The 72,089-nt window shown below is 38.9% G+C and overlaps 3 protein-coding genes across 7 annotated transcripts; all 3 read right to left on the bottom strand.

The window, feature by feature from the left end:
- Positions 1-27,564: 27,564 nt before the first annotated feature.
- LOC104438356 (disease resistance protein RUN1) lies at positions 27,565-39,811 on the bottom strand. Of its 3 annotated transcripts, none has more exons than XM_039310488.1 (15): positions 39,549-39,811; positions 38,839-39,452; positions 36,944-38,060; positions 36,271-36,552; positions 34,289-36,157; positions 31,315-31,468; positions 31,079-31,221; positions 30,752-30,821; positions 30,458-30,553; positions 29,954-30,041; positions 29,764-29,839; positions 29,519-29,642; positions 29,142-29,265; positions 28,244-28,366; positions 27,565-28,069 (listed from the first exon to the last, which is right to left on the bottom strand). In XM_039310488.1, exons 2-5 carry the CDS (start codon positions 39,342-39,344, stop codon positions 34,592-34,594), a joined length of 3,471 nt encoding a protein of 1,156 aa, XP_039166422.1. In that variant the 5' UTR covers positions 39,345-39,452; positions 39,549-39,811; the 3' UTR covers positions 27,565-28,069; positions 28,244-28,366; positions 29,142-29,265; positions 29,519-29,642; positions 29,764-29,839; positions 29,954-30,041; positions 30,458-30,553; positions 30,752-30,821; positions 31,079-31,221; positions 31,315-31,468; positions 34,289-34,591. The 3 variants fall into 3 exon arrangements, with proteins under 3 accessions (XP_039166422.1, XP_039166423.1, XP_039166421.1); XM_039310489.1 differs by having other exon boundaries at positions 38,839-39,412; XM_039310487.1 differs by having other exon boundaries at positions 38,839-39,811.
- A 2,704-nt stretch (positions 39,812-42,515) lies between these two features.
- LOC104428760 (disease resistance protein RPV1-like) lies at positions 42,516-50,700 on the bottom strand. 3 transcript variants are annotated; one of them, XM_039310490.1, is made up of 7 exons: positions 48,989-50,700; positions 48,803-48,868; positions 48,326-48,674; positions 44,783-47,968; positions 44,067-44,178; positions 43,201-43,309; positions 42,516-43,027 (listed from the first exon to the last, which is right to left on the bottom strand). In XM_039310490.1, the coding sequence occupies exon 1, from the start codon at positions 50,637-50,639 to the stop codon at positions 49,239-49,241; it is 1,401 nt and encodes a 466-aa protein (XP_039166424.1). In that variant the 5' UTR covers positions 50,640-50,700; the 3' UTR covers positions 42,516-43,027; positions 43,201-43,309; positions 44,067-44,178; positions 44,783-47,968; positions 48,326-48,674; positions 48,803-48,868; positions 48,989-49,238. The 3 variants fall into 3 exon arrangements, with proteins under 3 accessions (XP_039166424.1, XP_039166426.1, XP_039166425.1); XM_039310492.1 differs by having other exon boundaries at positions 48,803-48,864; XM_039310491.1 differs by lacking the exons at positions 42,516-43,027; positions 43,201-43,309; positions 44,067-44,178 and adding an exon at positions 44,186-44,722.
- A 790-nt stretch (positions 50,701-51,490) lies between these two features.
- On the bottom strand, positions 51,491-53,612 carry LOC104430784 (TMV resistance protein N-like). Its single transcript, XM_039309932.1, has 3 exons — positions 53,242-53,612; positions 51,749-52,581; positions 51,491-51,591 (listed from the first exon to the last, which is right to left on the bottom strand). Exons 1-3 carry the CDS (start codon positions 53,610-53,612, stop codon positions 51,491-51,493), a joined length of 1,305 nt encoding a protein of 434 aa, XP_039165866.1.
- Positions 53,613-72,089: the final 18,477 nt, after the last annotated feature.

Below are 72,089 nucleotides of genomic sequence, written 5' to 3'. Positions count from 1 at the left end.
GCCTGGGTTCGGGATCTCGATAAAAATATACCGGCTCCATTGGTTCTCCTATCCATACCCCCGGGTAGGGGAACCAACCTGAATCCCCATGAAGCCTTCCTAGCTGAAACACACCAGCATGGTTCAGGAAAATGAAAGGTCCAAGGGAAAACTCCCCCAGGTGGACGGAATAGAAAGAAAAGTTTAATAAGTATTTTCGTTATCAGAAACTTGTCAATCTTATGAAATAAGTGAAATGAGTCCCTCATTCTCCCCATTTTAGAACAAACTTTATGTCATTATTAACCTCTAAAAGAAAAGTACAGTAGATCAAGACGTGATCCCCTGGGTTCTCTTTAATTCTTTTCAATAAATTAATTAAATAAGGAATCTAAAAGTCATTCCGATTCTTTTAAGCAGCTTCCTGGACTTGACGGGTACACGACGGACAATAAAGAATGACTGATGGGTACATGATGGACAATCTTGAAGATTCTGTCCGAATCGTGCCGTGATATTTGGTCCGGGTCCAGTAATTATCTATTATTTTCTTGGCCAGAGAAGAGTGCTGAAGAAGAAAAGTGCGTTGGGTTCTTCCACGTGGAGTTACGTTTAGGACAATGCCATTATTTTATTGAAGTACGTACAGTAAGTATGGTTCATCTAGAATATAGAAATTTTTATAGATTTCTTTCTGTCTCTGCGTGCGTCACCTTGGGTAGCAGAGTCAAGACAGGACAAGAGACAGAGACCCCGAAAAGCGGAAGAGCCGAAAAGGAAGGCGGTCAAAAACCGTGAACACCAAGGCAATGCATGCCTTTTGCCCCTTCCGGGCTAAGCAATGCATGCCTTTCGCCATTTAGAGAGGAAGAAAACGGTATGCTTTCACGCCTAGAGAACCTAAAAGTGCCCTGTTTCCCAATTTTCGTGGTAATTACATCGAAAGCAACCGCACCTAGAGACCCTTAGAGTGCCCTTTCCCCAGTTTCCCTAGTAATTACATCGAAAGCAGCCGCGCCCAGGCTCCACTACGATTATATCCGTCCTGATCACGGCTCTTCCGCATGTGCACGGTTTTGAAAAGCGTCGCGCTAGTTTCAAATGACCATATTGTCTCGATCAGTCTCTTCAAATGAAAATAACATGGATCGAAGGCCGTTCCAAATGGGTGGACTCAGTTCCAAAACTGGCTTGGCCTGAGTAAGAGTGGATAAGCGAAGGTCAATGGGATGAAAATGTTCCTCGATGCTGTAAAATTAGCAAGTCCCATGTAATCCGGTTATATTCTTACTTTTATTTTGCTTAGAAAAGTTTATGTATGGAACAAGCATATTTTATATTCATCATACGTTACCGTTTGGACCAATTAGTTTAATCTAGCCTTCTAGATTATTCATGCCAGAAAAAGTAACCCAATCTTCTAGATGGTGATGGCCAATCTTTTTCTTTATAGGCAAACCGGATAAGCTAAGATGTGATTGCCAAAAGGCTACGTTGAGTTTGGCTTCTGCACCCAGATAAAACAAAAAAAGAAAAAGTTGGCTTACACATAGACATGGTTGATACATGAATTATGGGCAAAGTACAACCCAAGTGCCAAAATTTAGTACGAAAAGATATTTAAGTGTTAAAAATTAGAGAAGTGACACTTAAATGCTACTTTTTTTAAAAAAAATGGAACGCTTAAGTGCAATTTTTGGCAAACTCTATCGGAAATCCTACATGGTAATTTTTATTTTATTTTTTATTTTATCTATATGACTAGCCGAAATACTAACTCAACAAAAAAGAAGAAGACAAAAACGATGTTGTTTTTAGTGGATTTAAACATTAATATAAAAATTAATTTAATTATATAAAAATAAATAATGATTATTTTAATTTATTTATAAAAAGAAGGTGGGGGAGAGAAGGCAAAGGTTGAGGATTGAGCCCTCCCCGTTGCCGCCTCCCCCGTCGTCACCGGGAAGGGCCGGCGACGGTGGGGAGCGTCGACTGAGAGTCCCAGCCCCTGGCCACGGCCTAACGACCTGGCCAACCGGTGGCGAGGCCCGCGTGGCCGATCAACTAGATCCGGGGTGAGGGTCGTGGCCCTCGCCGCCCGTTGGCCCTTGCCGCTTGTCAACCGGGGGTCGGCGAACCCGACCGACCTCCCCTCCGTCATTGCCCCTTCTCGCAGGTGGCGGGGAGGGCGAGGGCCCGTAAGCCCTCGCCACATCTAGGCGAGGGCTCGCGGGCCCTTGCCACTTGTCGGCCGAGGGCCGCTGACCTTGCCGACCCTCCCTCTCTCGTCGCCGCCCCAAATCTAGGTGAGGGCTCATAGGCCCTCACCGCCGGGCTGGCCGTGGGCCAACGACCCCGACCGACCCTCCCCCTCCTTTGCCATCCCTTCCCCGGGGACAGCGGGGCGAGGGCTTAGCCCTCAGCCATCTCCCTCTCCCCCTCTTTTTTTTTTAATTATTTGTATTTTAATTTTTAAAATTTTTAAATAATTCATTTTTAAATTAATTTAATTAATTTTTATATTAATTTTTTATCACGTCGAGACAAAATAACGTCGTTTTGCACTTACCCCGCTGGAAAATCGCCATGTTAGCATTTTGGCCAGATTGGCACTTAAGTGATCAATTTTGCTCTAATTTTGACACTTAAGTATCACTTTCCAAACTTTTGGTACTTAAGTGTCCCTCCGTACCAAGTTTTCGCACTCCAGGTGTTCGTACCTCTATAGTAATATGTTCAATAAGTTCATTAACCGTATAAACGATTCTTCCCATACTTTCAGGGGCTTCCAGCCACAAGCTAGGCATCCGGCCTCAGGACAAGCATCCCATATTTTTAGGGACTTCCTAGCTCAACCAAGGCATTTGGCCATCAAGCTAGACATCCCATACTTTCAGGGATTTCCTAGCTCAACCAGGGCATCTCGTTTAATGAACGAGGCATCGCCGCCAACGCTATGTGACGACGAGTGATTTCTTCACTTTAAGCGTGCACACACACAAGTACATCACACAAGTCGATTCTTATCTTTTCTCTTAGCCAACACATGCATGAAGCGAATACGTGCTCATTTGTTTGTGTGCTGTGAGTTCTTGCGCTACACTATTTTTGCCGATTCAAGGCCTTATGATTTGGACGGCCTTGCCTTATGATGAACTCAATCTGAGTGAACCTCGGCTTCATTTCCGAACGTACATGATACAAGCATATGGCCAAACACAATTGCAAGTAAAACCAAGCAAAAGATATCACACACCACCCACGACTTGACATGTAAGCACTTACCTAGCCTTAACAATGAAATCTACCTTTCAAGAGGAGAAAGAGGAACCTTAATTCCCTCAACAAAATTGAGAACTAACCTAGATAGCTTGGTGGGTTGAGGATGCAAGGCCAAGAGAAAGGAAAAGGGCATGCAAGAAAGGAGGAGAATGAGAAGTGAGCCAAAGCTTGTAGATAATGGAGGGGATGTCTCCCTATTTATAGGCCAAACTTCATTAATGGCCCTAGCAAGTGGTCCAATGTGCTTTCTTGGAGTGGCACGGTTAGTTTAATGGTGTGGCGCCCTAAGGTTCTAGGGAAATGATTAAGAACAAAGGGCATTCTTCTCATTGGTCCATTTGTACTAATGAGATATCTAACATTTATGAATTGGCTAACTTGTCTTCCAAGGTTCATATTAGGGTCATGATGACCTAAGCTTATAGGGACACCTAAGATGTTGAGTCACCCTCTTTCATTAATGACTAGACTCCAAAGAACACATGCTACTTATTCTCCAAGCCACTCCTAATTGTTTAACCTAAACTTGTGAGTCACCATTTCATCATTACTTAGCACAACTTAATCTCCAAGGAAAATCTTATGCAATGATGATCAAATGGCCACCTAAACTAGTGATTCATTCCTTCATTTAATGCTTAAGATATGACAATCATAAGTTTTGGATTTTTGACACATATTTCATGGCTTTTCTTGCTCATGAAGCCAAACATTCTAGAACCTTCCATTGTAAGGTTTACTTAAGCCAACTTGTTTCCTAAGTTTCTTCTCTTTAACACACTAAGATCCAAAATTATCTAATGCGTTTCTATCTTCAAGCCAAGAAGTCTCTAGATTAGCTTGCTCCCCAAGTTGGGCATGCAGCCCCCTTCCCTTCCAAGTTGGGTGTGTGAACCTTTTATCCCGAGGTGAAGACAGTTTCGAGCAATTTCCAAAATCAGCATCGTTGCCTTATCAAATGGGCTCGAAAAATTATAAAATCTTGATATACTACAGAGAAGACCTCAAAAAACTTTTTTGTGAAAGAAACTTAGCCAAATTTATGCTGTGAAAAGAGCAGAAATTCAATGAACACAACCCAAAAATTCGTCCGTCAAGCAGATTCAACAGTCAAAGAAAGACTCATTTCAAAATCCAATTCTTCATAAAACTCTTTAAAATTTTAATATATTGTAGATATGGATGTCATTTAAAACTTTTTGAATGAAGCGTGTTCAAATTCGAAAGGGAATATTTTATGAAAGTTCAAGAAAGCAACTTGGTTATCGTTTTCACTATACTTGACAGGTTATATACGGTAATTGATTAAGCCTTCATTTCAATCATTTCACGTCAGAAAAAAAGTCTTAAATTTAAGTATGTTATAGATTAAGATGTTCTGAACAACTTTGATGAATGAAGTTTCTCCAAATTCGAAGTACAGAGAGCTACATAAAATTAAAAAGCATGAATGGTCTAGCAATTTCGAAAAACTAGGAATTCAAAACCTATGAAACTCAAGGTGGCAAGTTTATAAGGGAGAGGTGGCCTTCTACTTGGCTTGCAAGATCACTTGCTATCATTTTCTTAGGTCATGAGTCATCCCTTTTCATTAATTACTTGGAATACATAAGCCTCCACACTCATCACACTCATTATCCTCATTTAATGCATTTGACTCTTGTTCTTTAAGAAGATTGGCCTATCTAGCTTAACCTCCTAGTTGGAACCAAAATAAGGGTCAAAATCGGTGATGTTACATTTCTATTCCAGAAGATCAACTAACAAACCGACATCAACATCAAAATCTTTTTTACTCAATTAATTGAATACGGGTAGGATCTATAATTGACAAATTTGAATAGAAATAAGCAGCAAATTCAGGAAAAGCATCAGATGACTCCACACAGAACCTTTCCATTTGAAGCTTGGCAAATTTCTCTCACAAATTTACCTTGATGGAATTTAGAAAATTGATGTCTACCGTTTAAGGATTGATGACCCCTCTGTTCAACATCTACGCGTAGACCTATTTATGTTCTTTTGATCGAAACAACTTTCCTTTTGTTTAAGCAATTCCTATAGTAATACCCATTTTGGGTTAGACATTATTAAACACCCTCTCATCATCATCTTCCTTTTTACTCTCACTCCAAACCTCTGTTCCGAAATGAGCATTAGCGGGAAAGTTTATGAATTCATTTTTTGCTCTTCCAGCCATTACCAGCCATAAGTTTTCCATGGCTTTTAAGAACAAAGTTTCATTCCCGTAGCCATTGTTTTTCAAGAATGTAGTTATAAAGTCCATCGGACTTCCTCCTTTTTTCAGAAACTCATAATGTTTTAGAAGTACCTTGGGCTTTCTTACTGAAAGAGGAGTTGCATCTTAAGTAACCTCTTCCTCCATCGATGGTCGATCAGTGCTTCATGGTGATTCTTCTTCGGTGAGATTGAATGTCTTAGACCATAAGGCGCAAACCGAGGCCCCCGACTAGCAATGCAAGAGGATTTCCTTTGAGAAAACATCGAAATGGACTTGGAAGATTTTGATGACATCTTCTTGAGAGATCGAGTGAGAAAATTTGTAGAGATTGTGAGGACGAATCAAAAGAAGTAAAGGTTTGAAAGAAGTTAGGGTTTGCAAAGATTCTGGCTATCGGGGAAAAGAAGAGTTATTTAAAGAAAACGAACCAGTGCATCCGAACGAGCACAAAGGAAATAAAACTTCCGTTTTGAAAAAAAAGACTGTCAATAATTTATGAAATATTAATTTCGAAAAACCAGCAATATAACAATTTCCAAAAATATAAACAGCAAGTAATAATTCGAAGATAGACATACATGTTCAAGAATGAAAGAAACTTAGGGGCCAAAATTTGAAATACAACCACCTGAGTCTATAAAGGCTTTCGGAAGGATGTTTCTACCAAAAGTTGAACTGATGAGTCTACTTGTCCATAGATTTAAACTAGATGCAAGAGTAATATTAAGCTTTTCATGAATGAACTCGAATGATCCTTTCTCCAGTGGCTTGGTAAAAATATCTACTAATTGATTCTTTGATTCAATGAATTGAACATTAATTTCACCATTTTGCACATGATCTCTTATAAAATGATGATGGATTTCAATATGCTTTGCTATTGAGTGAAGAATAGGATTTCTTGTGAGATTGATGGCAATTGTGTTGTCACATCTGATTTAAGTGTAAGATTCTTCTATTAAAAAATTCTTTAGTTATTGCCTGATCCAAAGAATTTGTGAACTGTAACTTCCAAGAGCCATATATTTTGCTTCTGCCATTGAGAGAGCCACGGTGTTATGCTTCTTAGAGAACTAGGACACTAACATTTGTCCCAAGAGTTGACACGTACTTGAGATACTTTTCCTATCAACTTTACAACCAACTAGATTAGCATATGAGTATCCAAGTACTGTAAAGTCTAAATCATTTTGGATACCACAGACCTATCTTTGGATTTGTTGCAATATATTTAATCATTTGTTTAACAACATTGAGATGAGATTCTTTGGGATCAGCTTGGAATCTAGCACACATACACACATTGAATAAAATATCATATCAAGGTAGAGAAGAGAACCAATCATGATTCTATATATCTTTTGGTTCACTTTCTTTCTATCTTCATCCTTGTCGAGTTTAGAAGAGCTTGACATAGGAGTCTCAATCTTCTTACAGCTTTCCATCCCAAACTTCATTATAACATCTCTGGCATTTTTCTATTGATAAATGAAGGTTCCTTTCTTCGATTGTTTGACTTTTAGACCTAGAAAAATATTAACTCACCCATCATGCTCATCTCGAATTCTTCCTACATAGATTTTGAAAATTTCTTGCACAAATTTTCATTAGAAGACCCAAAGATTATCATCTACATATATTTGAACAAGTAAGAAGTCTTTTACTTAAGAAGTCTTTTACTTCCTTTTTGATAAACAAGGTCGTGTCAACCATTCATTTCTTGAAGCCATTGCTTATCAGAAACTTACTTGGTCCCTCATACCAAGCTCGAGGTGCCTATTTCAGACCTTACAAAGCCTTCTTTAATCTATAGACAAAGTCTGGTTTTTTGGGATCTTCAAATCATTGTGGTTGTTTCACATAGACTTTTTCTTGTATGAATCCATTTAGGAATGCACTATTGACATCCATTTGAAATAATCTGAAATCATGGAAGCATGCATAAGCAAGTAATAATCTTATAGCTTCTAATTTGGCTACAGGTGCATATGTTTCGTCATAGTTCATTCCTTCCTCCTGTGTATAACCTTTGACAACAAACCTTCCCTTATTTCTGGTTGCTTTACCCTTTTCATCCAACTTGTTTTTGAATACCCACCTTGTTCCAATTACATATTTTCCTTTTGGTTTAATAACTAATTCCTAGACATTATTAATTCTGAATTGTCTGAGTTCTTCTTACATTACTTCTATCCAAATTTCATTAGATAAAGCTTCCTCTGCTCCCTTTGGTTCCATCTCAGAAATAAGAGTTAGAGCACTTGAGTCTCCTTTTACTTTGGATCTGGAACATATTCCTTCTTCTAAATTGCCAATAATGAGATCTTTAGGGTGGCTTGATTTTTGCTTCCAGTTATTGTTGAATTTGTCCTTGTCTACAAGGGTTTGCTATGCTTCTGTTTCCTTTGACTCTTCTGACTTTTCTTCTTCTTAACTTTGATCACGAGAAAACGGAGGTACCTCAAAGGATTCTGACTTCATTAAATTTGAAACTACTCATACTCCTCGAGTTGAGTCTGATCTTGTTGGTTATGGATAGATTCTTGAAATCTCACATTCATTGATTCTTCGACAGTTTGAGTATTCTTGTTGAAGACCTTGTAAGCTTTGCTTGGAGTAGAATAACCAAGTAATATTCCTTTTATTTGATCTTTCTCCAAATTTCCCAAGCCGATCATTTCCATTCTTCAAAATAAAGCATTTGCAACCAAAAATATGAAAATAAGAAATATTTGACATTTTTTCTTTGTAAACTTCATAGGGAGTTTTCTCCAAGATGGGTTTTAAGAATATTCTGTTAATTATATAACAAGTAGTGGAGACTGCTTCTGCCCAAAAACGAGAAGAGACTCTACTTTCAATTAGCAAAGTTCTAGCCATCTCTTGTAAAGACCAATTTTTCCTTTCTACGACTCTATTTTGTTCGAGAGTGTAAGGAGATGAGAAAACATGTTAAGGGTCATTCTTATCACAAAAATTAGTAAAGCCTTGATTTTCAAATTCTCCTTCATGATCAGTCTTAATATTTGAAATAGTATAATATTTCTCATTCTGAACCTTTTTGGCAAACTTTGAAAATATGAGAAGGTTTCTATTTTATTTGTCAAGAAAAAAAAAAAAAACCCATATTAATCTTGAATAATCGTCCACAACTACCAAACAGTTCTTCTTGGCGCCAATGCTTTAAGTTCTAGTTAGTCCAAAAGATCTATGTGAAGAAGCTGCAAGACTCAATTAGTGGAGACTTGATTTATAGATTTAAATGAGCTTCTAACCTATTTTCCTAGAAAACAAGGAGTACACAATTTAGACTTCTAGTACATCATTCTAGGAAGACCACGAACCAGCTTCATAGACGATAGTTTAGCAATTTGTTTCATACTAACATGCCCAAGCTTGCGGTCCTAGAGATTTACTTCATCTTGAATTAAGATAAGACGTTGAGAACTCTCTGGACTTATGTCCAGAATATAAATATTTCCATGTCTCCGTCTAGTGAAGATTTGAGAGAAGTCTCGACTAACTCTAGAACAAACATTTTCTTGGAAATTAATTATGAATCCTGTATCACATAGTTGACTTATGCTCAAAAGATTATAGTTCAAGCCTTTCACCAGAGAAATATTGTTAATAATCGAACTTCAAATCCTTATTGTTCCATGTCCAATAATTATTTCTTTGCTATACTCTCCAAACGAAACATTTTCTCCTCTTTATTTTTCTAATTTTATGAAGCGGTTTGAATCTCTAGTTATATGTCTAGAATAGTTACTATCCAAGTACCATTTGCTTTTCTTCTTAACAATAACTTGCAATCAAAAAGAAATATCAAACTTTCTTTGTACTCAAATTTTCTTTGGTCTTGATGAGTTAGTTTTAAAAACAGCATTTGCTCAATCTTTCGTAACAGGTTTCCGAACTTTAGGACATTCCTTCTCAAAATGTTCTAAGCTATCACACTTATAACATTTAAGAGCAATTTGACCAACATGTTTAAAAAAAAAAAAAAAAATGTAAGCAAATTTTGGAGGTCTTTGTCTAAGTCTTTCTTTCACCTTGGGAATAGCACTTTCTTTATTCAGGCCCAAACCACATTTGTTATAATAGGGCATTTGAGCTAAAAGAATTTTCTTTAAAGTTTTTGATCTTTTGGAGAATTTCTTTCAAATCATCAAATATTTTCTAGACTCTCAAGCTTTTCTCTCCAAAAATTATCCTGTTGCTTGAATTTTGAATTTTCCTTCTTTAATTCGGATATCCTTTTAAGAGAAGATTTGAGGTTCAAGCAAAGTTCATCCATACACTTAGAAACTTTAATAAGAATTTTTGCATGACTTACCTCGTTTTCTTTGTCAGACTCTGAGTCCGTGTCTAAGTCAGACTCTGATTTTGAGTCTAATTTTGAGTGAGTCATCAAACAAATATTCATAAACTCTTCTTCACTTTTTTCGCATTTTGTGTCATTCCAAGTTTTTACTTTAAGAGCTTTCTTGTATTTTTTTTACTCACAATTCTTTTTTTTCAACAAGGGACAGTTAGGCTTGATGTGTCCCTTCTTCTTACACTTAAAGTATATCACATCATTGCTAGACTCAACAACTTCCATTGAACTTTTCTGGAAATTTTGCTTATTTTGGTTTTTCTAGTTCAACCTTCATCCATTCCTATTCAGTTTCCTAAATTTATTTATCATGAGTGCTAGCTCATCATCATTCCTGTCATCATCGATGTTTGTATCATCAGAACAAGCATTAGACTTAAGTGCGATCGACTTCTTACCTTTTGGATCCTTTTTGTCATTGATCTATTCCACTCCGTATGATTGAAGGGTGCCAATTAGCTCATCAATAGAGAGAGGCATAATCATCTGTGTCTCCCGAATTGATGTTTTCCCATGGTTCTAGTCCTTTGAAAGTCCTCGTAAAAGTTTGTTGACCTTCATTGAAGTTGAAATTGGTTGATCTTGATATGCCAAACCGCTTACTATTTCTATAAATTGGCTGAACATATCCCCAATAAATTCTCTAGGCTTCATTTTGAAGGATTCGTATTGGCTAAGTAAGATGTTTACTTTTGTCTCCTTCACACGATATGTTCCTTCATAGGTAACATGGAGTTTATCACAGACTTCTTTAACTGTTTCACATGAAAAAATTCTGTTATATTTAGTAGGAGATAATGCACAATATAAAAAATAGATAACTTTTGTATCAAGAGCCTGTCTCTTGGTAATTTCTGCTTGATCAATTTCTTCAGTCTCCAGGACTTCTTTTCCCTTTTCGAATATAGAAGCAGCCTTTGAATTAATCTCCTTTTCCACAACATCCAATTCCAAAGGATCTATGGATCTTAGGAAAGTCTTCGTTTTGCTTTTCAAACATTGTATTCTTTTCCATTAAAATATGATGGCCTGGTGTTGCTTTGTCACGCCTCGATTCTCCAAGCACGTGCCCATCCCTCCTTGACCGATTAAATAGCAATATCCCAGGATGCATTGCCAACCCATTCATTTAAATACACATGCGAAAGCATATATAAAATCACCATACAACAATTCAATGGGATAGAAAAACAGGGCCAACTTTTTCAAATCAAAACAAGCTTTTTTTATAAACGAACAGGTTTATATACAATGTCAGGCTATTTACAAAAATATCGACTTAACAAAAGGGAATTGTTCTATGACTCCCTAATTAGGCAGGTTCGTCAATTCTTCGATCTCCATCTTCCCAGACTTCGAGACTTCCGGTCCTCCACTAACTTCCTCTACGAACTTGAAAATAGTTATTCAATAACTAGTGAGACAATGTCTCGGCAAGTTCTACCCCTTAAGACTTGATTAGGAAGCAAATTACACCCTAAAGGCTACCTAAGCACAAGACGAGTCAAAGGGCTTACCCTGGCCTCAATTCATTCCTGCAAGTCAATTCATACAATAGATACTAACAATCACATCATTCAATCAAAGCAGATTGAATCATCGATCAATCAACCTAGTCGATTACATGTCAATCAGATCATTTCCTGGTCATTTTAATTCATACTGTTCATTTTCCCAAGATAATATACTTAGTCACCGAGCCACGTAATACAGCATTCCTTCTCACCTCTTATCATACCCAATAATTTTCCACTCAACATCCCCATTCAATAAACAAACTCAAGGCTCTAGAACTAGTTCCCATGCGACTCAAGTCACCATGTAACACTTAGTCCTTGATTACAAAACACGATAGTCTAAGGCTCTAGAGGTAACCCACACGAAGTCTCGCCATCGTGTAATACTTAGTCTTTGATTACAGTAAACGATAATCTAAGGCTCTAAAAGTAACCCACACAAAGTCTCGCTATCGTGTAGTACTTAGTCCTTGACTACATATAGCAAAAGTGCAAGACTCTAGAGGTGACTCACACGAGTTTCAATATCGTGTAGTACTTGGCCCTTGACTATGCATGACAATACTACAAGACTCTAGAGGTAATTCTCATGCGACTCATGTCGTCATATAATACTTAGCGCTTGGTTACAATAAGCAATAGTATAAGGCTCTAGAGGTAACTCACATGTAGTCTCACTACCGTGTAGCACTTAGCCCTTTACCTACTCACAACCTATTGGATTCCCTCCACAAAACCCAAATCACCTCAATTCACACAGATGCCCATATATGTATACTCTCAATTGCATAAATTATCAACCAATTGCACAATTAAACAATCAATAACACATATCCCCCATCAATGGCTATCCTTTGCCACGACCATAAACCTTTACCATAGTACAACCATTCGTGCATCATCACGCATAGGCTCTAAGCATATCACAAACCAACATATCATCAAATATGCACAAACTAGCGAGCATTGTACTAATAACACCACAAAATCATAACCGGCCCTAATTGGTAGAAAAGACCCACTCGCTTGTCTCCAAGTTTAAATCCAAAAATCTAATCAAACGAATTTGGAAAATTTCCAAATTTGAATATGTTGTGATAGACACATAAACGAACATTTTTCATAAGACACCTTAGCCCAAATCCTTCTAAATTCGACCCAGTAAATCGTTCAATCTAGCACCAAAACCGGGTCTATTTCCAAAAAGTCCGTTTTCCGAAATCAATTTGATTCGAGGTCCAAAACATGTCCATTTGATCTGAAATTTGACTATGTTAAACTAGAAAATATATAAAACAACTTTTTTGAATAAATTATTTTGAAATTAGAACTCTAAGAGTTGATAAAAACTCCTAGAATCTTGAAAAGTCATCAATTCCAGCGAAAACCGAGGCTCTATTTGAAAATGACGGAGCCGATATCTCCTTCTTTAAATCTCTAAAAATCTTGAAAAAAATATATATGTTGTAGCGGATGATGTCTAAAACATTTCTTAAGAAGACATCAACCTCAAATTCATAACCCATTTCGATATACAAAAATGGCAAATCGTGAGGGTCCATAACTCCAAACTGTAGACAGTCCACTGGATTCAACTAATCCATCATCAATTGTACAAATCTCATTAATTAAGTTATATTAATCCATTCTAAAGCTAATATAACTATCCTAGCTTATTACTAATCCATACTTAAGCTAACTTAACAACCCTTAAGCACAATTAACGTACTAATTAAGGCTTAGTGAGTAAAACTCACCTGTTTAACAATTCGTTCAGATCAAAACGTCGGGAACGAAGTGAGGTCTCTTTTCTCCAAAGCGAGCCTAGGATCCAAGGCCCGAAAACATCTCAAAACGGGCCTAACACCTTGCTAGAAAACCCACAAAACCAGCTTTTATTTTGGCTGCAAAAACAGAAGAAAACAAACTAGGTTGGTGCGATGAGGACACCGGTGGACTGGTGGATGGCTTGGCGGCTTGGAGGGGTGACAGCAGCGACTCACGGTGGTTGGCAGGCTCCAGTTAAGCTCCATAGGCTGTTGGACAAAGGTTGGGACGATGTGAGGAGTCAAGAAGGGCAAACGGGCGTGTGGGTGGCTCGCGCAGGTGATGGCGCACGAAACGGCAATGGCGTGCGGTGGCGATGGCGTGAATGGTCTAGTGGCTGCTCCAGCGATGTTGCTGTCTCCCTTGGCTGTTAGCGTGTGAAATGGAGGGGAGAGGGTGGCTTGGACAGCAAGTGAGGAGGAGAGAGGGAAGAGAGAGCAAGTCTTGGTCTTGGTGAGGTCTTCTTGGCCAAGCCCCCTTAAGCTCGTCTTTTAAGCTAAGGTCCTAGGGCTGTCCTTAGGCCACCAAGGCCTCTCTTTACAACATTGAAATGGTCCATTTTGGCTAGGAGGAGGAGGAGCTACAAATTTCCCAAATTTTGGCTTCAATTGGACTCCTCATCTCACTTGATTTAATCTTAATTGGCCCCAATAAATTCAATTAACACCTCAATACTTCAATTGACATTTTTCTTCACCCATAAATCCACCTTGCTTCCCAAAACTGCGATAAAAAAGAATCACCAACCTTTTCTTATCAAAAACGGTCATAAGCTGACTTTTTCCCAAAAAGTCTCAGGTTGCAGAAAAATCTTTTGAGACTAAGTCGACGCTCATAGAATTTATTGTGACATGAGAAAAATCTTCAATTTCTGAAATCGGACTCAATTGGCGGTTAATTTCACTCCAACGCGTTTTTAGCGTAACCTAGGCTACCGGGTAGTTTTCAGATATTTTTAGTACAAATGACCCGTGGTCGATTTTTTTCGAGCCACAATGAACCCACTCGATGTATTGACGACTCTCGGTTGTCGTGAAAATATCGATGTTTCAAATACGGACACAGAGTACCAAAACGATAGATAAATCAGTCTAGTGCTGGTCGACGAAACTTTTCTAATTTAGTGGTGTCATCCACGATTAGCCACACATCTCAGTTGAATCAACATATCTCTGATCTCAAATCAATTTACGTTTATACCGTAATGATCTCAGTAGATGAACACGGTTAAGCAGCCGATCCTTGGTCGAATCCTCAAATCTACTTGCCTTAAAATCCTTAATAGCTTCCCCAGATAGTCTAGTTATCTCAAGAGTGATCAGTTCTGAGAACAGCCCTATAGGTGCGTCAATGAAATATCCGATTTATTTAATTGAAAGCAAAGTCAAAAATCTAGGATGTCACATGCTTTGTTCTTCCACAAGTCCTGGTGCCAAGATCCTAGCCATAGAAAACATTTAACTCAGAAGTATAAACACTTCAATAAAACAAGTACTTAGCTCGATACCAATTAAAAAAGCTAGTACAAACATCTAAAGGGGGTGAATAGGTGTTTAAAAGAATTCTTGACAAATGATACATAATAAAATAAATTTTGAGCAAAATCTGAAAAAGGATTAGAGTTTGATAAATGAGCCTCCAGACTTCTGATAGAAGTTCAGAATCTATTATATGATGGAACAGACTTCTGAAGTAACCTATGAGTGTGCAACAAATTTAAATGAAGAAAGTTAAGAAAAGAAAAAAATACACACGAGATTTATAGTGGATCGGCTTAAATTAAGCTTACGTCCACTATCCCTTGTTGACAAATTTCTAGCTAGAATTCACTATAGCATCAATAGAAAAGTACAATATTTTGAATGTAAACACTTAGGGCGTGCATGTTTATGTTCTTTTTTCTTGTTTATTAACAAAAATTTTGTTTTTGTTCTCGGAACAAAAAAGAATAGAAACGTGTTTGTCTGCGTTTTTGTTTAAAATCTATTTTTTGTTCCCGAACAAAATTGAACGGAAATAAGAAACAAAAAAAAAAAGTTATTTTTTTGTTCCGAAACACTTTTAAAGAATAAATTTTCTCTCTCTTTTCTTTTCTTCTCTTTTCTTCTTCTTCTTTTCTTCTTCTTTCCTTCTTCTTTTTCTTTGGCGGTCGCCGGCCCTCGACCATGGCCGGCGATCGGCTGCCGAGGGCCGGCGACGCCGTCAAGGTTCGCGACCTCGCCAGAGCGTCCACCGGCCCTCGGCGTGGCTGGGCGAGGCTGCTGCCCCCGTCGGCTGGTCGCCGACCTCGGCATGGCCGGTGATCGGCCAAAAGAAGAAAAAAATAAAAAATAAAGGAAAAAAGGAAAATTAAAATTAAAATATTAAAAAATTAAAATAAACAAAAAATATAAATTTTACCAAACGTGTTTCTATTCATTTTTTTTTTTTTCCCGAACAAGTTTACCAAACGCATCTTTTTAGTCAAAAATTGTTTCCCGAAACAGAAATAGTTTTTTCTATTTCTGTTTCTTGTAACACTTTTTGAACAGAAACACAAACAAACGCGCTCTTAGTGGAAGATTCATTTTTTCTTACTAAGTCACTCTTCTTGTGATTATGTCTCTTGAATACACTTTGTAAGAACTATAGATGAAGAGCAAGTGGTTGGAAATGCTTCAGATTTTTGAATTTCAATTTTCACACATTATAAATTGAATGACCTCCTTAAATACTCCTCCACTCCTCACTAACTATTAGCTTCTCCAAAGAAATTTCTTTCGATCAATCCATTGGACATAATCGATTAAGGAAATTATATAGCCGTTTGAAGATTGAGATGAAAATCCATTGATTATGGTCGTCCATACAATCATAATTTAGATTTCTATAAGTAGATGCTTCTCAAAAAGTAACTTGTCTTCAAGATTGATTTCATCAATTTGTGATTAATTCCATTGATGTATTTATAAAAAGTAAGTGAGATTCTTTGCCGAGAGCCATATATATAACAATAAATTCCTATTATGTTTATTCAAAATCCTTGTTACAAGATCAATAAATCTGAGTTTGATTATATCTTCATTCTAGACTAGGTTTCAGTCTAGATTGCATCAAAGTGGGAAGACCTCTTAAATGAATAGATTTTGATAAAAGTCTGCAATATAACTTCAGAGATATACTATCCTTCAAAATGAGAAGAAAGACATGAAAGTTTTGTCAATTTCAAAACTTGATAGAAGTTTTCTCAACATACTCAAAAGCCATTGGCAAGTGCATAGAGAAATTGATGTTGATCACTATTGTCGAGAAAATTACAGTGATTGCCAATTTTTTTATACTGAAGCTTTGATCTACTGTAGTTGAATGAACGTGTAATGGCCATGCAAGAACACCGACCAGCTGCTCCATCGTTTGCAACTGATTGTATGTAGCAATCCGCACTGACTATAGAACTTAAATATAGTAAAAATGGCAATGGTTGATTGATGAACAAGCCATCAAAGTAAATTCCTCCTTTACAAACTTATCTGAACCAATTCCAATTACTGGTCAACCATGACAATGAGGGACGTAATTCATTCGAATGTGACATAGTAGAAAAGCATTAATCACCTGATTAAAACATCAGAATACAATAGTTTTTGCTCTCCTGTCCAACCACCCTGATTTGCATAAGTAGAAACGTCAAAAGGATTTTTCCAGCTGAATTCAATTACTAAAGGAGCTCATTTATCTTCATCAATTTTGAGGGATTATACGAGAGAACAAACGCGGATGTACTCTGAATCCCCATGCTGTTAGACGTTTACTCAGGGTGTCGACTGACTTTGTTTTATCCCAAAACAACTGTTTGACTGATTCCGGATGCTTCCACAAAAATACCTCCCTCGCACAACCGTTCTTCATTTGTAGTTAATCGTGCCTCCATCTTCTTTCGCAGTGTTTTCTACGAACCTACCTGAGTTGATTCGTGGGAAGTCTTCAAATGCATGAGAGCTCGAGCCTAAAGCAGGAGAGGCATTCTTCTATATGCAGTGATGGAGCCCAGCAGGAATTGAAATAAAAAGCTGAACGACAACCTGAGTAAATATATAATGCCCTCTCATTTTTCCTAAAGCCACTTTTTCTTTTTAATACCCTTATTAGGTTGTTGTATAATGGAATAAAGTGTGTTAAACAATATTTTTGTCATGGAAAAACAGATTCTCTTATATGGAATATGAGAGAGTGGGTCATGAAAAGCCGGTTCATGTTGGGATTGTGATGATCATCTTGTTGGAGGTAATAGGTTTGAGGGAGAAGAAGTAGTTGCTTGAAGTATTACACCAAGAGACGTCAAGTTTGGAACGCTCAACAGTGTTACCTCCAGCCGTAGGAAACCCTAGAGTTTTTATATGCACGTTATTGGGCTTCGGCCCATATGGACCCAAATAACCATGCTTTTACCTATTGGGCTTGTATGTGAACATATTATTTTGGACTATATTAATAATATATCCAACAATCTCCTCCTATGTTCACCATACAGCACAATCCAATAAGTTGGTCAGTGTAATGTTCAAACAAACATGAATCATCCACATTCAGTCCAAGACAATCAACTCGGATCGGTCAAAGAGTATTCCAGCAATAAAGTATTAAACTAAATCATCATGTGCAAACTAAATAAGTGAATCATTCTTATCATGAATCTGTTCTGAGATTAAAAATCCAAATCCCAAAATAAATCTCAGATTCAGTTCACAACCAATATATGCATATTAATCGAGTATAAGTAGGCCAGTCAAAATAGTCTAAGGCCTTACAAATATAAGAAACAAGCATAATAATGTCCACAAAATAGAAATAGCAAAATGCAAGTCTCCAAATGCAAGTCTCAAGTAAATGGACTTCATCAAAATAGGCAATAGCAGGTAAACTGTCAAGTCCCCACACGCTCTAAGTGATATATATTCATTCATCAAGTAGGTCATCCTGGTCAGGATCCCACTCATTAAGCTCTCCTCCATCTCTGCCATCCCCTGTAGAATGTCAAATATGAATTTCATATTATCATGAATTCAATCAAGTGAATAAAAACTTAGCACCATTCCATCAGGCGGAGAAGAACATATATTGATGTCATAAAGCATCATAATATCATGTCATAAGCATCAAGCCAGTTTCATAAATTATGAACAAGACCTAAACAATGTGATTTACAAAGAGCCATCAACTTAAGTTTATTTGTAGGAGAATAACTATTGTCTAGTTTCAAAGAACAAGACCAATAGTCAAGTCACTTACAACAACCTAGTCGTGTAATATCAAGTTTCAATTAAGAACAAGACAAATAGGCTTCTTATGTAAACAATTGTTTCTATGTTTCAATTTGGAATGTCACAATTACTGATTCCTTAAAGTCAAATAATCTAGCATCAAGTTTGGAATGAGATCATTTAACCAAAAGGATAGTCCAATCTAGTTGAATTGTATCATCAAGTTTGGAATGACACAATTTTTTCAGATAGAACATTTGAATTAGGTTAAAGTCATCTTCATCAAATTTGGAATGAGACAACTCACCCTCTTCAATTAGTCAGCAATTGTGAACATCAATGAAACATATAAACTGTGCTTATCATTGTAGCTAATAAAGAAAGATTTGATAATTCAAAACACAGGTAAGTAAATGGTAGTTAAGACTTGCCTATATAGTCTTTAACCCCAGTTCCCCCACTGTTTTGAATAATCGATCTTTAGGCATACCTTTGGTGAGAGTATCGGCTATGTTATCCTTCGATCTCACATCGATCAAGGTGATAACCCCTTGTTCTCTCGTATAATTCAACAACGCATGTCTCGCCTCACATGTCTTCTTTGAATTAAAGAGAGTATTCTTGACGATTTGGACAGTGCTCGATTATCACAAAATAGGCTTAAAGAATTAATCTTTAGCTGAGTCAAAGGAATATCCATAATTAGATTCTTTATCCACTCTGCCTCTTCACCGGCTGAGGCTAAAGCAAAAAGTTCTGATTCCATAGACGACAATGCAATACAAGTCTGTCGTTTGGATTTCCAAGTAATAGCAGCTCCACCCAAAGTGAATACATACCCCACTAGTGGACTTACTATTTCTAATATCTCGAGCACCATGAGGCATCGTAATATCCATCCACAATTGGAGGATAACCAGAATAATAAAGCGCATAATCTTTAGTACCTTTAAGGTATCTCATTAGCCTATTAAGGGCATCACAATGCTCTTTACTAGGATTACTAGTAAAACGACTCAGCATACCAACTGTAAAGGCTATGTCGGGTCTAGTGCAACTCATAGCATACATGAGACTACCAATCAGTTTCGAGTACTTTAACTGATCCACACTGGTCCCTTCATTAGGACTCAGTCTATTATTATAATCACATGGTGTCTCACTCGGTTTACACTTATCGTATCCCCAAGTAGAAAGTAGCTGCTCAATATAATAAGTCTGGCTAAGGGAGATGACTTGCCGTTCAAAGCTTACTTTCATACCAAGAATGGTATTAGCAATACCAAGATCTTTCATGTCAAATTCTTTAGCTAAAGTAGCTTTCACGTCACTCACTACAGAATGATTGGAACCAAGAATTAACATGTCATCAACATACAAGCAAATGATGACTATCTTATTTGACATAGAACGATGGTAAAGGCATTTATCTGAATAACTAGACTGAAAGCCATAACTCTTTACCACTTCATCAAATTTAAGATGCCACATCTTAGGTGCTTGTTTAAGACCATATAGAGATTTATTTAATTTACAAACTTTGTCCTCAAGACCTTTCATAACATATCCTTCTGGTTGTTCCATGTAAATTTCCTCATTTAAATCCCCATTTAAGAAAGCTGTTTTTACATCCATTTGATGCACTACAAAGTGTTCAATAGATGCCAAAGCAAGAAGAATTCTTATAGTTGATAGATGACACACAGGTGAATAGACATCAAAATAGTCTATTCCACTCTGTTGTTTATAGCCTTTAGCTACTAAGCGTGCTTTGTATCTGGCTATTGATCCATTACTATTCAGTTTCTTCTTCAACACCCATTTACAGCCGATAGCTTTAGCCCCTTTTTGTATTAGGTTCGTGTGTCGGATTTGAGTGAGTAAAGTGTGTTCTTGAAGATTTCGTCAAGACGAACTCGCGGCTGTAATTTACTTTCGATTTCGACGGTGATATTGGCCGGGATCTGAGTTTGAAGATTCGGGTGACCGAAATCTTTGATTCAAAAACCCAAAATTATAGCCAATTTTAGAGGGTGAAACCACTTGGGCTTTGATCTACTCGTCGCTACGAACGTTTTGAGTGGTCACTCGCGTCAATCGGAGGTCGGACGGAGAAGTTATGGCACCGGAAGTTTCTATCTGAATTTCTAGCGAATTTTGGGGACGAAATTTCTAGCGAATTTTGGGGGCGAAATTTTTCAGCGAGTTTCAGCAACAAGAGCAGTCCATCTTAAGGTTTTTGGGCGTTCCAGATCCATTTTTGGGGTTTGTTTTGGCAAATTCCATCTCTACAGAGCGGTTTGATCAAGGTTAGGGGAGTTATTCAACTTTGTTGCTCTGAGGACTTCAAGGTGCACTCTTTCTAACACTTTGCTTTGATTAAAATGGCAAAGCGTAGTTCCTATGATATTATAAAGTTGCAATCTTTTGATGTTACTGAATTTCATGGCTGGAAATTACATGTTCAATTTGGCATGAAAGAACGTGACATATTCTATACTGTATTGAGCGATTTTACATCTACCACTGAAGATGTGAATGAATATCAATGGAACAAAGATGAGGATTTTTGTAGAGATTACTTGCTGAACTCTCTGAATCCTAATTTGGCTATGACTTATAGTGAGTATAAGACGGCGAAAGACATATGGGATCACTTGAACGCTCAGTTCCAAAAACAAGAGGGGTTATCTAAAACCCTCCTAGCGGAGAAATTCTTTGACTTTAAATTCACTATGAATTCAAGCATCACCTCTCAGTTAGTTGAATTTGAGAACATGAGGAACAAGCTGAAAGATGATAATTCTGATATGTCCGATAATCTCTTTGTTGGTCTTGTGTTGAGCAAACTGCCAACTGAATGGAGTTCTTTCAAGACTGAAATGCACAGACTGAAGGTACAGATGGGACTGGATGAATTAAAGAGGTATATTCACATTGAGGATCAAAATATCACTAGGAAGAGTTTGGAACAAGTGGGACAACAAAAGTCAGTTGCCAACTTAGTTTCACACTCCAATAAACCTCAGAAAAAGTCCAAGTCACCAAAAGGTGAATCCTCTTTACAGTTAGAGGCCAAAAAGACTATCTTCAAAAAGAAGAAGAAGGGCAAGTGCCATAACTGTGGAAAGTGGGGTCACTGGGCAGCAGAGTGTAAGTTGCCAAGGAAGCCAAATAACGACACACCACATAATGAGGCCAATATGATTATTAGAGGATCTGAGCCTCGAGCCTTTATTGGAATGATGAAGAATGGAAAGGCCAGCATCTCTTCTGAGTGGTGGTTGGACAGTGGCGCTACTTGTCATGCTACAAATGACAAGAATTTACTCACTGAGGTCACAGAAGTGAAAGACACTGTGGAAAATTGCAATGGTGGTGAGGCAAAGGTGACTCATGCTGGAACTGCAAATTTGGTGCTTTCTTCGGGTATATTACTAACTCTGAAACGTGTTAGAGTAGTACTTTTACTTAAGAAGAATTTAATATCTATGAGTTTACTTGATAAAGCTGGTATGTCTTTTTCAACTATGAATGGTAGAGTAACTTTATCTGTTAACTCATATTATTTTGGTTGTGCATTCATGGTGGTATGTATAGGTTGAGTTTAAATGCTGATAGCATAAACCATGTGAATTCTACTTTGATCGATCCAAAGTTGCTACACAATAGACTTGGACATGTGAATTACAGGAAAATGCAACATTTAGCTAAAACTCATAACATTCCATTAGATACTTCTATTCGATTTGATAAGTGTGAAGTGTGTGTACAGGCTAAAATTACTAGAAAACCCTTTAAATTGATTTCTAAAAGCACACAACTTCTTGAGCTAATACATTCTGACACTTGTGATTTAAGAAATTACATTACTAAAGGTGGTCGGAAGTATCTAATAACATTCATAGATGATTTTTCTAGATATTGTCATGTCTATTTGTTGAAATCGAAAGATGAGGCTTTTGAAAAATTTAAGATTTTCAAGTCTAGAGTAGAAAATCAACTCACCTTGAAAATTAAGAGGTTTAGGAGTGATAGAGGAGGAGAATATACTATGTCAAGGTTCAAGGAGTTTTGTGCTTCAGAAGGTATAATACTTCAAGATTGTTGGAGGTAATAGGTTTGAGAGAGAAGAAGTAGTTGCTTGAAGTATTACACCAAGAGACGTCAAGTTTGGAACGCTCAACAGTGTTACCTCCAAACAGTAGTGAAACCCTAGAGTTTTTATATGCACGTTATTGGGCTTCGCCCATATGGACCCAAATAACCATGCTTTTACCTATCGGGCCAGCATGTGTGAACATATTATTTTGGACTATATTAATAATATATCCAACACATCTGATTCTTGATTTTCCATATTCCACTAAGTCAATTAACTGCACAAGACAATCGTTATTAGGACCAATCAATCCTGACAATAATTGAAAAAATAAGGATCAAATCTGTCCTCTGCTGTTGATAAGTGCGTCTTGAGAAAAAAGGCTGAATTCAATCATGTTTTAAGGTATTTTATCTTGAAAGTCGATCTGATTTGGCATCTTCAAAACTAAATTATACATTACTAAAGCATAACAGCTCCGATTCAGAGGCGATCAAATATAAAACATGCCTTGTAGCGAAAGGATTCAATAGCATTATCAAGCGAATGCACTCCCTCTAACTCGGAAGAACAGCGACTACCCAGGTCAAAGCATTAAAAGAAGTAATGCTATTTCACAATCTTCCGAGGTTTGTGGCAGTACCTAATTCAAGTGCAGCCATTTTTGGAGCAGTGTCTAAAACTAATGTTCTATAAATAGCTTCGTTGATGGAAACTGGAGATTAAGCCTCAGCTTCACCAATCGTGAGAGAGAGAGAGAGAGAGTGTCCTTGCGTGTGTAATATAATTGTTTATTTGAGAGTAACGATTCAAGTTGACGGATAACGGCATCTGCCAATGTTCTACATGTATTTTAGCTATTACATCGTTTCCGCAACTTCACTCGACGTCGAATGAAATTTGTGGGAAATGTGGCTGCTAGTTCCATCCTCCAAGACCTCGGAGTTTATCGAGCTCTGTAGCGGAGAAATAGTTGCGATTTTTCTCTTTATTACCTTCTGATTCACAGACCATCTTGCCTTGTGGATTAAGATGTCGAGATAAATCGGTGAGCAGTCGATGAATGAGTCAAAAAGTACCCCCTGATAGGGTTTTCATGGGCAATAATTTCGTGCAAAAATGCTCGTTTTGACAGGAGTTTCCCTCTTCTATTCCTCTCTTTCATACTGCTTTTACCCTTGCTTGTACGGCTGCCTGTGCCCGCTCTTTTCGATTCGCATCTTAGCACAGCAATACATGGGAAATTTCTGCGAAGCACAAATCTTTCTTCTCTCTTTCACACTGCTTTTACCGTTACTTGTACAGCTGCCTATGCTCGCTCTTTTCGATTCGCATCTTAGCGCAGCAATACATGGGAAATTTCTGCGAAGCACAATTCTATTCTTCTCTCTTTCTTGCTGCTTTTACCCTTCTTAGCACAGCAATATATGAGAAATTTCTGCGAAGCACAATTCCATCCTTCACTCTTTCATACTGCTTTTGCCCTTACTTGTACGGCTGCCTATGCCCGCTCTTTTTGACTCGCATCTTAGCACGGCAATGCATGGGAAATTTCTGTGAAGCATAATTTTATTCGTCTCTCTTTCATATTGCTTTTACCCTTACTTGTACGGCTGCCTACGCCCGCTCTTTTTGACTCGCGTCTTAGCACGACAATGCATGGGAAATTTCTGGGAAGCCCAAGGAGGACAATGCTATCAACTCTAGCAAAAATTGAAGCACTTCTAGCATTTTCTTTTTACTCATGTCGGAGATAAATGAGGAGGTCCAGAATATTCAAATGAAAAATTGTCTTCTATGAAATTGAGGGCGCATTTGTATTTTCCACTATTTTTCCCCAACGTGCCGAAAATATCTTTAGAAACATGGAAAATGTCCTTTCAGGAGTCGTAATGGGAGGCGTCCTCCGTTTTTTTGCGGGTCATTATTGAGTGGTTGAAGAAGGAATTTCGATCTTATGACTTGCAATTAACATGGCAGCATCTTGATCTAAATGTGTAATGTGCATTGCATTATGTCCTACACTTTTTGACATGGCCATTCAATAAATGATGGAGTTCGTCACCACATCATTGACTAGTGCTCTAAATGCCCGATAATTGTTATTAAAACTGCTTGAAATACTCAATAATTAATAGCAATGTGATAGTGATATCTAAATTCTTGCTTAAGGTGCATTATCATAATTGACATTTAAATAGATTTAATTAGGTCCAACCACTTTGTTACGACCTGCAATGTTTTTCTGAATTTTGAATTGATTTAGTAGAATGCTAAACTTTTGTTTATAGTGTGTAATTGATTCATCCCTGGAACTTCTGCTTGTTCTTGTGAAATTATTTTAATATGTTTCATATGGCATACGCCCATTGATTATCCTAAAGGAAATTTCTAAAATGGACAACAATCTACAAAAGCCAATAAATTGAAAAAAATTATACAAATGGATTTCCCATGTGTAACAATTATCTGAAATTATAGATAAATGATACACATTCGGTTTTTATGTGTGATTCATTTTAAACAAACAAATTTGCTTAGTCCCTTTAATCATGCTCATTCATCATATCAGCTAGTGAGAAGTACAGAGGATTTTGCTGTTCTTTTCAAAGCATAGCAAACAAATCCATTCTCCATTTCACATGATTTCCATTGAATCACGAAGAAGGCACAAAAGGTTTATCCTAATCCCAAACCCTTCTCAAACTTAAGACGATACTGAATATTTGAAAATGATTTAGGAACCTCGTTAATTTATAACCAATCAAAAGTTTTGTAGTAACAATGCTCCTCAGCCAAAGCGTAGGACCTACTTGATAAATTGAAAGGCCGGGCATATCATTAGACATTAACTGACAATGTTGAATTTTAGGACCAAAATTCGAAAACCAGTGGTCTCACCGCCCCTCTATTTGATGGTACATTTGTTGATGAAATCAATTGGATTTGCAATTTTCAAAGAGACTCAAAAATTAAATTGAAATTCGTATTGGATGATAAGATTAAAAGCATATGACCATTCCGTTTGCACAGCCACAAGCATTTGCCTTTTATTGATCGAACCTTGTTGCTTCGACGTTGGAGACAAACTAGGTTTTTTTCTCCTCGTATATCCCTATGCAACAGAAGTTTGAAGGAACTATCAGCTGTCGGCGGACTGAGTAGCTTCATTCGGGGTGCATGAAATTTTTTATTGAAATCGCGGACAATCTGTTGAATACGTCAGAAGACGGATTTGCATATAGATGAATCGCACAAAGGGATATCACTTGCTTACTTCAAGCCAACTGAAAAAGGGTGAAAGAGTCCTGGCAGCTCTATATCACTTTTCTTAATAGGGCCGTCTATAAAATATATCGAGAATTTAAGCCCATTGAACAAAGCCCGACTAATGAGAATGCGTGAACTCGACCATGTGCAAGTCAAAAATTGGCATACGAGAATTGGCTGGCCAAGATTTCAAAAAGCGTGAAGAAAAATCAATTACATGTGACTTTGTTGCCTTCTCCAAGTCCAATTTATCGTGCATGTTGGATTCTTTGGCATGCTGAATTTGTTGCCCTAGAAGAAGGGGCTCACACACACATACAAATATACACCTGATCATATTTTACTTTAAATTAATTTACTTAGGTTCAAGAACTTTATTCTAATATGCAATGCATTCATGCTTTCACATGATTTGTTTAGATGTCCTACACTTTTGTTTAGTACGTGAAATTGGTCCATCTCTAGAACTTTAGTTTGTTCAATTATGTCTCTTGAAATTATTTTAATATGTTCATGTGTCTTATGCCCGTTGATTATCGAAAGGAAATGGCCACAATGGACAACAATCAACTGAAGTCGCTGGATAAAAAAATTATACAAATGGATTTCGTGTGTGTAATATGTATCCCAAACGATAAAAAAAAAAAAAAAATACTCATTCATTTCTTATGTGTAATTCATTTGAAACAAAAGATTTGCTCGGTCTCTTTAAATGGTGATTCTTATTCATCATCCCAAAATGTCAGCTAAGTATGGATTTTACTGTTCTTGTCAAAGCATCGCCAACATTCCGTTCTCCTTTAACATATTACGCTTGGATCGGGGAGAAAGCACATTGTTTTGTTAAGTGAGAGGTTTCATCCTTATCAGGAAACTTTTTTTGAACTTAAGAATGATATTTGAATATTTGCAAATAAATTAGAAACCTCATTAATTAAAAACCGATGACAAGTTCAAGAGGGACAATGCTCCTTGTGTCACACCCCAAACCATCATAAATGAGGGTGACACGGCCGTCCTTCCACTCGAAGGACGCAGTCTCAAAGCTCCCAAAATTCAATTCCTAAAAGTCCGCTCATCGATATCGCTCTTGTACTACTTATCATAAGCTGAGGAACTTTAAAAAGATTGGCAAATAGGGAGGTGAGCAACCATAGCTCAGTGAATAGTTCATCATTTCTAAGCGGATCGAGCACCCACTATACATATTTACAAAACCAAAGTACAACTCTTTTAACACAAATCTAGAATATAACAAATAAATAATAAGAGAATAAGTTATGTACACTTAAGAATAGCTACATTCATTTCACAATAACATCAAAACAAATGTCAATGGTCAAATCCATTTATCAATCTCATTAAGTCACACGCCAATGGTTCATTCCATTGGTTAGTCTCATGCCATATATCAATGGTCTATTTCATTGATCCATCTCATAGGAAACCGCAAATTGATGGTCCATTCTAACGACTAAACTCAAATTACATGTTAATGGTCCATTTTATTGACTAATCCGTTGCTCAATATCAAACCATGGTCATGATACAATGCCTAGTGACGATGCGACCAAAATTTCCCTTTAACAAGGTCTCCACCTATTATTAGCTGTGACTTGGCCCACAATGATACATTAGACTAGTATGCACATACCCACAAGCCTCTCGCTGGGCTAACAGTAATATTGAGCATTAATATCAATCCAAAACAACACCATCCATAATTCACAAACCAAATCCATAAATCATTTCATATATCACCAAAAGATTTCACAACTATTTTTTATGCCAGGTTAGGCAGACAGTGATGGAGCGGGGGGACACTGGTTTTGCAAGAACAACAGATGGATACTAAAAATGAAGCAAGTGCATCATGTACTGGAATTCCTTATGTTCTGAGATTCTTACACAAAGTACCGAAGAGAAAATGAAACAAGAAGAGAGAGAGCAAGCACATATATAGAGGCTTTCCGGGTTCGAATGTATCTCTCTGTGTTCATATGTTCGAGCTACTCTGCAGCCTCCAATCTGCTGCCTATAGTCGACTAGCCCATCGGGGTGGGTAGAGGGAAGACGATGCCGATTACATTCTCGAGAGAATTCTAGTGTTTGCCAATTCTTCTCACCTAAGCCTCAATCTACGACTGTAGTTGGATGAATGTGTCACGACTGAGCAGGAACACTGACCAGACGTTCAATCATTTGCAACTGATCATATGGAGCAATCTGCACAAAGGAGAAGAGTTAAAACAGAGAAAAAGGATAACGGTTGATTGATGAAGGTATCATCTGAGTAAAGTGCTTCACAAACTGTTCGGAACTAACTCCAATTACTGGTCAACCATGACGAAGAGTGACATTATTCGTTCGAATGAGACACAGTAGAAAAGCGTTGGTCACCTGATTAAATCCGTCTGGCCAAACTATGGACACGGCCTAGTTTCCCATTGGCTGAATCTCTTCTGGTTCGATGTCTTCTGGAACATTGGAATACTGCAGTTTTTGCTCCCCTGTCCACTCATCCTGATGTGCAGATAAGTGGCATAAGAAAGAATCTCTTCACTAGTCCAAGTCACAATACCTAAGACAAGCACAGGACAAGTAGAAACTTCGGAAGGAATAATTTAAGCTAAATTCCACCACTAATCTTCATCGATTTTGAGGGATTAGACTGGAGAATAACCGCTGTTATACTCTGAATCCCTATGCTGTTCGGCATTTATCAGCACGACAAAGGATGCCAAAGGAGGGGAAATCAGAGTAAAAACTTTTGAGGCAAGAAGTATTTTTAGTCGACTGAATAGATTTAAATGAAGTTCAATGCTCTAAAATCTACCATGCCAAATCACTAATACTCAAGAATTCAGTTGATAGAACACTCGGATTACTGAGATCCAGTATGGTTAGTTTAAACCATCACGTGAAGATAAGAGGTAAGGTTTGAGTGAAAACATGCTCGACCTTCATGTACAGGTGCTTGGATTATGGGTAATGGCGTGAAAGCTGCTCAAATCCACTTATCTACATTTTCAAAATGCGACTGTAGACCTCTGATTTAATTTAAAAGAAGGGTCATAAATTAGCTTGGAGGTCCATTTGTAGAATTAAACTAAGCTTGTCTGCTGAAATGCAGCAACTGGCCTGAACATTCTAACTATAGGATTAGCATCTATCTATTTCCCAAGGTTATGCATGATTGTGTTGACACCGCTGCAATAAAAACCTACATATCTACTTTCCATTTGCAAAGATAAAAACAATCAGAGGATTTTTCCAGGTCAAAGGAAAGTCCTTATACCACACTTTGAGCTGATCGGTCGTTTCTTCTCACGGTGTGGGGTGTAGAAAGAACTCCTTGTCTGAATCCGGAACCTTTGCTGTGATTGCCTTGATAACTTTATCATGAGTTACGGCTGTTGACACTGGAAAGGAAGATGACACTTTGAATCATTTGATTATGAAAGCCAAAAATAAAAAAGATATGCAATTTCTGAAGGTATTCCTTTAGTTCAATCGTCGGAGGGGAGATGAGCCTAAAATTTTAGTGGCAAATGACGAACTGGGAAAGTTCTCATCTTAGGAATCTAGTTAGACACTGGCACTGGATTCTCGAAACACAGATATCTCTCTCAACCTTTATCAAGAAATTGTTTTAACCTAATAAATATAAACTACCTTGTTGACGAATCTTGGCACACTGTTGCACAACACACACTCCGAGGTCCTGGAATGTCTTGGCAACTTCTCCTAGAGGATCTGCCACAACTTCTGGCATTCCACTATCTCCAAAGGCTGATAACTAATATCAATGGAAGGAATCATTATTATCCATCATGCTTCAACAGGAGTAAGAATGGACATTAAGAGAACAAAGGCACAACAACGAGAGATAAGATCAAAGAACTTGTCAGAGGATATACCGTTGGTCTAATGGGAAGATTGAATAAATGAGGAATTCCGAACTGCTGGACAACCTGTAAATAAATCCAGCACAATCTGAGGAAACAGAGAATATGCTTCATCCTTTAACACCAGTGTAACCCTAGAATTAGCGCTCTGGCATTCCATTGTAACAAGTAAACCAAACAATAGGTAATCGGAGAAACATACCTGAGAGCCTGATCCTCTACCAAGTGGGTAATAGCGCTTTCCATCAGCATCAAAGTGGCACATATTTTCGACAACAGCATCATGGTACCTGTGTGCATGAACAGTGGATTGTCAAAAGATGACTCTTTGATAGATAAAAAGAGATCAACTATAGGGCACCGAGAGGGGAAGGGAGGGTTGCAAACCCTATACAAAAAGAGCCCAAAACTAAAGACATACACAAAACAGCTCACAAAAACGAAAAAAGGAGCTCAAATTAAGGATAAATCACTGATGATATCAACTAGAACTATACATCCATATACAAGTTTCCACTGTACCAAAAATGTATAACTTTAAGCCAATTTTCAATAACATTCTGTCCAATAATTGTCACGGTGAATTTGTATCTTTTAAATTACATTTCCATGTTTCATCATATTTCCAGAATTCTTGACAAATGATTCAAAGGATAATCAAAGGATAGTGTTGAATGGGGATTGTCAATAGTACAAAGGCACAAACCTTAAGTTTTGAGAACATGCGAATTCCCTTTGCTACATTTATAAATGCAAGCTTTTGAGGGGTGGTAACAATGACGGCAGCTGTTAAGGGTACAACCTGAAAAGTTAATATCATTACATTAAGATTGAAAACTGCAGCAACAAACAAAACTTGCAAGAGTATTATCTGATGCAAAATGCCTGCAACTAGCAGCTTCTAATTGTAAAGATGTGCTTTGTTCGTAAAAGGATAGAGGGATAAACATTAAACCGTTCATAATTACTGATCTAAGATGAAAAGGCACAAAATGCGAACCTGGCATAATGTAAGCTGAATGTCGCCAGTCCCCGGTGGCATGTCGATAACAAGGTAATCCAACTCACCCCTGCAAGGGGAGTTTAGCAATGCTTAGCTGCAGAAGCCCGACCCAGAAGCAAAAAAAAGGAGAATGATGAGAGAAAATCATCGTTTTTGATTAACTGTAGTTTGCTTTGAATCATGCACTTCTCTTATAGGAATAAAATACGCTTTGACAACAATGACAGTGAACAGAAATTTGAATATAATAACCACAGCATGCAAGCATGACGAACATTCCCCTGCAATCAGCCAACGTCATAGAGTTCCAATGATTTTTCATACCACTCGGTAGTAGTCAAGAGTTGGTTGATGACACCAGAAACCATTGGACCTCACATAATCGCACGGCCTTGTCCAGCAAATCCAAAAGATACCAGCTTCACTCATAGGTATGCTGTGGGAATTATGCTTCTTTTCTCTGGGTTCTAGAAAAGGTAGGTGGAAATAATAAATGCATTACTTCACTAAACTAGAAATTAATTTCGTTGTAGTGGAAGTGGAACTATAAGCTTTATTACCATTTCCAGAAGTCGGTTATCAGGGGAAACCATTGTTGATAAACTTGGACCATACACATCGGCATCGAAAATAGCAACTCGAGCTCCCATTCCAGCCAAAGTATATGCAAGATTTACAGCTACAGTTGATTTTCCCATGCCTCCCTGAACAGTTCTGACAGACAGCAGTCATGATAGAAGAAATTAAAGAATAGTACTTTTTAATATTAGTAACCTAAAACATGTCAAACCACAATTTGGAAATACTCAAAGAAAAATCTTTTCCGTTATAAAATTCGCTAATCAGGGAAGTCATCACGATGGAATGAAACTACAGGTCATCCTTATGTCACAGTCAACCTTCTCAAAGCAACCCAAAAACGTCTTGTAGCCCGACTCGACATTGATGATTGAGTCATTGAAGAGGACTACAAGTAACCCACTCATTTTTATATTTGGAAAGTAGTTCGCTCCAGATACAGCGATAAACTAAGATACCACATGACACAGAGTCTATTTATCGTCCAAATTCACAGCCATAAGAACTATCTTGATGGTAAAGCAAACGCATCGTTAAAGTTCCCAACGCTTGAAAAAAATTTCGGAATAGAAGGGTCTCAGTCATTACATAAGCTCCGCCAAACTCAATCTTGCTGATACACAATAGTTATGCTAAAGTGGGCATACATGTATCGGATTGTATTGTGCGTTACTTCCGGAAATGATTTGGCTGAAATTACGTACAATGCTTCTTAAGGTGGTGTGGTTTCCTTGTGAGAAAGAAAAATCACTATGAAGTTCATTTTCATTTCCTCCTCTTTTATTTAGCAAATTTACTTCGACAGTTAAGTGAACCACACGTAAGAATAGAATATTTTTGCATTTTACCATGAAGGTTATGCCCCAATTTGAATTCCCAGAGGCATGGACATCTAGACTAACACTCCATATCATATATATTCCCAAAAACTTTAAGAACCGAAAGAAGAAAAAAAGGTTAGATGAATTGCCTTTCAAGTTTTCACTTATTAGTTTTGGGAGTTCAAAATACAATAACATAAAGGGGAATGTAAAAATAGAGCATATAAAGTAAGAACAAGAGCTGAAGCAAATAACACCAAGCGAAAGCAATATCATCCTCTTACACAATCTTTTGATTTGCGCTATGCGCAGTATCATAGTCTGAACGATGACCACTCACACAGCTTTGATGTTTCGGAACAAAGCTTAAAAGGACACATTGATAAAACCATCACACTCCAACTCTACAAACATAGGAAAAATGGCACGATTGTCCTTCCATCCAAAGGACGTGGTCTCATATGCATTATCGACGTCAACCTATTATCATAATATATATTCATCATTATCACATGAGAATAATAAGTTGGTTACGTGACTAAAGTTCTAAAATCCACCAATAAAAACATATATATCACCAGTGACTAACAAACTAAACCCCAAAAGTACCATCACAAATTATACGTATAATTAGCTTAGGTTATACCCTAAAATCCAAATTCTTAAGATTCCTCCACTGATGTTGCTCTCCTCTTATTTGCCAGCAGTTGAAAAAGAATTGAGATGAATGGTATGAGCAAATCACCTCTTGATAAATAGTATATATCTCTTCTCAACAAATCGAGCATCAACTATGCACATTATAAACAGTAACAGAAACACAAGCAAATCAAGCATACAATATAGGTAAAGGTCTAAATATGAGTTACATCACTTCAACAATGTTTTCTACATATTAGAAACACTCATTCGATCAACAATATTGAAGCAAACAATCGCAATCTAGTCTATTGAGGCGTAGGTCTTCATATCAAACTATAGCCATGTTAAATGCCCCATGACAAGGCTTACCAAGATATCTTCCAAGGCGTAGGTCTCCACTAATGCCAGCCAGTGGCTTTGGCCATTCAAGATGTCCTGAGAACATGTATGCTTACTCGCAACCTTTTGGTGATTTCAGATCATAGCCACGAGATGATAAAACCATTAACATAATCCTATCAACAACAAACCCATTTCAGAACTCATTTAATAAACTGGAGTCACAAATCCATATGACCATTCACAATTCCATCCACAATAAGAATACATTCATGAAAAATTTCTCAAACCATTTCATAAATAATCAACTCCTCAACTATTTCAGGAGATATCTTACTATGCTATTTCAAATAACCAAACGAGGTAGTAAATGCAAGATCTAGCTTTATCCATCAAAGATGTTCTAAACACCATTTAAAATATATATATATCATAATGTGCAATGTCTCATTCATATCTTACACAGCATATCTAATCCTTGTGATTTTTAAGCCGTGAGTTTACAAAACATACAAGAGACAAGCACCACTCCTCACTAACCAAAAGCCAAATTAAAAGCTTTACCACTCTTAAGAGCTTAAAAATCCTTTCAAAGAGAGCATTAACTAAATGTCAAACTAATATATCACTAACCTCAACTAAGATTCTACAAGGCGATGCTAATTTCTGGAGACAAAATGTACACTATGAGTAGACAAAAAGGCCACACAAGCATCAAACTTGCAACAGAAAACAGAGCAGCAATCTCGTCCTATGCTAAGAATTCTGGCATGTCATACATCTCTATTGAACTCCATTTTAAGTGAGTTTACAGTCGAACGAGAGCTAATTCAAAGTACTAAAAGACCCAAAACTCCTTAGAACCAAAATTTGGCCAACAATTGATGAAATCCGGGACAAAACCCTACTAGTTGTAATTACTTTAAATTAGTTTTCGAGAACTTCGAAGAACCAAAATCTCTCAAATGGCAATCCGTAAAATCTCATGATTCCAAGACCAACCTAATATTTCGAAACAACATCATTTCAGGGTTCAACAATCACAAGAATCAACCTAGCAACCCTAAAACCGAATCGATCCGATCCGAAATTACAACTTAATAGACCAAATCTCTTTGATTTCATTGGATGTATCAAGGTTTGGAATTCTTACCGAGTGCTTCAAAACAGTACCAATCTAGCTCATCATGGCCTCTGAACCGAATCACGCCAAAAGCCTCTTCCGCTCGCTCTCGGATTCCACACTCGTTCCTCCTCTTTTCTGCTCTTGATTTTTCCTCCGAACTAGCTCAAGAAGGGAATAAGAAGATGGGCTAAGGTGCCTTGGGCCGAAATTATCTCTCTCTCGAGAGGCCCTTTATGGGCTAAGGCCTTATTTTTTAGGAGAGGCCTATAGTTAGTCGAGGAGGCCGAAAAGCTCCACTGGGCCCATCCTTTCTCTATCATAAACGACGCTTTATTCATCAAAACCATCTAACCTTGGGCATCTTCTAACATTTGTATGACATGCATTTGGGATCTTTTGCAATGATGCGCAATCTCTGATTGTAAACCGCGGTAGCTTCTCTAGCTTTGGAGCATCAGGATTGGGCCTTTCCGTGGAACTGCAATCTCCAGTTGAAGGCCGTTCGGATTCAATCTCAATTAGTTTCGGGCAGGACTCCACGCACAGCTCTTGGTGCTCTTTTAAGCTCGAAACATTGGATATCCTCGCAAGCGCGTCACAGTCGCTCAATTCCAGTATCTGGAGTTTCTTTAGCTGTCCGAGCACATTGTCAAACTCGATCTCTCCTAACCAATAACTGATGAGATGTAAATGAAACAAATTGTCCAGATTGGAGAACATTGACCATTCTATTGGGGTCTTCACATCTTTTAAGCTCAATACTACTAAATTGGATGGAAACCCAGTCAGAGACTGTGGGTCGGTACAAGTTGTTCCAAAATATCGGAGCCGAGAAAGGGAGCTCAAGTCAGTTGGATGCATGGCAAAATCAAATAGATCCACATATAACTCCTCCAATTTATGAAGCCTTCCGAGACACTCGAGGTTTGGATGTAGAATTTGTCCTTGTTCCATTATGGACGATCGTTTAGTTACAGACTTATCATCATAAGAGCAATCACTTATTATTAGACGATCTAAATTAGTGAGGTTTGAGAGGTCAGGTACTACCTGCAACGATGAAGACGATATTTTTATGTCTATTAAACTTGTGGGGAGATTTGGTAGTAACTGAAGCTCCATACATTCTCCTAAATCAAGTCGTCTGAGGTTGAACAACCGATTGAATGTCATTGGCAGTCCATTAACCTTTGTCCAAGACAAGTCCAGAGTCTTCAATTTGGATAGTCTTGTGATTTCACTAGGAATTTTGCCCTCAAGATTGTCACACTTTCTGGCATTTAGCTCCTCGAGATTCTCTAGAGTCCCTATGCTCTTCGGTAGCTCTCTTATCTTACTAGAAGACAAAATCATGAGCTTCAACTGTTTAAGGTTCCCAATAGAAGGGGGTAATTCTGCAATTGGTGTAGAAGATACATCCAATTCAAGTAGCGATTCTAGTCTTCCAATGGAATCAGGTAATGCACTTACACCAGTGTCTTGTAAATCCAAATAAAGGAGTGACCTCAACTCTCCAATGGAATCGAAAAGCTCTCTAAGGTTGCAACACCCACTTAGAGACAAATGCTTCAAACCTAGTAGCTCTCCTATTGAGGGAGGAAGTTTTCTAACACCATCCTGATTTTCCACCTTCAACACCGACAAGGATTTCAGATGACCAATTGAGTTTAGTAATAGATGAACGGCTGGAAAAATATTTCTCTGCGCCAGATGATCCTTCCCATCGATTTCCAAATACTTCAAGCGGCCTAGCTGATTAATAGAGCTATCGATTTCTTCCACTCGTGTACAATTTTTGAGAGCCAGTTTTTTCAAATTCAAGCACTTGGAGAAATCAGGTGTCCTCTTTAAATAATTGCACCTTGCCAAATATATGACTTTTAGGTTATCATTTACCTATAAAACAACCAATTATTGAGGAAAATAATGGCACAGGCGAATGTCAACTCAAGGTAACAAATGCGTACATGCATAAAGGAAAAAAATGAATGCATTATGTGAAATTGTACCATGCATGCTCCCCATCCATTCCAGTCTTCAGTAAGATCGCTCTCTGAAATCTTGAGAACGGCCAATTTCCTTAGACATAAACTAGTGGCATGTAGTTTTGAAGGGCAATGATGCCAAGAGAGCCATGTTAGATTAGAGAGAAGATTTTTGAAGTCTCCTACAAAGTTTCCCCCATCCAATTCAAGGAATCTTAAACTTGGTAGCCTTGAAAATTCGCCACTTGTAAAATTATGCCCGTCAGCAAGTCCTATGAGTTTGAGTGTTTCAATGTTTTTTGTTCCCTGATATTTCCAAAGCAACAAGTTAGCAACATGATTGAACCATTCAGAGTAAGTACTAAATAACAAAATAGGGAGCATATCTCTAAATTCAACTAATAGTAAACATGGGAGAACCAAAAAAAAAAAAAAAAAAAAAAAACGAGGCACATAGATATTATCTTATACAAAAGGGGGCAAATTCCATGAATCCTTATCTCTCCCATTTACATGGGAGTCGTAATTGTAAAAATTAGTTCATTTGGAATGTTGTTCATTTCTCTCAAATTATGCAAAATCATCAGTGTCCTATGTATAGAAATGAGTGAATGTTCTAGGTGAAAAAGAACTCTAAATACACAAAACTGCATGTTCAGTTTTTTCATAGGCAATTCACTTCTTTACTAAGATATACCAAGTTGTTCTGAACCACTTCTAAGGCAACGGTTGAACACCACAACCTACTACGCTTTCCAGGAACTTTAAAGGATTCTCGCCAAACAATTGCTCTTCCGAGATCTCTGAGTTGGTTGTGCATCCACAGTCTATCATCTTGGAGTTTTATCAAAGATAAATGAATAAGAACACGGAGTCCAGTATATGGAAAAAAATCGCAAGCTTTCCACATGTAATATGTGGTGATTCTTTCTTCACCAATGCAGTGACATGCGATATCAAGAAAAATTTGTTGTTGCTTGTACTCTAATTCTTCGTAACTTATCAACAACTTTTTCTGCACATCTCGATCGGGCACTTCCTTCAACTTCGTCAATGTGTCTTTCCATGTTTTCTTGCCTTTTGAATGGAGTAAAGAACCTATGACCTCAAGAGCCAATGGTAGTCCTCCAATAGTTTCGACAATTTCACGTGAAATACTGATGTAGTCTCGTTGAGGTGAGACACTTTCAAAGGAGTGCTTGCTGAATAGTTGAAGAGCATGGTGAAATTGCATTTCCTTCATTTCATAAAAAGAGAAATCTTGGTGATAAAGTGGGATGATAATGTCATCTTGGGTGTCGATTTGGGGAGCTAAGAAATAGGTGTTTTTAGTTGTAATGATAATTCTGCTTCCCGGCCCAAACCAACTAGATTTACCAGCTAGCTTCATGAGCTGATCCCTATTGTCCATGTCATCAAGAACAAGGATGACTTTCTTATCATTGAGTCTTTCTTTGATCATGTCCCTCCCCTCATCAGCATCAATAAAGTTAGGATGTCGAATACCAAGAATATCACATAATAATGTCTTTTGCAGACTTAAAATATTTTTACCCCGGATATCTGAAAGAAAACTGCAACTTTGGAACTGGGAAGAGATACACTTGAAGATTGCCTTAGCAAGAGTTGTTTTCCCAATACCGCCCATACCATAAATCACCACAAATCGTACATCAGAAGTACCTAGGCCTAACAATTCCATAACGGCTTCCATCCGATCGTGAATTCCCACCAAGCCATCACACCAGTTTCTCTGTGTAGGCATCAGTTTACCCAAAACTTCTTCCAATACAAGAGTTATAAGTTTATCTTGCCTGCCATATACATAATACAACAGTCCCAATTTGAGAAATCACAAACACATGTAGAAGCATAAATATGTAAAACCAAAAACTTAAATTGTTAAACCAAGTTCATATTTAGTCCTACCTAGATTGAGAAGATTGATCTCAGTTACAGTTAACAATGGTTCGAATTTGATGTGGGGGGCAGTTCTGAAGAATTTTTAGATGGTCAAATCAGCGAAGTTCTAACGGGCGATGTGGCCATCAAAACTAGCTCCATAGCCAAGTGGGCGAACTGGACCAATTGTTTTGGTTCGTGCCACGCTTCTGGTATGACAAAGGGTGAAAATGGATCAAATGGCACATTAAGTAGGGAGTGTATTCTTAAGTGGGGCCAACACTGAGGAGGACGTCAATACTTTTAAGTGTGGAGTTTATGGCACCACAGTCCCACATCGAATGGGACACACCTTTTTGAATTATTCATGGGTAAGGCTCATCCTTAAATGATTACTCTAAAATTCAATTGTAATAGGAATTACTACAAAGAAGAGGGGCATAAGATGAGATAAAAACTGCATGCAAAAGTGCAGTCAATGGATTGGTTACGAGTTTTGAAAAATTATGTCCGATGAGATGGACTTTATAAAAGGAACATGGTTATTTGCACAACCATTTCAACTTCCATTTGACTTTAGAATATTTGTTAGAGGGAGGGAAGGGGTGTTGATCTATATATTGAGTTTTCATGATTAAGAAACAATGATCTAAATTTAGAAATGAAAGTACAGAAGTTGTCATTAATTACCCGTGATCTGTTAAGTTCCATCCCTTAATTCTAGCGACTTCTCTAAGGGCCTCCTCCCACTGCTTCGCTGTTTCTTCACCAGACTGTCTCTTATGCTTTCGTAGGGCCTTGCCATACAATCCAGTTTTGAGCTTAAGATCGGATGCATCCACCCCATAGAAGATGGGCAAGATCACTTTCTCACCTCTCTTCCTACACTCCACCATGTAAGCGAGCTCACGGAGACACCATTTACTGGAAGCATAGTCTTTAGAGAAGATTGGTATGTAAATTTTTGAATTGGAGATTGCTCTCAAAAGCTCGCCTCCGATCTCTTCCCCAACACGGAGCTCTTCGTCATCTTTGAAGACACAAATTCCGGCCCGGATCATGGCCCCGTAGAGAGAATCTGTGATGGTTAAGCGAGTGTCGGGCCCTCTGAAGTTCAAGAACACCTCGTAATCCCTCCTTGACGATGATGAAGATTCACCACCATGGGGGAGAGACTTTCCTTCGAGATGTTCCATTCCTATGATCTTTGGCTGCAGAAGCGATCGTGCTTGTTCGAAATTGCAACTTTCCAGTTACCTCACGCCTATTGGCAATTTATAAGAGAAACGGTAGACTGACTTTTTCTGTCCCAAAACAACTACCGACTGATTCAGGCTCACGATGAGCGACAAAAGATGCAAAGAAAGATCACTATTGCACGCTTCCACGGAATCACCTACCTCGGACAACCGTTCTTCATTTGTAGTTTTAACGCACCTCTTTTTCCAGAGAACCAAGGAGAGCCATCGTTTTTTGCAGTGTTTCCTCCAAATGTAACTGAGTTGACTTGGGGGATTCTTTGAATGTATTAGGACTAGAGCCTAATTCCCAGAAAAAAAGAAAAAGAAAAAAAAAAGCATCGATTGTTAGTGGAGCATCAAAGCATCGAAGGCATTCTTCTATACTCAAAGATGGAGCCCGGCAGGAATTGAAATAAAAAGCTGAACCAACCCTCCAGTGGGAGTATTGATGCCCTCTCGCTTTTTACAAAGCCACTTTATTTTTTCCTTTATTAGGTTGTCCTACCATGTAATAAAGCGTGTCGGACAATACTTTTGCCATGAAAAAATAGATTTTTCGGATGCCGAATATCAGAGCGTGGGCCATCAAGAGTCAGCTCATGCTGGGAACGTGATAACAATTTGATTCTAAAATTTTATATTCCACTAAGTCATGAACAATTGACACCAAGCCAATTGTTATTAAGACCAATCCATCCATCCTGACGGTAATGGAAAAAATTAGGATAAAATCTAAAGAGCTTTTTTTAAGTAGCTTGCAAATTTACCTTTCATATACCTTTCAATTCGAGTACTCTTTTATCTTCCTCGCCACCTTTAATTTTCATGCCTACATTTCAATTCCTTTGCTTTTATAGTCAATTACACTCTTGCCCAAAATCTAACAAAAAAAAAAACCCATTTTTTCCTTAAAATTCATCATTTTCATCCATTTCTCGAGACCTTCACTTTTCGATGAGTGGTCCACGGGCTCTCATCTTTTAAATAGGATTCGACCACAGATTCTATTTAACAAAAAATTACTTTACATATCGATCGCATGATTGAAGCAAGTCCAATCGACAAGGCACACGTTGCCACATCTTTAACTGCAAAACTAAGTTGGAATTTCTTTTTCTAAGGGAGAGCAAAACAAAGCTTCCGTTCAAGTGCAAAAATGGCCGTCCGTATATGGTCAATAGTCGTAAATTGCATTCATCTTTTTTATTTTTTTGTCTTCAAATCCAAAATAAACTCAGATGGAGGTTACAAATACTGGATCCAATCAGCTATATTGAATAAGGAAAGCCAAATGCTAAACTTGATTTAGGAATGAAGAACCTCTATTTCTGCAAGGCGAATTTATTGGCGCTTCAATCAATTCTCAACTCTAAATCCTCAATTTGGCTTTGTTTTTCAATATTCATGCTCTATTTCGATTTACTTTGTCATGAAAATTATGTACTTCTATATCATTTTGAGTAATTAATATAATTTTCTTATGAAAAAAATAAAAAATCAATTCTCAATTGATGCGTAGATGCATTTAAATGAGATGCCCCTAGTAGCATCCTCTCAGGTAGAGGATCAAAGTACCTGATTTGCAATTGGAAATTATATGTTAACAAGCATTCGGTCCATAAAGATTAAGGTCCATCCTAAAGTCGGCCAAAGAAAGCCAAAAAAAAAAAAAAAAAAAACAATTCAATTGAGGCTGGTTTTCAACGGAAGTATTGCTTGATCAAAACTGCAGTAAAAAATCCTTCTCATCGAACTCGTATCTATAGTTTTCATGAAACATATGTCTCTAGTATTTTGCTGATTTTGCAGGATAGAAGGTTTGTTTAGCATGTTGTCTTGTTGGTACCTATCCATTTTTTTTTTTTTTTTAGATATTATTATCACAAAAGCCCCTAAACTTTTATACATGTGACCACGAAAAGCTCAAAACTGATATATTGATATATATATATATATAATAAATTTACCTTAAACTAACTTTTTGACCACAAAATCTCAAGATATACTTATGACAAATTTATTTAAAAATAATTTTTTGATCACTAAATACCCCAAATTAATATATTTGTGACAAATTTACCCCTCGTTAGTTTCCATTAAATTTTATGTCAAATTGTTGAGTTAGATAACACGTAGCAGTTGATGGATGTACTAATTTGGAGTTTTACCTTCTATTTGTCATAAGTGTACCGGTTTTGTGATTTTTTTTGGTCACATTAATTTAATTTAACGGATTGTATATTTGTCATAAATATACAAATTTGGGATTTTTAACGATAAAATAATTAATTTAACATAAATTTGTCATAAGTGTATTAATTCGATATTTTTAGTAGTAAAAAATTAATTAAATATAAATTTGTTATGAATTTGAATTTATCGTGATATTTAATTTTTTTTATTATTATTGCATATCCGTTTAAGGACAGCATGCTCACATCAAATAGGATTTTAGGTGAGATCGAGAACCTTCTATGATCTGGCCAAATGTACTAGCTGCCCCGGAACCTCCCCTTCTCCCTCTCTTGGTTACAGATCACCCAAAGGAAAATGACTGAATCCTCTTGCCGGCCACTGGCCCCAATACTTTACTTGCTCCTTCACAGAGCGTGAGAGGCACGCCCACTTTGTCTTGACTTTCGACTGCAATGTGTATTCTGGGTGGAAAGATCTTTCTTCGGGTTCAGTTCCTTCTACGTCTTTCTGGGACCTGAGAAATTCCCCAAAGGCAAATGAAACCCGTGTGTCTGCACCGTTTTCGGGGACGCGTGTGATTCTTTCATTCGCCCCCTGCTTTGTTAATCTTTCTTTGACTTCTTGTCAGCAAAACCGAAGAGATAAAGTTAAAAAAAAAAAAAAAGAGGGAAAGCAGAGGGTTCGGCGGATAAGAACAGGATAAGCGGGAAGAGGACGCAATAAGGGCAAGTGGAAAGGAAAAGAAAAAGGTAACCAAAGGAACAGAGAGGACGGGGAAAAGAGAGGAGGGCGTTAAAACTGTGCATCACCATCACACTTTCATTTTTTCAACTATCCTTGGTTCAGGGAGTCAGATAAAACAAGGACAAGAATCTGAGTTTCAAGGAGAGTAATCGGTGAGCTAGCACTGACAAACTAAGAGAAACAGCAATAGCCAAATCTGTGCATCACCATCAAACTTTCATTGCGGTTCAACAGCTCAGCCAGATAAAACAATGACGAGAATCTAAGTTTCAAGCATAACATAAAGACGGAATTGAACATGAGGGCATTAAATATATAACGCCTAACTGCTTATTAATAAAATGAAGCAAGTGCATGTACTGGAATTTCTTATATTCTGAGATTCTTACATGAATTTCCCAAGATAAAATGAAAAAGAAGAGGGGAGAGAGGAAGCACATATAGAAGCCCTCCGTGTTAGAATGTCTCTCTGTGTTCACTGTTCGAACTACTCGCACTCTCCAATCTGCCACATTTACTTGAAAGCCATTGGCAGGGTGGAGAGAAATGGATGTTGATTACTATTCTTGAGAGAATTTTGATGCTTGCCAATTCTTTTCACCAAAGCTTTGATCTACTTGCGTTGAGTGAACATGTCAAGATCTTGCAGGAACACTGACCAGCCGCTCCATCATCTGCAACTGAACATATGCAGCAATCTGCATCGACTATAGAAATTAAATAGAGAAAAGATGGTAATGGTTGATTGATGAACGTGTCATCTGAGTAAATTTCACCCTTACAAACTTCTCTGAACCAATTCCAATTACTGGTCAACCACAACAAAGAGGGACGTAATTCATTCTAATGCAACATAGCAGAAAAGCATCACCTGATTAAATCCATCACAAGGAATAGTTTCCTGTTGCTCGAATTTCTTCTGGTTTGATGTCTTCCAGTACATCAGAATACTGCAGTTTTCGCTCCCCTGTCCAACCACCCTGAGGCGCACAAGTAGAAACGTCAAAAGGATTTTTCAGCTAAATTCAACCACTAAAAGGAGTTCATTTATCTTCATCGATTTTGAGGGATTTAACGAGAGAATAACCAAGGTTTTACTCTGAATCCCTATGCTGTTAGACATTTATCAGCATGACAAAAGATGTTCGAATGAGGCGGAAATCAGGTTAAAAGCTTTTGAAACAATGAAGTTTTTTAGTTGACTGAATGGATTTTGATGAAGAAATTCAATGCTCCACTAAAATCTATCAAGCCAGCTTACTTGTATTCATGTTGCAGTTGATAAGACATTTGGACATTGAGATCCAGTCAAGTCATTTTAAACCATCACGTGAAGACAGAAGGTAAGGTTGAAGTGAATAAATGCTTGAACTTCATGTATGAGTACTTGGATCATGGATAATGGCATGAAAGCTACTCAAATCCACTTATCTATTTTTTCACAATGTGCCCTTCGACCTAAGATTCAATTTAAAGGGTCAGAAAAGGTAAAGGCTTAGCCTAGAGGTCCATTGTAGCTTCAAACTTATGCTTGTCTTGAAAGGAAGACTTAACAAACTACATTAAATGCAGTAACCAGCCTGAACATATTTAATATAGGATTAGCATCTATTTGTTTCCCAAGGATATGCATTATTGTATTGAAGTCACAGCAATAAAAACCTACATATCCTACATTCCATTTGCAAAATGAAAAATAACAGAGGAGTTTCCTAGGTCAAAGGAAAGTCCTCATACCGCACTTTGAGCTGATCGGTCGTTCCTTCTCACGGTCGCAGGGTGTAGAAAGAACTCCTCTGACCCCAGAACCTTCACTTTGATTGCCTTGATGACTTTATCATAATGACAGCTGTTGACAGTGGAAAGGAAGATGAAACTCTAAATCATTTGAATATGAAAGCCAAGAATTGAAAAGATATGTAGTTTCTGAAAGTTATTCCTTTAGTTTTATCGTGGGCGGGAAGATAAGCCTAAAATTTCAGTAGTCCATGATGAACCAGGAAAGTTCTGATCTCACGAATCTAATTAAACACACCCTGAAGTCTCGAAACACAGAGTATATGCAGGATTTACAGCTACAGTTGATTTTGCCACTAGTCCCAGAACAGTCCGTCAGCTGATAGACAGTAGTCATGATAGAAGAAATTAAAGAATAGTACTTTCTAACAAGATGTTTCCGCTCCAATAAAGATCCCACATCTAACTGCTTCAGCAACCAAAAGACATGTAAAACCATGATTTGGAAATACCCAAATAAAAATCTTTTCCCTTCTGAAATTCACTATTCAGGGAAATTACCACAATGGAATAAAACTGCAGGCCATCCGTATATCATAGTCAACCTTCTCAAAGCAACCCAAAAATTTTGTAGTCAAATGTCTGCACTAAAATACCTGCATAGTCATTAGTCACAACCTGGAAAATGAAGTCAACAGAAGGTTATGTAACCCTACCTTGCAACTTGAAACTGCTACAATGTTCAAGATCATCTGTAACCCTGGAGGAAGTTGACCTGTGAAAACAGGTATTGCCAGTTCTGCTGACATGGTTGCTTCAACATTCTTGACCCAAGGAAGATTAGCCACCACCTCATTTGCCCGCTGCTCAAACTGTCAAGCGACGCTCATGCTGTCAAACTATTTAAGGTTCAGAAACCTCATATATCAGGCAAAGACTCTTACGAAACCATAATGAAGCAGAAATTTTTTGCCTAGATTAGCTCCGTGGGTCTTTGGAAATTGTACATGCACAGAGAGATTTACGGAAGGATGTCAAAACGAGGTGACAATGGTTTCTAAAAGTAATTAATGCACAAGTCAGAACATCTAGTGCACTGAGCATGTATTTGGTGATTGATCAAGCAACAAAGGTAATTTACCATGTCCGTGATTGGACATGCATGTGTAGGGTAAGGGTGTCATTCCTTACAGATGTATAAAGACTGAGATCCCATATTGATTCTTTAAGAACCTCTCGAAGAGCTTCATCTGTCGGGAGGTCCATAACAAAACCACATGAAAAAGTCGGATCAATAATTTGAGACAAGGCTTTAAGCAAATCAATTCCAGCTGTCTGAGCCGAAACTGCAGAACTACTCTCTACAACTACAAGGAGCAGATTCACAGAATGATGTCAAGCTTATAAGATAACAACTATAGTAGTAAAAGAGAAAAAATCAGAGGAGAAAAAGGGTGAAAACTTAGCAACAACTAACCATTCATTGGCGGCACACCCATGATAGGCAATTATATTTGGCCCTTCATCAATTAAGATTTTTAGCACTAATATCCTTCTGTATCTCAGTCAGGGCCATTCAAATTCTGTGTTGACAAGGGGTAGCCAAGAGTTGTTGGTTTGGGTGGGCTTCTCAATAGTACAACACACGGGCGCAAAAGCATGTGCATACAAACGTTGCTCTAATTTTTTCTGTTCATGTATAGTTTCTTGGCAATTCCAAGAACATAGTTGGACAGAGCAAGTCCCTTTTATTTGGCCCACCAAATAAACCTCCAAAATTATCTTCATTGCAGAACATGTCGGTCATCTTCGCAGGGAGGCTGATATCTATTAGTTGAAGCAGATTGATATGATGGCACAAGCCAACGATTTTACCATAAAACCTGACCCATTTTTAGGAAGTCAAAACTAAAAAATTAGCAGATTATTAGCTCCAAACAACAAATTGCAGAGAAATACTAAGAATTGAACACGGAAAGCTTTGCAGAAAAAATTAATGTGATACGTTTAATTGAAAAAATTCGAGATATTTGGCTTAATAAAAAACTCTTGACCGTACCAATTGCGCTCACTCAAAAGATCACCCTGTCAAATTTTCAACATTTCATTGTATGTTCTTGTAAATAGTTATGAGTTACTGTGTTCTCATAGCTCAGATGGATAAGTATCCAAACATAAAATAAAAGAGTGCCATATGGGTATATCCCTAATAAAACAGGGACCTAATAATCAATGGATTGGAATTATCATATTTGCTAATCCTCTCACATTCCTTATGCTCCAGGCATACTAGCGAGACGAATGGTGGATCGAATAGGGGGCACTAATTCACCAACATCCATGGCCGATGGTGTGTGATTGCAAGAGTATGTCCACAGCTGGTGCACTTGGGAGTTCGACTAGACCTTCAAAGCGGGATCGTTGAGGAAATTGTGTCAAACTTGACAACTGAGGCAACTTTCAAGTCTGAGTAGACATTTGATGCCGCAAATGGGTAGACAGTCACTAGCACACCTTGCAAGCACGTCAATCTTCCACAAAGATTTGCATCATCCATTTTTGTGATGCCGTAGAATCATAACATTCATATAGCAGTCATTCCATAGGAAAGAGCGGTTCCAAGGACTTACAATCTAAAAATTCCCGAAGCACAAATTCCTTCACTAACTGCTTGGAAAAAATATCAGATGGATTAGATATAAGGACAGTGAGCGACATACTGCTCTCCAGAGATGTTTCATCATGTCCTGAAGGAAATCATATGAAGACCACCGTAGATATCAAAGAGGTCAAGCAAGGATCACAGCCATGAGGACCCTCTTGATGGTAAGCAAACACATCATTGAAGTTCCCAAAACTTGAAAAGAATATCGGAACAGAAGGGCCTTGCTAATTACAAAAATTTGCTAAACTCGACCTCCTTACACCTTTTACTCTGTATCAAGTATTGCGAAACAGTAAGGTGTTCCTGACTTTTTACATAGGGTCAACTCTTCTGTACACTTATGCCAGTTTTGCCCCAAGATTATACCACAAGCATTTGCATTTTATGGATTGAATCTTGTTGCTTTTATATCCAAAACAGATTAAGTCTGTTTTCCTCGCTATATCCCTACCCAACAGAGTTTCAAAGGAACTATCAGCTGTCGGCAAACTGAGTAGCTTTAAGCCAAGTGCATAAGGTTTTTGAATAAAATTGTGGACAATCTGCTGTATACATTAAAAGATGAAATTGGAAATAGATGAATTGCATGAAGAGATAATGAAGAAGCGCACGAGAGTCCTAGCCATGCAATGTCACTTTCTAAAATAGGGCTGCCGTGAATTGATTAGAAGCTTAGAAGCAGACAATACTTGTCAAGCAGAGTTAAATGTGCAAGAAACGTAGTTTAGATTTCTCAACAACCAAGGCACAGTGGTTTAAACTTTAACTACCAGGAGATTGATGGAAGCAACCAATCCCTCAGTTGTTTCAAATTTAGGCTCAGTGCTGGTGTGAAGGGGGTATTGGAAGAGAATTCATGCAACTGTATTTGGCAATACTTCTCTATCCTTTTAGAATGAATATGCATGCATTAAGATTGTATATCAGGTATTTCTGACAGGGAGACAACACTTTCCAAGCATTATAAAGAGTTGGGGCAAAAGAGGTAGCAAGCAAAATGAAATTCACAGAGAGTGGGTGAAGGTACATGCAATCAATGTCTGTCCTGTGCTTATTATTGAAGCACATTGAACCCCTATATCTGTCAATGCCTAAATTTGATTAAAGCATAATAAACCTAAGACTAAATGGTTATACCACTGAAGTGACCATATATAAATTGAATTGTAATGTGGGTTGCTTCTGGAAATGATTTGTCTGGAAATGACACCATACTCCTGCAGGTGGTGTAGTTTTCCTGTGAGGAAAAAAGAAAAATCAATATAAAGCTCATTTTCATTTCCTCCTTTTGTCTTTAGCAGATCTACTTCGATAGCCAAGCGAATCTTACTTAGATTAGAACACCTTTGCTTTCTACCATCTACACAAAGTTTATACCCCAATTTGTATTCCTAAGGGTATGTACATGTCGATTTACGCTCCTCATCATATAAATTCTCGAAAAACTAGAACACAAAAGTAAAAAACCATTCAATGAAAATGCCTTTAAAAAAATTCATTTGTTTATTTGTTTTGGGTGTTCGAAATACAGTACGGGAGAATCAAATGTAAATGTAGAGCATACAGGAGAAGAACAAAAGCTGCAGCAAATTACCATCTGAGAGCTCATTTCTGTTTTGTCTCTCAAGCGTGTTCAGGTCCAGCGGATTTGGCCGAGACACCTCTGTTTACGGCTCCACCATTTTTTACCATCCAAGAGCTCATTTTCCTTTTTGTCCTTCGAGCGTGTTTGAGTCCAGCAGATTGCTCGGAGATGCCCTGCAGGCCGGGTGGGACTCGGGGCAGAGGAGTGTGGAAGTAGGCAGCAAAGAAGTGGCCGAATGCCACCTTCTGGGAGGAGCTCTTGGCCAAGCTCGGCGACAGCAACCGGTGGATTCGGCTGCAGCGGCTGCAGAGTCTCGGGCTTCGGCGATTTCTGGAGGCCCTCCTAGAATTACTTCTTTCTACAACAACATGCGAGTAATCACCAATCAATAACTGTAAGACTTGGAGCACCAATGCGAACGCAAAACCAGTATTAACACAAGCAAACTCGCAAAAAGAAATAATTTTGACCACTTGGCAGGCTCACTGAGGGGCTTATACTTGCGGGAACAGCGTTTATCTCGGAGTGTGGCCGGAACTTCCCTCCAACTTCCTAAATTGCAACCAGAAATCAAGCTTAGTCATCTCGCCTCTTTCGATTCAACCATTTAATCATTCGAATGATGCGAATCAATTATCGAATGAACTCGGGTTTTCGATTTCGGGGGCTTACCGTTTCGTTGCTTTTAGCACCGGCGTTGGGCTTCCACGCGTAGCGGTTCCAGTGCTTGGGCGGGCCTCGCCTATTGCCCTTCTTTTATATGTCTTCTTCTTCTTCATCTTCAACGTGCTTTATTACAGAGCACGCATCTGCGAGAACCGACCTATTCCAAACCTTTCTGCAAAGTTCCAAGGGATAACGTCGACATCACACGCATTTGGTATAGCAGGCAACTTTCGCAACGTATCACAGTAGTAGACTCTCAAAACCGGAGCTTCTCTAGCTTCAGGGCATCAGGAATGGGCCTTTCCGTGGAACTGCAGTCTCCAACTGGAGATGGTTGGGATTCAATCTCAGTTAGTTGCGGGCAGTACTCCACGCTCAGCAGTCGGAGCTCCTTTAAGCTCGCTAAATTGGATAGCCTCACGAGTGGCTCGCACTTGCGCACTTGCAGTCGCTGGAGATTCTCTAGCTGTCCAAGCACATCGCTGAACTCGATCTCTCTTAACAGACAACGAGAGAGCATTAATTCCGACAAATTTCCCAGGTTGGAGAACATTGGCCATTCTATTGGGGTCTTCACATCTTGTAAGCTCAAGATTTCTAAATTGGACGGAAGCGCTGTCAGAGACCGCGGGTCTGCACAAGTAATTTCAAGTGACCAGAGCCGAGAAAGGGAGCTCAAGTCAATCGGTGGCAAGTTGGAATCGGAAAGAACCAGTCTCAACATCTGCAATTTATGAAGGCTTCCAAGCCTCTCTAGGTTCGGATGGGAAATTGGTCCTTGTGCAATTTTGGGAGACTCAGAGTCAGGAGAGTAATCACTTATGTCCAGACTAACTAGATTAGTGAGGTTCGAGAGGTCGGGTGCTGTCCACAATAATGAAGAGGACAATTCTAGCCTTGTCAATCTTTTCGGGAAATTTGACAGTGACTGGAGCTGGTTACAATCTGATAAAACAAGTTCTCGAAGACTAGAAAGCTGATTGATTGTCATTGGCAATCTACAAACCTTGCTCTCGGACAAGTCCAGAATCTTCAATTGGAGCAATCCTGCAATTTCACTGGGAATTTCGCCCACGAGATCTACACAAGCTCTTGTAGTCAACTCCTCAAGATTCTCCAAAGTCCATATGCTCTTCGGTAGCTCTCTTATCTTGGTCCCATCCAAACTCATGAACTTCAACTGTCTAAGATTGCCAATAGAATTGGGTAATTCTGCAATAAGTGTATGAGATAAATCCAATTTGAGTAGTGATTCTAGTCTTCCAATAGAATCTGGTAATCCCCTTATAGGAGTGCAAGATAAATCCAGATAGAGGAGCAATCTCAACTCTCCGATGGAATTCGAAAGTTGCTCAAGCTTGGTACATCCATGTAAAGAAAGATGCTTTAAACACAATAGCTCTCCTATTGAGTGTGAAAGTCCTTCAACACCACCCTCATTTTCGACCTTTAGCATTGACAAGGATTTCAGACTACCAATTGAGACTAATAATTGAGGAATGGTCAGTTCCATAAGGCAACGACGCTTAAGAGACTGCCTTGACACGCGGTTCTCCTTATTGATTTCCAAGTACTTTAGGCGGCCCAGCTGATCGATAGAGCTATTGATTTCTTCCAATCTTATGCAATCTTTGAGAACCAATTTTTTCAAATTCATGCACTTGGACAAGTTAGGTGTCCTCTTTAAATAATTGCATCTTGTCAAATATATAACTTTTAGGTTATCATTCTCCTGCGGAACAACCAATTCAAAAAAAAAAAAAAAAAAAAACATTGGAATAAGTGAAGGCTTGAGAATGTAAAAAGAATGTACTATATGAATTGTACCATGCATGAATCCCATCCATTCCAGTCTTCAGTAATGTTGCTCTCTGAAAGCTTGAGAACAGCCAAGTTCCTTAGACATAAATCAATGGTATGTAGTTGTGAAGGGCAATGATGCCAAAAGAGCCATGTTAAGTTTGAGAGAAGACCTTTAAAGTTTCCTACAAAGTTTCCCCCATCCAATTCAAGGAACCTTAAATTAGGCACCCTTGAAAATTCACCACTTGTAAAATTATGCGCATTGGCAAGTCTTGTGAGTTTGAGTGCCACAATGTTTTTTGTTCCCTGAAAATTTGAAGCAATTGATACCAACACGAGTGAGCGATTAAGGGTAAATTCTAAATACTAGAATAGGGAGCATATATCTTAATTTGACCAATAGAAAACCTAAGTGAACAAGCAAAAACAAGGCTCATAGGTCTTATCTTATACCAAAAGGGCGAATTCCATGAATTATTATCTCTCCAACTTAGATGGGAGTTGTGATGGTAAGAATTATCTATTTTTGGAAGATTGTTTATCTTTCTCAAAGTATGCAAAATTTATCAATGTCCTGGGTACAAAAATGAGCGGATATTTTGGGTGAAAATGAAATCTATACGCATTATTGTATGTTTAGTTTTTCCATAAGTAGATAACTTTTAGTAACACATACCAAGTTATTCCGAATCACATCTAAGGCGACTATAGGACACCACAACCTGCTACGCTCTCCAGGAAATTGAAAGCATTCTTGCCGAACAATCTCTCTTCCAAGATCTCTAAGTTGGTCGTGCATCCATAATCTATCATCCTCAATGAATTTTATCAAAGACAAATGGATAAGGACACGGAGTCCAGTTTTTGGAAAAAAATCACAAGCTTTCCACATGTAATATGTGGGGATTCTTTCTTCACCAATGCAGTAACATGCAATATCAAGAAAAATTTGTTGTTGCTCACACTCTAACTCTTCATAACTTATCAACAACTTTTTCTGGACATCTTGATTCGGCACTTTCTTCAACTTTTTCAATGTGTCTTTCCATGTTATCTTGCTTTTTGAATGGAGTAATGAACCTATAACCTCAAGAGCCAAAGGTAGTCCTCCAGTAGTTTTGACAATTTCACTTGAAATACTGCTGTAATCATGTATTGGTGAGTCTCTTTCGAAGGAGTGCTTGCTAAAAAGTTGAAGAGCATGGTCAAATTGCATTTCCTTCATTTCATAGAAAAAGAAATCTTGATGACGCATTGGGATGACACTGTCATCTAAGGAATTGGTTTCAGGATCCAAAAAATAGGTGTTCCTAGTTGTGATAATAATCCGGCTTCCTGAACCAAACCAACTAGATTTACCAGCTAATTTGATGAGCTGCTCTCTCTTGTCCATGTCATCAAGGACAATGATGACTTTCATGTCCCATAGTCTTTCTTTAATCATGTCCATCCCCTTATCAGAATAAAAAATTATGGGATATTTGATATCGAGGATATCAGATAACAATTTCTTTTGCAAATCAATAATATTTTTTGCACGGATATCTGAAAGAAAACTGGAATGTTGAAATTGGGAAGAGATATGTTTGAAGATAGCCTTAGCAAGAGTTGTTTTCCCGATACCACCCATACCATGAATCACAACAAATCGTACACCATAAGTGCCTTGGCCTAACAAGTCCATAACAGCTTCCATTTGATCGTGAATTCCCACTAGGTCATCGTGCCAGTTTCTCTGTGTAGGCCTTAGCTTATTGAAAACTTCTTCCACAACAAGTGCTATAAGTTTAGTTTGGCTGCCATTTACATAATGCAACTGTTTAAATTTGAGAAAGACAAACAAAATATGTCGCGCGTAGCATAAATGCATAAAAATAGAAACTTCAATTGCTAAAATCGAGCATGAATTATCAACTTATTTCATACTTGGTCAATCCGAAGCCGAGATGATTGATCTCAGTTAAAACAATGATTGGAGATTGAGGTGGAAGGGACAATTCTGAAGAGTTTTTCAATGATCAAATCAGCATAATTCTAACAGGTGACGCGGTCATGCAAACTAGTGCACTAGCCTAAGAGCTCGAATTGGCCCAATAGTTTTGGTTCGTGCTAAGCTTCTAGGATGGTGAAATTGATTTGTGCCAAGATGTTGATGCTTTCGATAGGGAATTTGTGACTGTCTAGGTCCCCATCAAATGGGATAGATCTACTTGAATGATTCAAGGGTAGGATTCATCCTCAAATGATTACTCTTAAGAATTATATGTCGACGTGAAAGGGCAATCAATGGATCAATTAAGAGTTCTGAAAAATTATATGTCCTTGCAATGAAGTACGTTCAAAATCGAACATGGTAATTTGCACAAGTTGGTCTAATTTGATTATTTTGAGTTTTCATGATTAAGAAATAATGATCTGATTTTTGAAATAAAAGTGCAGAATTTGTCATTAATTACCCGTGATCTTTTAAGTTCCATCCTTTGATTTGGGCGACCTCTCTCAGGGCCTGCTCCCATTGCTTTGCTGCATCTTCTCCGGAATCTCTCTCATGTTTTTGTAGGGCCTTCCCATATGATCCAGTTTTGAGCTTAACATCGGATGCTTCCACCTCATAGAAGATGGGCAAGATGGCTTTCTCATCTCTCTTCCTACACTCCATCATGTACGTGAGCTCACGGAGGCACCATTTACTAGAAGCATAGTCTTTAGAGAAAATTGGTATGTAAATTTTTGAATTGGAGATTGCTCCTAGAAGCTCGCCTCCGATCTCTTCCCCGACACGGAGCTCTTCATCATCTATAAACACTTGTATCCCAGCCCGTTTCATGGCTGCGCAGAGAGAGTCGGTGATGGTTAAGCGAGTGTCGGGTCCTCTAAAGCTTAAAAATACCTCGTAATCCTTTCTGGATGATGATGAGGATTCACCATCGTGGTGGGGAGACTCTCCTCCGAGACGTTCCATTTCCCGCGATCTTTGGCTTCAGAAGCGGTATCGAACTTTTTTGCTTGTTCAGATTTGCAAGTTTCCAGTTAGCTTGCGCCTGTTCACAAATTTAAGAGAATCAGTGGACTGGCATTTTGGTCCTAAAACAAGAGCCGTTGACTGATTCTGACAGCTCCCATCCGTCGGATGAGTTGTCGCACGATCCAACGGGCCTCTTCGGGTGTCTTTTGCCCCTAATGACCGGCGCAGAGACCGACCGACAGAAGATGCGAATACGGATCACTTCTGCACGCGTCCATTAAATTACCTGCTTACTCCGCGGGCCGGCTATTAGAAAAAGTCTTCAAATATATTAGAACTTGTCAAGCGAAAGCTCTTCATCTAACTCGGGAAAACAACACCTACCCAAGTCAAAGCATAATATGCAGGGGAAAAGTACAAAAAAAGTCATAAACATATTGCATTGGTACCAATTCAGTCCTAAACTTTTTAATTTAACCAATTCAATCCTAAACCTTTTAATTTTGATACCAATTCAGTCCATCCGGCCAATTTTAGCCGGCCGGCGCTGACGTGGACATCGGCCGGTGATTTGGACCCGACATGGCAATTTTATGATTTTTTTTTTTTCGATTTTTTTTTTTTTTTCGATTTTTTTTTTTTTTCGTCTTCTTCTTGAGGTGGCCAGCGAGCCTCCGGTGAGGCTCACCGCCACCGGGCGAGGGCTGTGAAGCCCTCGCTTGCCACCGGCGAGGTCGCGGCCCTCGCCCGCCTCTCCCGGGCCGCCGCGGGCGAGGCGCCTCACTCGATCTAGGCGAGGCCATGGTGGCCATCGCCAGGGTGGAGGCGAGGGCTGCGAAGCCCTCGCCAGCCGTCGGCGAGGGTCGCGGCCCTCGCTCGGCCTCGCCCAGGGCCGCCTCGCCCGCGGCTTAGCCCAGCTCCCGACCTCGATTTCCTCCGCTTCGTCGCCGCCGGCTTTTGCTCTTCTTCTCCTTCCATGAGCAGAAAGCCGCGAGCAATCCCACCAGCTGCTCCGATGGCGCAAGCTGGCCTCGCCCAGATCTGGGCTAAGCCGCGGGAGAGCAGCCTTGGGCGAGCCGCGGGAGGCGGCCTTGGGCGTGGCCTCGCCTCGCCCCGCGATGGCCGCCATGGCTCTCGCCGGCAGGCGGCGAGGGCTTTGCGGCCCTCGCCTCCGCCCTGGCGATGGCCGCCATGGCCTCGCCCAGATGACCCGGCGGTGAAGCCGCCTCGCCGGCGGCCCTAGGAGAGGCGGGCGAGGGCCGCGACCCTCACCAGCAATGCGGGGCGGGCGCGCGGCCCTCGCCCGGCCACCCTCACCGGAGAAGCTGGCCACCTCCCGGAAGAAAAAAAAAAAAAAAAAAAAGGAAAAAAATTAATAATAATTAATTAAAAATAATTTAAAATTTCGAAAAAATCATAAAAATTGCCACGTCAATGTCCGGTCACCGGCCAACGTCCACGTTAGTGCCGGCCAGCCAAAATTGGCCGGATGGACTGAATTAGTACTAATATTAAAAGGTTTAGGACTGAATTGGTCTAATTGAAAAGTTTAGGACTGAATTGGTACCAATGCAATATGTTTAGGACTTTTTTGGTACTTTTCCCTAATATGCAGTAATGCTTTTCAACAATCCTCCAAGGTTTTGGAGCGGCGTCCAAGACTAATGCTCTATAAATAGCTTAGCTGAGGAAATTGGAAAGCCTCGGCTTCACCAATTGACGGAAAATAAAAAGTTGGCTCGGGCCTGCCCAAGGACAATAAGCAGCCAGGTCCGTCAAATTATAATAGTCCAATGAGGTCTTTTACAGTTTAGAAATAGTATGTGTGACATAATTTGTGAGATGATAGCTTATTTACATTTCATCCGATGATGTGGCGTGCACATACCACTGAATATTTTCTCGTTACTTGTACAACTGCCTATGCTGGCTCTTTTCGATTCGCATCTTAGCGCGGCAATACATGGAAAATTTCTGCGAAGCATAATTCTATCCTTCTCTCTTTCATGCTGCTTTTACCCTTCTTAGCACAGCAATATATGAGAAATTTTTGCGAAGCACAATTCCATCCTTCTCTCTTTCATACTGCTTTTGCCCTTACTTGTACGGCTGCCTATGCCCGCTCTTTTTGACTCGCATCTTAGCACGGCAATGCATGGAAAATTTCTGTGAAGCATAATTTTATTCGGTCTCACTTTCATATTGCTTTTACCCTTACCTGTACGGCTGCCTATGCCCGCTCTTTTTGACTCGCATCTTAGCACGGCAATGCATGGGAAATTTCTGGGAAGCCCAAGGAGGACAATGCTATCAACTCTAGCCAAAATTGAAGCACTTCTAGCATTTTCTTTTTATTCATGTCGGAGATAAATGAGGAGGCCCAGAATATTCGAATGAAAATTCTCTTCTATAAAAGCGAGGGCGCATTCGTCATTTTCGCTATTTTTTGCCCCAACGCACCGAAAATATCTTCAGAAACACGGAAAATGTCCGTTCGGGAGTCGTAATAGGATGCACCCCCATTTTCTTGCGGGTCATTATTGAGTGGTTGAAGAAGGAATTTCGATCTTATGACTTGCAATTGACGTGACAGCATCTCGATCAAAATGATCAAAATGTAATGTGCATTGCATTATCTCCTATACTTTTTGACAAGGATAAGTACACTAATGGTGCAATAAATTGTGTACAGCGCTCACTTTGGTGCCATAAGTTGTGTACGGTGCTCACTTTGGTGCCAAAAGTTTCTGTCGGATCACTTAAGTGCCAAAAAATTTGAAAAACGCTCACTTTGGTGCCAACTCCGATCCGGTTGGTCAGAAATCCGACGTGTCCTTTTTTATTAATTTTGACGCCAACGTGGCTCGTCGGAGAGTTAAGTCAGCATCCAAACACCAAAACGACGCTGTTTGGTGTCTCCCCCAATTCAAAACCCTAATCTCTGGCCGTCGCCGTCCTCAACGGTCCTTGCGCTCGGCGGCCACGGCTTCGACCCCGACCTCGACCCCGACCTTGACCCCAACCCCGACGATGGCCACTCAACGGCAGCGGCTTCGACCTCGACCCCGACCCCGACCCCGACGATGGCCACTCGATGGCCGTAGCTCCGACCCTGACCTCGACCCCAACCGCGACGATGGCCACTCGACGGCCGCGGCTCAAACCCCGACCCCGAACCCGACGATGGCCACTCGACGGCCGTAGCTTCGACCCCGACCTCGACCTCGATGATGGCCACTCGGTGGCCGCAGCTTCAACCCCGACTCTGACCCCAACCCCGACGACGGCCACGGCTTCGACCCCGTCGAAACCTAATTTCTTCCCCAATGAGTTAAACGGCGTCGTTTTTGTGAGGCCATCCATGTAGGACGGCAAAACGACGTCGTTTAAGGCCTTGTGGATTTAAAAAAAAAAACCAAGTAATTATTTTGGCCGGAATCTTTCGCCGGTGGTACCAAAGTGAGCGTTTTTCCTCCGATTTGGCACTTAAGTGATCCGACGGAAACTTTTGGCACCAAAGTGAGCGCCGTACACAACTTATGGCACCATTAGTGTACTTATCCCCTTTTTGACATGACCATTCGATTAATGATAGAGTTCGTTACCACATCATTGACTAGTGCTCTAAATGCTCGACAATTGTTATTAAAACTGCATGAAATATTCAATAATTAATAGCAATGTGATAGTGATACCTGAATTCTTGCTTAAGGTGCATTATCAAATTGTTGGAATTCAAGTCGGCAGAAGACGACTTAGGGTGCGTTTGGGAACACTTTTGGGGAAAGTCTTTAGGAAAATGCAAAGACCTTTGAGTTAAAGGTGTTTTCCAAAATGCAAACTACGTTTGGTAAATTGTACTTTGAAAGCCCTTTGTGAAGTACTTTGAGCAAAATGTTGTTTAGGGAATTACATTTACAAAGGAGCTTTGTGGTAAACATTCTAATTTTAATAGTGTATATATACAACAGATATATTTAGATATATATATATATATATATAAATTTAGTTTTTTAATTTGTAATGTGCTTTTTTCTTTGGCTATCCACACTAACTTTTGCTTACACGGGTCTCCTTCCAGCTTCAAAGCGGGCGGTCGTCTTCGAGTCTGAATCACAGACGCCGACCACCACCGATGGGAAGTCCCCGACGACCTCATCCCTCACCGATCTCCCTCCCCTCCCCACCGCGCTCTCCCCGAACACAGCCTAGCTCCGTCGCTGACGCCGACCTGCCTCTCCCAATGCTACCTCTCCGTCATCGCCTCCTCCGACCTCGTCTTTGTCCTCCACAACACCACGCCCTTCTCCTTCTTCGCCTCCCGCCGCTCCTCCGGCGACGTCCTCTTCGACACCTCTGCCTCCGACCCCTCGGCCTTCCTCATCTTCGGCGACCTCCGGCGACCCCGGATCTGGGGCGGCGAGGTCGTGCGCGTCGCACAATGCCGCCTCGACCTCCGGCGACCTAGATCCGGGGCGTCGAGGTCGCGGGAGGACCTCGCCGCCCCGGATTTGGGTCACGCGACCTCGCGCTACGCCGCCACGACCCAGATCCGGGGGCGGCGAGTTCGTGCGACCCAGATCCGGTCGCCGCTCGAGCCTCCAGCTCCAGATCTGGTCGCAACCAGACCTGCGACCAAATGGGTCGTGCGACCCCGACGAGCTCCGTGCGGAGGTCGCGGTGCGGTAGGTGACGGTCGCCGGCAACGCCGCGACTCACGGAGGTCACCTGACTCTCCGACAACGATCGCTAGGTTGTCACGACCACGCCGGCCACCCTCGACGGAGAAGACGGAGAAGATGAACAGTGCCTCACAAGGGCAAAAAACGGAAAAATAAAACGTTCGTAAGGACAATTTTGGGAAAAAAGAAAAAAATGAACAGTACTCGCATGGCATGCCGAAAAAGCCGAAAGCCCAAGGCAGGTCCGAACATGCCTTGGGCTTTCCACTTCGCAAAGCTAGCATTTGGGGAATAGGGGCTCAAAATTTTTTGCCAAACAGGCTAGCATTTGCCCAAGGACCTTTAGGCCTCCAAAGGGCTTTGGGAAGTGGTTCTCAAAGGCACCCTTACCCTTATCTGATGCACAAACAACAATTAACCCCGGAACGAACACTGAATTGCGGATGAATCACGAACAATAATACTTCATGTTGGTCTGAATGTAATCACAAGGAAAACATCCGATTTCCATGGCGTAAATGCAAACTGTTCTTGTAAAGTCAAAATGGAATGCTTTCTTTTTCTCTCGATGGAAATGGGACAAGACAATGAGAGAATTCTGAGCGTACGTTCTACCAACCTTTTCAACGGTTGTCATCTCGGAGTCTTTTATATGACTCACCCACACCCTTTCAAAATGGTGTCTTTCCATCGTAACATATCAAGATGATACGGTGCGTCCTCATCGCACCCCATCATGGACGTACTAGCTAAAGTACAACAATAATTGAACTTTAAATTTATTTACTTAGGTCCAACAACTTTGTTATAACATGCAATGCATTTCTGAATTTTCAATTGATTTAACTAGAATGCTAAACTTATGATCAGTATGTGTAATTGATTCATCTCTGGAACTTCTATTTGTTCTTGTGAAATTATTTTAGCATGTTTCATATGTCATATGCCCATTGATTATCCTAAAGGAAAAAAATTATACAAACAGATTTCATGTGTAATATTTATTTGAAATTACAGAGAAATGATACACATTCGCTTTTTATGTGCGATTCATTCTAACCAAATAAATTTGCTCAGTCCCTTTAAGCATTCTCGTTCATTAAATTTGCAAACAAATCCATACTCCATTTTACAGGATCTCCATTGAATCAGGAAGAAGGCACATTGTTTTATCAAGTGAGAGGTTTATCCTAATCCGAAACCCTTGTCATACTTAAAATGATACTGAATATTTCAAAATAATTTAGGAACCTCGTTAATGTATAGCCAATCAAAAGTTCAGGAGGCCTTCGCCAAAGTGTAGGACCTACTTGATAAATCGAAAGGCCAGGCATATCGTTACATGTTAACCGACACTATTGAATTTCAGGAGCGAAAACTCGAAAGCTTGCCGGACGCCTGGCAGGCCTCCAAAGTCAGAAGTGTTTTCCAACATAGTGCCCAAGTGTCCGGGCCTATTTTGGTCAGAGTCTGGGCCTATTTTGGTCAGATACAGCTAAATCTTTGCGTATCACTATCACACTTATATTGTGGTCCAACCATTCAACCTGACAAAACAATGACTAGAATCTGAATTTCAAAGAATAACATTCAGACAGATTTAAACACGAGGGCATTAAAGATACGGTGACTAACTGCTTATTAATAAGATGAAGCAAGTAAATGTACAGCAATCTTTTACATTCTGAGATTCTTACACAAAGTGCCCAAGAGAAAATGGAAAAGAAGAGAAGAGAGCAAGCACATATAGAGGGTTTTCGAGTTCGAATGTCTCTCTGTTCACACTTTCCAATCTGCTACTTTTACTCGAAAGCCATTGGCAGGTGATGGTTTTATTAGTGATGGGCTTATGGCCCGTCCACCCATGTTGGGCCTAAAAGACCGGCCCACGGAATTAGGGCCCGTTGATAAGGGAACGTATAAAAGGAGAAAGAGAGAGAGAGGAAGACACCCGTTGGAATAACGCACATACGTTCCTCTCCCTCTCTCCCTCCAAAAAAGAACAGTATGCTTAAGGCGACGCCATTTCCCTTTCAAGGTGAATTGACATCATCGGATCAGAATTTCTTCCTTGATCTTCGGCATTGGTGTCTAATCTGTGGCTAACAAGGTACGCTTGAATCCGTGGTGTGCTTTACGATCGGTGATACGTTTTATTCCTGGGTTTCGTCTTCCGCATTGATTTAGGGGTTCGATTTAGTGTCGAATCCGCTTTTCGGGGATCCGTTATTCCCAACATTGGTATCAGAGCCCTAGTTCACGTTTTCCCGACATGTTTGATGTTTTTTGATTGATTTTTCGCGAAAGTAATTCGGCCGTACGGATCGGGCGAGAAATCCCGACACCCGAGCGCTGTTCGCCCATTTTTCTGAGTTTCCGTAAGTCGAAATCAATTTCTGAAGGAACTGGGTGAAAGAGGTCGTCGAGGCGAGTCCGGCGACATGTCGTGCGCCGCCGAGCAACGCCGCACGCGCCCGAAGCGCTAGCATCGGCCAGCGCGTACGTCCCACGCGTCGGTCGGCGAACCGGCACGTGCATGACGCCGCCCGGTGAATCGGCATGCGCCGATTGCGCGGACCAACGCGTGCTGACGTCAGCATGACGTCACCCAACGGTCAGTAACCACTGGGGTGACGTCATCGATGACGTCATCACGACGACGGTTGGCCGAGCGGTCACCGGCCGGCGACCCGACCCGACTCGAACCGCGGACGCCCGACACGCGCGCGCACGTTTCGATTGACGTCTGCGTGACGTCAGCCCACACACGCACGCGGCACGTGCGGTCGGTTCGTCCGACTGGTTCGACGACCGGCGACCGTTGACCGTTGACTTTGACCGTTGACCCGAAAAAAAAAAAAAAAGAAAAAAAAAAAAAGGAATTTGTTTTTTTTTTTTCAATTATGTTTGTGTGGGTCGAGAGGTAATCCATTTTTATTCTGCATTTGTTGCATGAATCATGGAAAATTATGTATTTTCCATTTTGTTTATTGTGGATTATAAATGATCCATTTTTAGGTTCTGCATTTGTTGCAGGAACTATGATGCGTTATGCACGGATACACGCAATCCCGAAACGAGACGAAAGAAGAGCTAGACTGAAAAAACTGATGAAAGAGTTAGCTGATTATCGGTGGCTTGATGGTGATTTAGTATCACACATGGTCGGGTCAATCGGATGATACAGAAATCATCTAGAATGGTTATCTTATGCCGGATTTTGAGAAGGTGCCGGCTTTGATGAACACTCTTCCACCTGAATGGCAAGCGTGTTAGATCGGCTATAGGAGGTCAACGTGGTCCGGATTATAGGAGGCTAGTGGAAGCTTTTGTAAGAGAGTACTATAGGATTGAGTTGGCCAAAACTTCAACCCTTAGATTGAGCGCCACATAGCGTAGAGTAAATGCGCCTTGGTGGCGACATGGAAGCTCTCCAAAAGTTTTCCCATGGTTGGCAAATGTGCCTTCAGTTTTCTCAGATACTTTGACTGATAGATTAGAAGGGACTTTCCCTATTTATTTCTTAAATTAGTTTGAGATATTTTTTTTTAGTGTTGAATATCTCTTGCTATGTTGATATTTCTTTTTGGATATATTATTTAGTGTAATGGATTGTTGAATTAGTTGAAAGCATTATTATTTTATTAGATGTCAATTATCTGTTTGCTTTTATTATTGGCTTTGATTCTTTGTGGGTACTTAGGCGTGGGTAGTTCATAGAAGTTTTTGTAACTTCATAGAATTTATTTTGCATAAGACAATTATATTAATAATAGTTTTAAGTTAGGATTTTTGGAGGATGATTGGAAACGTAGTGACCTTTTGATTCTGAAACCTTACTTGAAATTATTCATTGATATGATGGGTCTGCATGCAAAGTGGATGCATAAATGATAGGCATTAATTATTTGTGCATATAAGTCCGATGTGTTCAGATCGATGGATTCAGCAACTAAGAACGTAATTGCTGATGTGAACAGCAACAATTGTGAAATATTGAATATGAAGATTCAATATGTGCTGGAAAAGCAAGAAGCACTAGAAGCTCTTGACCATGTTATGGAAGATCTTGAGGATGTTGTGCGCCACCTTGAGCTAGTAGAGGACCGTTTAACGGCATGTGAGCCAAAAATAGATATTTGCAATGCTGGTTCTAGCTCAGAAAGGACTTTGAGCTCTAAGCGCAAGCGTATTGATTCGTTCAATATGTGGGAATGCAAAGGATCAAGTCCTTATTGCAAGAGATCAAGAGTTAACCAACACAAGAGAGGAAAACGTCCTCAAGTGAAGAAAATGTCAAGGGTGAGGTGTTACAATTGTGACAAGAATGGTCACTATGCTCGCAAGCTGTCGTGAGCCAAAGAAGGTATACACCTCTTGTACATTTGAGAACTTTGCTTTTGTGTCAAGTTCTTCTTTATAGACTGAATCTAATCCTTTGTGGACTGTAGATTCAAGAGCAACAGACGATATAGCGAAGGATAGAGGATCCTTCGTGGAATTCCGACGAGTACCAACTGGAACTAAGTGGATCTATGTAGGAAATAACTCTAGAGATGAAGTTAAAGGGATTGGCACCTACCAATTGAACATGCGTGGTGGACGCACCTTGTTCCTACATGATGTTCTATATGCTCTAGGAGATTCGTCGAAATTTAAGTGTTTGTTTTGATGTTGGCTAAGCTTGGTTTTAGTGTGAACTTCCGTAATAACGGTGTAGATTTGTATTTGGATACAAACTACTATGATTGTGGTCACTTTCTGGATGGTTTTATTAAATGTTGACTGTGGCGATGTCAATGTTTGTTATTCCCTTGTTTCACGTCTCCTACTTCATATGATAATTATGTGATTATGTGGCATGCTAGACTTGGCCATATTGGCCAACATCGTATGAATAGACTAGCCAAAGAGGGCTTGTTGGGCAACATTGAAAAAGTCGATTTGCCCATATATGAGCATTGCCTAGTAGGGAAAACGACAAGGAAACCATTTAGAAAAGGTAAAAGAGCTGAATTTCCTCTACATTTAATCCATTCTGACGTCTATGGTTCAATGAATGTAAGAGGAAGGCATGGGGCTGTTTACTTCATCACTTTTATAGATAATTATACTCGATTCGGATATGTCTATTTGATTTCTCATAAATCTGAAGCAATAAGTTGTTTCAAAAGGTTTAATGAACTTGGTAGAAAATTAATTAGACAAGAAAATAAAAGTATTAATATCCGATCGAGGTCGAGAATATTTATCTGATGAGTTCAGAAAATAATGTGATGAAAATGAATAGAAATACAGTTGTCTATTCCATATACTCCTCAACAAAATGGTGTTGCAGAGAGAAGAAACAGAACCCTACTGGAAATGGTTAGGTCCATGATGACGCATGCTAACTTACATATCACTTTTTGGAGTGATGCGTTGTTAACTACTGCATATATACTTAACCGGGTGCCTTCCAAATCAGTTAGTTTCACTCCATATGAGTTATGGACAAGTAGAAAACCGAACTTAAGTTTTATTAAGCCATGGGGTTGTACTGCCTATACTCATGAGTCCTCTCACAAGTTTGGGAAATTGGGTCCTAAAGGAAAGTAGAGTATTTTAATGAGATACTCCGAACACTCGAAAGGGTATGTGTTCATAGGTGAGCAAGAAAATGGGAGTATAACTGAATTTGAATCACGGGATATCACATTCTTAGAGGATAAATTTCCTAAGAAGGGCAAAATATGGGAAGATTGTTTCCTATTTGAGACCTCGGATCAGGATAATGATGTTAGTGAAGTTCGTCCAAGTGGGAGTAATATGAGAAGTGATGAATTGAATTCAACTCATTCTCAATTACAACCACATGATGAGATGATATCGTCATTATCTAATCCGAGTGGGAGCATAATAGGGAATGATGTGCTAAATGTACATTCTCCCATATAGCGAACAAGTTGCCAAAGTATTCCCCGTCGACGTTTTGACATTGAAGGGAAAACTTTTATGGTTGCTCCACAAAATGAGGATGAGCCAAGAAATATTAATGAGGCTCTAAAATGCCCTAGTAAGGAAAAATGGATTTATGCAATGAAAGAGGAGATGGAGTCAATGAAGTCAAACCAAGTCTGGGAACTGGTTGATCTTCCAAAAGGGACGCGGAGCTATTGGGAACAAGTGGGTTCTCAAAATAAAGCGAAAGGCTGATGGCTCGATAGAAAGGCATAAGGCTTGCCTTGTGGCGAAGGGGTATAATCAACAAGAAGGAATTGATGATGAAGATACATTTTCTCCTGTAGTGGGATTTACCTCGATTTGCATTATTCTGGCAATAGTGGCTAGTATGGATCTTGAGTTACATCAAATGGATGTAAAGACTGCTTTCCTCAATGAAGAATTAGAGGAAGGAACATATATGGAACAACCTGCTGGTTTCATAGTGAAAGGCCAAGAAGAAAAAGGTATGTCGACTTTTGAGGTCGATATATGGCCTTAAGCAGTCGTCAAGACAATGGTATATACGATTTCATAATGCCATAATGGCATATGATTTTACAATGATAGATGAGGATCATTGTATATATATCAAAAGATCCGAAGGTCTATTTGTGATCATATCATTATATGTTGATGATATACTAATTGCCGGAAGCAATATGGAGCTTGTCAATACTGTCAAAAGTTGGTTGTCTTCCAATTTTGAATTGAAGGATATGGGTTTTTAAACTCATAGACACTCCTATTGCAAAAGGTGAAGGATTGAGCCATAGACTGTGTCCAAGGACTCCACAAGAGACGGAACAAACGAAATATGTTCCTTATGCTAGTGCTGTTGGGAGCTTGATGTACGCTATGAAGTGTACAAGACCTAACATATGTTATGCAGTTGGAATGGTGAGCAGATACCAATCCAATCCAAGTCAAGCACGTTGGAAAGCCATTAAAAGAATACTAAGGTATCTAAAGAGGACTGCTGATTATACGTTGAGTTATTAAGGAAAGGATCTGCGACTCTAAGGCTATTCTGATGTTGATTGGGGAGGAGATTTAAATGAAAGAAAATTTACCTCTGGATTTGTTTTCTTACCGAATAATGGCACCATATGTTGGAGCAGTAAGAAACAAAAGTGTATAGCCTTGTCCACGATGGAAATTGAGTTCGTGGCATTATCAGCAGCAATAAAAGAAGATGTTTGGCTTAAGAGATTATTGGATCATTTAGGTGTTATTTGAAGTGCTGCAGATTCATTGTTGGTTAACTGTGATAGCCAAGCAGCAAAAACGTACACCAAAGATCCAAAATATCATGGCAAGACCGAACATATAGATATCAAGTATACTTTTGTCAATGATATGATTGCACGAAAAGATGTGAACTTAGAGTACATACTACGCATAGAATGGTAGCAGATCCTATGACAAAGCCAATACCTGGAGATGTGTTTGTGGCCATATGAAATCTCTAGGATTGCATAGAGTCCGATGTACTGGATTGTAATTTCCTTGAAGCGTTCACATTTGATGAATTTGTATTTTTCATCATTAATGCCTATAAATCTTTGTTTGATCTTTATGCATCTTAATGCTCAGTGCATTATTTTAAGTTGAGGAAGTATGTCGGACAGATATAAGATTAGCCCACTCACACGGGTAATCGCCTCTATTTACCGTGTGATAAATAGAGATGAGACTTTTTTTAAGCTTATTATCTATGTGATAATCGAGAGCTCAAGCTTAAAATACGTATGTCACCTTAACTGGGTGTTAAGATGAGGACATAATACTTACTATGTCCGAAAGTAAAATACCCCACATATTTTATTTTATCTGTCTATGATGCCATATGTGAGTTCTGATGAATTTTGTGAATGAGTAGATACGTGAACTCAAGTTAGACATTGGGTATGTTTGGACTATCATCTATACGGTGTTGAAAGTGTAGACATACGCTCCATGGGAAAGGAATTAATACCGTAATACGTATTTCATACTACGTATGCATGAAACGACCAATAAGAGTGGCAAAAGTTTGATCTCAATTTTTATGTCGTGTGAGACTCTTGAGGAAAAGAGTTCCTCAATTTTTAGTCCCCTCATGACTCTTACTTATTCTCAAGATTTCTATTTAGTTTTTGCTATCTTAGGATGTTGCCAATGGTCATGAGTTGATTCGATCTAATGGGACATTTCTAGAAAAGCAAGCCGAACTGAAATTGAGAGTTTGAAGGGAAGAGGAAGATCGAATTTGGAGAATCACATTGTAGTTTTTGTATTCACCGGTTAACCAATTATGACTGTCTTTGTGATAATCATAATTGTGAATACAATATATATATCATTGTTTAAAAGAGATCAAGAGAGATATAAATGTGATCGATCGATCTAGGGTACTGCATACTAAATCTACTCAGGATGTGATGCCCATTATGAGTTGCTATATATTCCTAACAGATGTATGGCAAGGAGCTTTCAAAGTATGCTAGTCGCACGGATTATTCACCGGTATGAATGTTGAAGAGAGGTAAAGAGAATCCTTTTCAGCCCACCATGTGCGAGTGGGAGATGATGGTTTTATTAGTGATGGGCTTATGGCCCGTCCGCCCATGTTGGGCCTAAAAGCCCGGCCCACGGAATTAGGGCCCGTTGATAAGGGAATGTATAAAAGGAGAAAGAGAGAGAGAGGAAGACACTCGTTGGAATAACGCACGTACGTTCCTCTCCCTCTCTCCCTCCAAAAAAGAACAGTACGCTTAAGGCAATGCCGTTTCCCTTTCAAGGCGAATTGACATCATCGGATCAGAATTTCTTCCTCGATCTTCGGCATTGGTGTCTAATCTGTGGCTAACAAGGTACGCTTGAATCCGTGGTGTGCTTTACGATCGGTAATACGTGTTTTTCCCGGGCTTCGTCTTCCGCATTGATTTAGGGGTTCGATTTAGTGTCGAATCCGCTTTTCGGGGATCCGTTATTCCCAAAAGCAGGCTCGCAGAGAAATTGATCTAGATGACTATTCTCGAGAAAATTATAGTGCTTGCCAATTCTTTTCACTGAAACTTTGATCTACTGTAGTTGAATGAACATGTAATGACCATGCAGGAACACTGACCAGCTGCTCCATCATCTGCAACTGATTGTACGTAGCAATTTGCACTGACAGTAGAAGTTAATTATACAAAAAATTGGCAATGGTTGATTGATGAAATCGTCATCCGAGTAAATTCTTTCTTTACAAACTTTTATGAACCAATTCTAATTACTGGTCAACCATGACAACGAGGGATGTAATTCATTTGAATGCGACATAGAAGAAAAGCTTTAATCACCTGATTAAAACATCAGAATACAACAGTTTTGGCTCCCCTGTCCAATCACCTTGATGTGCATGAGTAGAAACGTCAAAGGATTTTTCCAGCTGAATTCAACTACTAAAGGAGCTCATTTATCTTCATTAATTTTGATGGATTAGACAAGAGAACAACCGCAGATATGCTCTGAATCCCTATGCTGGTATAGACGTTTATCAGTGCAATTTGATGAAGAAATTCAATGCTCCACTAAGGTCTACCACTAGTGTGTACACACAAAGGAAAAAGAATGTATTATATGAAATCATACCATGCATGGTCCCCATCCATTCCAATCTTCAATAACGTCGCTCTCTAAAACCTTGAGAATGGCCAAGTTTTTTAGACATAAACCGTTGGCATGTAGGTTTGAAGGGCAATGACGCCAAGAGAGCCATGTTAGCTTTGAGAGAAGATTTTTAAAGTCTCCCACAAAATTCCCCCCCTCTAATTCGAGGAACCTTAAACTAGGCAACCTTGAAAATTCGCCACTTGTAAATTTTTGCACATTGTCAAGTCTTGAGAGTCTAAGTGCTACAATGTTGTCCGTTCCCTCATAATTGAAGCAAATATACCAATCCGAGTGAATGAGTCAAAGTAAATTCTAAATATCATAATGGGGAGTGTATATTCAACTAGTAGAGGTGGAAGATCAGCAGGAGTACCACAACTTTCGTATGTTGTTCACTTAAGTGCCACATCGGAGTAAAATTGATCACTCGAATGCCAATTTTGGCAAATCATCCTGGACTAAATTGGCACAAATACAAAAAGTTTAGGACTTTTTTAACACTTTTCCCCATGAATAGTTATATTAAGTCTAGAATTTGGTTTATATGTAGTCTTGTCTTAAAACAATTTACATATAATTGGTGGAATTCAAACATTAACCTCTACAATATGAGCTAAATGCGTCCTAATGCCTTAATGAATTGGCGCCAACCTTGGATTTATAAATGACATTGTTGTTAGCTGGGTTCACTTCTATGTGGAGGAAGCCCAATGAGTTGCAAAACCAAAAAGAGCTTGAGCTCATTTGATAAGGCATATGGAGAAATAGGGTTTCTCATTATCTTCAAAAGTGGTAGCCGCAAAATGACATAGTAACAAAAGAAAAAGAGAAAGTAGAAAATCTGGGAGTTGGGGGGCAAAATCTGATTTACATCAAATTGGCATCGGAGATCGATTCGTGATCCAATTGAGCTAAGATTTTGTCAGCATGTTCATGGTGTAATCTTCTCGATTCTAAACGATTTGATTTTGTTTGAAGCTCCCTATATCAAGTTTTTTGTGGATTGATCAAAACCTGCGTTTTTGGTCAAATTTATTATTGATCTCTTGTGAAATTCATGTGTATTGCTTAGAATTATATTCTTGAGATTTTTGCTACTATGTACCTCTAGTATTTGCTAGAGAAGAACATTGTTCACCCAATTTTGTTGATAGTGAAGATTTTCGGGTGGACTCCGATCTTGTGGTTTTTTATCTCCTCACATCGAGGAGGTTTTCAACGTAAAAAAAAAAAAGTCTTGTGTTCACATGCTTGATATTTATTTTACTCTACTATATCGATTCTTGTTAGATTTACACAAAATGGGATATTATTTTATTCCGCTACATTAATTTGATATTGTTCAAATTGTTACCGTTCTCCCATCAGAGTGATATCAGAGTTTCCGGTAATTGCTTGATTTTTCTGCCTTGTGTTAAATAATGGAAACGAATACAAGTAGAATGGTTACACTAAATGGTTCAAATTATCATATTTGGAAAGGGAAGATGAAAGACCTTTTATATGTGAAAGATTTGTATTTGCCTGTATTTGCCAAGAAGAAACCGGAGAATAAAACTAATGCTAAATGGTCTATATTTCATCATCAAGTGTATGGTTATATTAGGTAGTGGGTGGATGATAATATTTTGAACCATATTATTGAGGAAACACATGCATGCAATTTATGGGATAAGTTCGAACAGTTATATGCTCAAAAGATTGGGAATAATAAGTTATTTTTTATAAAACAAATGATGGCTCTGAGATATCAAGATGGTATTCGTTTGACTTATCATTTAAATTCTTTTCAATGAATTATAAATCAGTTGGTTGCAATGGGAATCAAGTTTGATAATGAGATACAAGCACTATGGTTGCTTAGTACTTTGCCGGACTCATGGGAGACGTTCCAACATCTTTATCTAGTTATGCCCCGGATGATACGATTACCATGGATTTGGCCAAGAGTAGTATTTTGAATGAAGAGATGAGAATGAAGACACAAGGATCGTCCTCTTCACATCCTGATGCCTTGGTTGTTGAGAAAAGGGGAAGAAGTGAGTCTCAAGGTCTAAGAAATAGAGATAAAAGTCGAGATAAAAGCAGACGTAAGTATAATAAATTTGCTAATGTTGAGTGTCATTATTGTCATCAGAAAGCACATATTCAGAAGTTTTATCGCCAGGTAAAAAGGAAGAAACAAAAGGAGAAAGGTAAAGAGAAGAAAAGTGATAATGACAGTGATGAAAATCGTGTTGCTACACTTAAAGAAGACTTTCTCATTATTTTTTATGGTGATGTGGTGAATTTTGCATCTCATGAAACTAGTTGGGTAATTGATAGTAGTGCATCTATTAATGCTACGTCTCATAAGGAATTATTTACATCATATAGGTCATGTGACTTTGGATCTATGAAGATGGGAAACAATGGGCTAGCTCAAGTTGTAGGCATCGGTGATGTGTGCCAAGAAACCAACAATGGCATAAGATTAGTATTGAATAATGTTAAACATATACTTGATTTGCGCTTGAATTTGATTTCTACAAGCAAGTTGGATGATGAGGGGTATTGTAGCACCTTCAGTAATGGTCAATGAAAGCTTACCAAAAGTTCTATTGTTGTGGTTACAGGTGAAAAATATTCTTTATTGTACATTATGCAGGCAAAATTGTCCACAGACAAAATTATGCAATAGACAACAAAGATGTAGCTGAGTTATGGCATAAGAGGCTCAGTTACATTAGTGAGAAGACTCTGTCAATATTGGCCAAGAAGAAGCTCCTTTCAGGATTAAAAAGTTTGGCGCTAAAGAAGTGTACTCATTGTTTAGCAAGAAAACATAACAGAGTTGCATTTAAAAGCTCCCATCCTTCAAGAAAGTCAGGTATACTAGATTTAGTGCATTATGATGTTTGCGGTCCTATGAAAACAAAATCACTTAGTGTCTCTCTTTATTTTATTACCTTCATAGATGATTTTTCAAGGAAAATTTGGATTCATATATTGAAAACTAAAGATCAAGTATTATATGTTTTTAAGTAATTTTAAGCTTTAGTTGAGAGACAAACTGGAAAGAAATTGAAATGCATCATAACTGATAACGGGGAAGAGTATATTGGACCTTTTGATGAATATTGTAGTCAACAAGGTATTCGACATCAAAAGACACCTCTCAAGACGCCTCAGTTAAATGGCTTAGTTGAGAGAATAAACATAACATTGATTGAAAGGGTATGATGCTTACTTTCACAGTCAAAGCTACTTGGATCCTTTTAGGGTGAGGCTTTAAGTATAATTATGCACGTATTAAATCTTACTCCATGTGTTGCTTTAGAGTTTGATGTTCCTAATAGAGTTTGGACATGCAAAGATTTTTTTTTTTTTTTTGATTATTTGCGTGTCTTTGGGTGCAAAGCATTTGTGCATATTCCCAAAAATGAAAGGTCTAAACTTGATGTGAAAACACAACAGTGCATATTTATTGGTTATGGACAGGATATGATTGGCTACAAATTTTATAATCCGGTTGAAAAGAAAACTGTAAGAAGCAGAGACGTTGTGTTTATGGAAGATCAAACAATAAAGGATATTGATAAAGCAGAGATGATTTCAGCACCACAGGTTAGTGATAATTTGGTTGATTTGGATCTAGTTCCTCTTACAAATATTCCTACACAGATTAATGAAGAGTAGCAAGAAGTCAATATTCCAAATAACGAACATGTTCCTGAATATGCTGAAATATATAATACTATTCTTGAACTAGAGGCTCAATTAGATGTTCCACTGGATGTTCTAGTCCGAAGATCCGTTAGAGACCGACGACCTTCCACCAAGTATTTTAAAGATGAGTATGTATTATTGACTGATGCAAGTGAACCAGAATGCTATACAGAAGCAATTGAAGATGAGTACACAAGCAATTGGTTTGATGCTATGTGAGATGAGGGATAAGTACACTATCAATGCCAAAAGTTGTGTATGGTGTTCACTTTGGTGCTAAAAGTTTCTGTCGGATTACTTAAGTGCCAAATCGGAGGAAAAATGA

This window comes from Eucalyptus grandis, chromosome 3, assembly GCF_016545825.1.
Source record: "Eucalyptus grandis isolate ANBG69807.140 chromosome 3, ASM1654582v1, whole genome shotgun sequence".
Classification (NCBI taxonomy): Eukaryota; Viridiplantae; Streptophyta; class Magnoliopsida; order Myrtales; family Myrtaceae; genus Eucalyptus; species Eucalyptus grandis.
This window is presented reverse-complemented; position numbering and strand designations above follow the sequence as displayed.

Bases quoted from the DNA above. Each gene is read 5' to 3' on its own strand.
- LOC104430784 (XM_039309932.1), bottom strand. From the start codon at position 53,612: ATGAAACGGGCTGGGATACAAGTGTTTATAGATGATGAAGAGCTCCGT. The intron at 52,582-53,241 runs GTAATTAATGAC...TGTAAATGGCAG, and splicing joins TGGAACTTAAAAGATCACGG to CCAAACTAAACTTATAGCAC. The intron at 51,592-51,748 runs GTGAGCAACAAC...TGAGGATGATAG, and splicing joins AAGTTATGAAGAGTTAGAGT to ATTATGGATGCACGACCAAC.
- LOC104438356 (XM_039310487.1), bottom strand. From the start codon at position 39,344: ATGGAACATCTCGAAGGAAAGTCTCTCCCCCATGGTGGTGAATCTTCA. The intron at 38,061-38,838 runs GTAATTAATGAC...TGTATATGGCAG, and splicing joins TGGAACTTAACAGATCACGG to GCAAGATAAACTTATAACTC. The intron at 36,158-36,270 runs GTACAATTTCAC...GTTGTTTTATAG, and splicing joins ATGGATGGGGAGCATGCATG to GTAAATGATAACCTAAAAGT.
- LOC104428760 (XM_039310490.1), bottom strand. From the start codon at position 50,639: ATGAATTTGAAAAAATTGGTTCTCAAAGATTGCATAAGATTGGAAGAA.